This window comes from Pleuronectes platessa, chromosome 5 (genome assembly GCF_947347685.1).
Source record: "Pleuronectes platessa chromosome 5, fPlePla1.1, whole genome shotgun sequence".
In the NCBI taxonomy this organism is placed as follows: Eukaryota; Metazoa; Chordata; class Actinopteri; order Pleuronectiformes; family Pleuronectidae; genus Pleuronectes; species Pleuronectes platessa.
In genome coordinates, this window is record NC_070630.1 from 18,128,100 (window position 1) to 18,200,188 (window position 72,089).

A 72,089-nucleotide genomic window follows, 5' to 3' on the forward strand; every position below is an offset into this window, starting at 1 on the left:
GCTGCTAGCCAGTCCAGCACTTGACACCATCAGAAATCGATGCAACCCCCCCCCCATTTCACAATTAAAGACTGTGATATGAGAAATGCCCGGCACATTTAATTGTCTTATAAATGTCAGAGCAACAACAGATCCAGCAGAGTTTCATGGAAGTGAAAACTTTTTGAATTTGCAAAACTGCCGTACTCTGCACTCTCTTCTCCTCGCTGCTATCAGCGCGAGGCTCGATGACACTTCATTTTAGCCCATTCACAGAGATCGATTGAATAATATAGCAGCCGCTGATAAAGTATTTCAACTCGGCTGTTTAAGGCACTTGTGTGAAAATGGTCTTTCCATTTATCGCTTCTGATGAAACCCACTATTTCCTGAGTGGATAAGTGTTAAAGAGGAAGTGGGCTGGTGTTGGTTTAGTACATGGAAAATCTACCCAAAAATAAAAATCCACATGCCGTCATAGATCCCTATTATCATAGCAGTATTGGACATTTTGAGTGTCTCTGAGCATGTACAAGTCAATTATAAAATCTGGAGTGAGACAACTGGAGCATTATTACATAAACGTTGATTTTGTCTATCTAATGCCTTAATGGCTGAGTTACATAAGAGCAATTAAAATAATCTTGCATGTTGAGGAGGAAGTGCTGTATACTATATTATTATAACTGCAGCATGGCGCTTTCACCATCATGATCCTTGCACAACTGGAATGTTTTCTTTCTATCTTTCTCTATTTCTTGCCAGTAGTTCACCAGTTTTCAGCTCATCTGTCTTACACACTTGAATACTTTTATTGATATTGGCACAAGAGGTCTATCCATGAACAGACACCAGTGGCAAGAGATAACGAGACACTGACTGGAAGCCCAAGTAGCAGGCAGACTAATGGTTCTACAGATAGAAATGAACAGATATTACTTAATTAAGGTGGATTTGGATAATGCTCCACTTCAGCCATTTACTCACCGGAACATCGTCTAAAATCTGTTTTTAGTAATTGCACAGAATTTGGTGATTTTTTTTTGTGTGTGTCAGAGCGAAGTTCTCATTAGTCCTTCTCTCTGTGTAATGTTGTTTTCCCGGCTTTCTTTTTTATATTTTAAATTTTATAATCATGCTGAATAACTTTGATAGAAGCTCTGTGTAAGATTTACTGCTCCTGGCCGTTGCTGAGTGCGTGTTTAGCTTACTGCCATTAGTGGATGGCATCTCAACCCCACGCACTACTTTCATCAGTCGCACTGATTCGTCTCTCCACCCGCACAAGTGGTATCTTCTTGCAGTGTCTTATACATGAATCTATACTTTAAGAATGGGTGTGATTGCATCAGTTGCCTGGTACATTCCCTGTAAATTGTTTACATCTATGCGATTCAGCCGTGTTACCCCTGAAGGGGTGCCATTACTCTCCTACTGAATCTAAGGGGAATTGGCTCAGATTTACATACAGCACCCTGGGGGCACAAAATCGGAACTGTGAGTGTACACAGCTGTGTAAACATTCATACATATACTGTTGCATATGTTAAATTCAATGAGCAGGGTGCCCGCACAGCTCACAATGTATTTCATTTATTATTGTTGCTTTATAAGCCTCTACAATGTTTGCTTACCATAAAATGTTCAACCTCCCTGAGACACCTTTCATCCCGGTGTTGAATTTCAACCAACCTTAAATATCCTTTATCTTTTTATAGAAGTAACTTTGCTCTTTCACTCAAGCAATCTCATTTTGTGGTACTTAATGGCAAACAAGCTTTTTCTGGATTCTGGCTGTAGCACTCTAATAGAGGACACTCAAGGAATGCTAAAATGTATAATCTTGGCTGTTGTGTGATGGATGATCCCACCTGCATTTTCAAATCCATCTCTCCTCGAAGACCAACCCGTAAAGATTGTGAAACCTTTGACTTGCATTAATCATATTTGATGGTAAAAGCAGAAATCTAAAATCAGGCTACGGGTTCCAATAAACAGTAGGAGGATGTATTTAAATTGTGTCTGTTTCTGGGAAAAAGTTTCCTTATGCAGAGTGAGGAAAGAAATGATCTGATTTGCCATCTTTCACCGAGAAGACTGTTAACTGCCACTTCAGACACTACATCAGCCCTGCAGACAAGAAGCCGAACACTTGTCCCTCTCTGCTTCTCTTCCTATCTAGCCAGTCCACAAGGATGGCATCTCTCTTATTCCTCCTCTTGTTCACACTCTCTCAGTTTCTCATTGTTCCACTCTCAGTTGTTATCTCGCTCAATTTCACACCCTCAATTGCACATTGTCTGTTTCTCATCCTCCATCTCTTTCTGTCAGACTGTATTTTTTTATACTTCCCTGTTCTCCCTCGCTCTATTGCGGTCACCTTCTTTTCGTCTATCTCTCCACCTCTCTGAAGTGTTTCCTCCTTGTTGTGCCCCTTGCCTCCACTCTGTAAATCTCATCCTCCCTATCTATGTCTCCACTACCTGCCGGTTCCTTGGGGGAGGTGGACTCTTTGGCGACAGATGGCGGTCTACTTTTCATCTCAATGGCGACCCTGGCGGAGAAGCGGGCCTTTGTGGGCGAGAGCAGCTCCTCATTGGCCAGGGAGTCAGTCCTTGTCATGATGCTCCGTCCACTGCTCTCCTCCTCTACCAGTGCCACAGTGTCTCTCAGGGTGTTGCTAGGCGACATGGCTCTGGACGGCGAAAGTGCTTGGTCATCCTGACTCTCAGTAATTTTAGAAGCAGAGTGAGGAAAGACTTGGACTTGTCCACTTCCTCCTTGTCCGTTGCTCTGCGGTCTCGTTGCAGTTGCAGCAATGGCTGCTTTTCCGTGGCCTGCTCCTTGGTGGCTGTAAACCTTGTATCGTATCATCAAGATGATGATGAAGACCAGCACAGAAGCAACAATAATTCCCCCAATGATGATGATCATAGTTCCACCCAGGAGGTGGCTGTGCAGTGCTTGACACTGGCTGAACTCTGTGTCTGTAGTGAACGACAGACAGCCCAAAGGTCGTGTTGCAGTCAGTGATGTCACGACATCATCAAACACAGCCAGGACACAGAGGTCATAGCTGCGTCCGGCGGCGAGGTCCCGTACCAGGAAGTCGTTGCTGCTCGATGGGATCATCCTGCCAAAGCAATACAAAATAAAACACCAACTTTAGAGACGATAATAAATTATACTGAATTAAAAACATTTCAAGCTGAACAAATAGCAACAATTTATTTAATCGGCCCATAATTTGTGTGAAATTCAATTCAACATCTCTGTGAAAGGAAAGTTTTCAATCATAAATGAGTGGAAAGGAAATTATTAGCAATTTATGTCCATGTCAAATGACGGAAGAGCAAAGATTAGTTAATCAGTCGTATACAAGGACAATTACAGCACAAGTTACCATAAGTAAGATAAATGAATAACAATACATGTGTTTACACAATAAGCAGTTTGAGATACAACAGGGTCACAGGGTGGTTGATTTGAACAACTCATTTCATGAGGTTGGGAACTTCTAAAACACGGTTCAACCGATTACACAATTGAAATAGATTGTTTCCAGATCGAGCTCATTCTCATTTAGCTTAAAGTTGGATTTTCTCAACCAAAAAGACGTAAGTGTTTACAACTTACAAAACCAGACAACAGAGATGCCTCCATGTGCATTAAACACAGACCCATGTTCCGTATTGTTTGTCTGAAAACGATGGCACAATCTCCTCCAGTATTTCCCTCAAGTGTGGGTCGCCCACTCATCAGGTTAATGTTGCCACGGAGCCAAATCAAAAGGCCCAACTACCAACACAACTTGCACTCAGTTCAACATCTTCACTGTACCAATAACAAAAAATCTGTATCCCAAAATTACTTATCAGTATGCCTGTTTCTATTGGTTCCTTGTATTCTATTGTGTGAAAGCTGCATTGATCACACATGCACTATGGTTATATATTTCCATGCGGTGCAGCCACCTCATCGTTCTTATTTCCCCACAGAGCAGGAATTCATGAGCCTGCGATCTGACAAACATGCACACAGATCCGTCCCCCACAGCTGCCGGAATCTTCATTCCCTGATTAAACACATATCCTCCTGATTCTTCCCATTGTCGACTTCTGTCTCTGTATTTCCCCAAGGTGATACACGGTAGCTCTACCTTTTTCCTGCCAGTGTTTCTTTCCTGAGGGAAATTCAGGGGGGGGAAATCACCCTGGTAAACAGGCACAATGCTTCTCTGTGTTTACCTCAGTCGTGCTTTGTCTCTCCTTGTTGCACTGCTTTCTCGAGGGGTCCTCAGTGAAACTGGCGGCCTTGTCAATATGTCATTGCAACATTTGATCTAAATCATATTGTCCTACTGCTTCATTCACATTTTCCCCATTGTACTGGGAGTTTCTGCTCATTTCCCCTCATAAATGTATATTCCCACCTGGGTGTGGAGACAGGCCGGCCTTGCATCATAGTGATTAAATATAACTGATTGGAGCCGGTGTGTGTGTAGGTGTAGGTGTGTATGTGGGCAGCAGTGTATTGGCAGGCCCAGTGTCAATGCCAACCTCATTGATGCCACTAAATCTCCACCAGGAAGCATTTCTTGGCAGATAGACTCGTTGTCTGTGGGTGTGGTCTAGGTTTTACTCATATTGTGGGGACATAAATATGTTTGCACAGCAACATTATGAGGATGTGTCTTCCTTATGGGGACAACACAAGCAAGTCTCCACAACGTCAATCACTACATTTTTAGGTGAAGACTAGCCTTAGGTAAAAGACAAGTTTTAAGGCAGGTAGTAGTTATGGTATGAGTTTGAGTAAGTCTCCAATTCTATGTAATGTCCTCTGAAGTCATGTTGACACGACTGCGTGTGTGTGTGTGTGTCTGTGTGAGTGACCTTAACAGCAGAATTTGTGAGCAGGGCTCCCGTTCCTGTGTGCGATTTTAATAAAAAATGGAAGTGGAAGCTCCAAATGTGGCTGGACAAAAAGGATGGCGTGCCGGTTTGTCTCCCATCTCATCTTCTCAGTGTAACAAATTAAATCTTTATTAGTTAGAAACTTGGGGGAAATCATTGGAGTCCAAGACTTCCAGTCTCATGTGAGCTTCTAATCCGGGATGTGCAGTCTAATACTGATTTCCACAAGTAAATGCTTAGCCTTGATTTTTTCCTGTTTGTGAAAACATGAGCTGTAATTGAAAGTGAAGTGTTTTAAAGTGTCCTTAAGAACTAAATAATCTGACTCAGAACACATTATGTAAAAAAAAACAACTCCAGACTAATTATTACTAAATCGTCATGGAGACGGAGGAGGGAGGTTTCAATATTTGAATATGATGCCTCCACTGCTAAACGTGCATCACTTTTCACAATATGAAAAGAGTTTCAGTAATAAAAGACAAAGATAGAAGTTTAAAGTGACAAAAATAAATGTATATAAATGTTAATACATCCTTAGGAAAATGAATAGTAAATGTACATCTGTAAGCAGCTCAATTTAAGACTGTCTACCTGCGAGCCACCAAACGCTGCGTAAACTTGACTGGTCAAACTACAATTTGGAAACCAGAGGCTTCTGGACCCGAAAATCTCATCTCTTGCCTGCATATGCAGAATCTATTCATAGCGATTAGGGAGAACTAAGCACAGAATGAGGGTTAAAGGTCCAGTATCTAATATTCAGGGAATTTTATTAACAGACCAAATTCATATCTCATTCATAGTTATGTTCTCATTCGTACATTAACACCTGCATCAAAGAATTTGGTGTGCTTCCACTGAGTCCAGCCTGTTGCACGGCCATGTTTCTACTGTAGTTCACTATAGAGTCACACTGGCTCTAGAGAGAATCTCATGTTTTTACATTAGCTGAAGGTCATTGTAGGTAAATGCCTTGAAGAGAAGTGTGAGGGGAGGGGTATTCAGTTTTTTGCAATAAACTGGATGCTACTAAAACCTACACACTGAGAAATATTGAATTTCCATGAAATGTAACCAAGGCTTTTTTATTTTTTCACTTATCATTGTATGAGTATCATTATCGTGTAGAGACATGCACCTCTCCCCCTCACCTTTAGTTTGAGTGTCTGTCTGGCATAAATCTGAAACGCCCACACTCCGCTGGACTTGATCAGGACCAGCGCAGATGTCAGGCCATAAATATCAATTATGTTCTCACTGAAGCAGCTCAGATCAGTCTGATGCTAGGAGACACTTGGACGCACACTCGCGAGGCCTGTCCCCCTGCCTGGAAGTGCTCTACTGCTAATAGGAATTAAACTGGGAAACGTCCTCTGCCCTGAGGCTTTGCTGAAAGGCAGCTGCACATGAACTGAAGAGTGAGTGTGAGGGATGAGATGGAGAGTGGTTGAGTGGAAGATTTCTTAATTACTCTGAAGCAGGGTTTTCACCAACTAATTTGTATACCTTTTCAATTTTATGTGTCCTTCCCTCCAGAGCGACCTTGAAAAGGGTCGTACACAGAACAACCTTGAAGAAGTGAAAGATTCTATGTCTCAATGAAATCGGCATATGTCATGTGATTAGCTCGTTGGCCAGACTCTGTCCGGTGTTTTGTACACCCACAGTTTTACAGATGTGTGGAGACTGATTCAACATTTTCGAACGATCAATAATTAACTGTGGCGGGGAGTTTTAACTCTTGTGTAAGTGTGTCGTGAATTTAAAAAGGACAAGGACTGCTGCTCTCTCTCTCTCTCTCTCTCTCTCTCTCTCTCTCTCTCTGAGTTAAGCAGCTTAATGGATTCCTTTCCTTCACTATCCACATACTAATATACACACAAAGTTACGGTGCAAAACTAATGGTTTGCAAGACTCTGCTGCTCTCACACATGGCGCACAAACAGATCAAGAACAGACAGTCATGTTTTGTCACATTTAGGTTTATCCTCACAACCACAGGCCCACATGTGCATGTGCAAACACACACACACACACACACACACACACGGTTGTGTGCCCACACAGCCGAAAGACCGAAATACCCAATTAAAAACACAAACAAGATAAACTATCTCAGTGTGTGAATTGAACAGATTAGCACTCGTACTGTGGCCGCGCTCTGTGTACACATGTATAAAAATACTGTGAGCTTGACCATCACCATCATCATCATGACAACGGTCAAACTGTGTTTAAATGAAAGCAGGATGTGACAATGCCTCAAAGTAATCCATTTGATTTTCAATCTTTCTCTTTTGCTCTAACACGACTGAGGCTGTGAACGCTGTGAACTGGAGGCTTTGTTTTGGTATGAGCTTAACACTGAATCTAGAGGGGTGTTGCTTAGTCCACAGATTTAGAACTTTGTGTTGCAGTGCAAAGTGCTAATGATTTGTCCACAAGCTTAACTGGAGTGCACAGACTTTAAGATGTGCATTATTGTTGTAGATACATGAGGTAGATAGAAACCAAAGTTCTCATGAGTATCCAGCACATTTTGTGACTACCTGTTTAGGTGTCATGAGGACATGTCCCCTAAAGTTATATAATAGCATGGCACTACTTTATGAAATATGCATTACAAGAGGGTAAACTATGTTAAAATGCATAGGATAAAGCAAAACATGCAAAATAACACAAATATGCACTGCTATTATGTGACTGGAGGCTGTAGATGGAACTAGAATGGCATAACTTCCCCAACAACTATGAAAACACAGGTATCTTCTCATAAACGTTACTTCACACAATAAGTCTTTAAATGTCATGACAACTGAACACTATATGTTACTCATACAGTATATATTCATTTAGTAGGAATGTGTGTCCTTGTAAATGTTCAAGTACAGAGCCTCATACAAGTAAGAGAGGAACTCACTCACAAAGTTTCTTTTCATTCATGGCGATAATCAAGAAGGAACTAATTTTACTTGACACATAATACGATCAAATGTATTCAAATATGAATTTTTCGTCCTCCCACCTTTGAGTGAATGTTAGAATTTCGAAATCCGGACAGCTTTAACTAGGTTTAAGGGTAAAAAGCACATAAATCATTTAACGTAATATCAGGTTGTTTTTCATTGGCACTACCAAAATGATCACATCACAATTATAAATGACTTTTAGGAATTGCTTCAAAGCGGCGTTTCCCTCAGAATTAATTCAATCTACAGACGTAACAAGGTGCACATGGACGTCGGAGGTCACTCTAACATGCAAAAGATTCCGAGTGACAGGTACACAGACTAAGGAGAGAAGGATCATTTCTTGTGTGAGGGAAAGAACTCCATTACCTGCCACAGCTGCAACTGAAACTAAGAGGTCTGACCATCTGCGTGGATGGTAACAACGATATTGACCATAGTGCAAGCATGTCGTAGCATGCATGCAGCAAACAAGATCTCTTATGTTATAGTGAGATGTGTTAAAATATATTTGGTTCTTTATGTCACTGTCGCAGGTAAGATTAGAATATGGTGTCCCTGCTGGAATACTAACCTAATGCAATACAAAGTTAAAAGCTAATCTAAATCATAACCCTTCCATCCTGTTTACGGAACTGGTAACATATATCCTGTAACAAACATATATTCAAGAGCAATTTTTTGTTAGCAGAGCCTGAGAGTCCAGGACAACCAATGTACAAAAGTGAGTGTGAAATCCCAATAAAACAAATTATTTAGTATGGGCCTCGAAGGCTGTAATATAAATTAAAATGGCTCTTGATATAAAAAAAGGTCCCCCAGCCCTGGTCCAGTTGATTAATGGGAAACAGCTTAAAGACATGATATTAAGCTGTATTCATCATGTGTTACAGCTGCTCTTTCTAAATCTAAGAGCTGGAAATTCTGCCCTTTTTTTTTTGCATTATTCTTTGACATTTACTTAAAAAATATTTTTCAAAGCTTTGATTTAAATACACTTCTAATATAGCTTCCTCTCCTTGTATTCCCCCGCCCATCATCATCTCGACAGACTATTTTGAACCTCCACTGAGAGACCAATGAGATTTCACAGTGACCGGTGGGAACCGGGGAGCAGGACGTCCTCCGCCTGTTCTGCGATAAAGCACAATCTGCCACAGCACATGTATCATCTTGAAAGCTGAATAGCGACGGTAAAGCTGCCATCTCTGCACGCTTCTTTATGGGTGTGAGCCGGTTCAGAGAAAGAAGAAACATCCGGGGCCGCCCTCCTCCGGTTGGTGTGTTTTACATCTGTCAGGCCTGTTTTCTCACGTACCGGGACTGTTTTATCAGATCACTCATATTGACACGTCCCCCTCCCTTCGTCATCAGCGTTCCTTTCTTGCTTCTTCATCTCTAACTGCTTTCAGCACCGCGGCGATCGAAGACCAGTAATTACTGTGGATCGCTGTCATGTCCCCAGGTTATTTCTCACATGTGCGGCACACAGCAGCACCAACCATATCAACATCGGACTGCTTGATAGCTGCAATGGAAAATCCCAGAGAGAATTTGCATAGCTATTTTTAGTCAACAAATTTAGAACAGTTCGAAATGCATTTATTTCCCAAAGTTAGGTACAGATAGATATAAAGGTGGACAGATCTTAGCATCACAACCCAGCATCACTTGTTCTATTGTATCTAGATCAGGGGTTTTCAACCAGGGGTCCGTGACGGCATTGCAGGGGGTCCGCGAAATTGGCTTTTGTATTTCAACACATTTCCAGATTACTCTTGAATATTGTGACAAAATATCTAAAATAAGAAAAATATGTCTAAAATAATATAAAAGTGATGAGGGGAACCTTGAAACCGGCTTGGGGCTAGAAACTGAAAAACGTAAGCACTGAAAATCAACCGTTTTTGTTGTTTTTTTACACAGATTTTTCTAGATTTGTTTGAGGTTTTTAAATAAAACTAACACGGAAAACCAAATGTTAAAACTTCCCTCTATCCACATGCACTTTACTCTAAGCAATCATCCTGGGTTAGAGTAGCCTAAAATAAGACAATGCAGATGAAGTCTTTTTAAATACACCCAAACCATAACAATGAACCATTGGCAAGTTTGTGTTTCCAACCAACAGTGGTCATTCAGAAACATAGGAGAGCAGTAAATCTAATAACGCTATTGATACTCAGCTTTAAAAGCTTTTAGTAACTTGTGGCGGATGTTCTGTTTGTCTGTTTCTCTTTATTCTTCAGTCTGTGCTACATCCACAAAAACAAACAAAAGCAAGGAAGATAAAACGCCATCCAAAAAGGTTGTCTCCTCCTGTCTCAAACCTCTTAGATGTTATTCATCAGATTTTGACAACTTATGAATAAACAACTAAATATGAGACAGTTTAGCCCAGTCTTGCTGTTGTATTACACACACACACACACACACACACACACACACACACACACACACACACACACACACACACACACACACACACACACACACACACACACACACACACACACACACACACACACACACACACACAGCAAGGCCAGAAGGTGTGGATCAGTAATAAGCAGCAGTCGGAGGCTGACGGAGGCCTCGGTGTCTGTGGTCACAACTGGCCTTAATAGATGCTAATAGAGCTTTCATTAGCAGCTCTGCTTCGTTAGCATGTCATTATTGTCTCTTCTCTGACGGGAACAGTGACAGGTCGGTAAGAGGCACTTGTTACAACAGCAGAGTGACGAGGGGCTGCAGCGCTGCTGAGGCCTGCGTCTGCATGTTCGAGGATGAGTGTGTGCGAGTGCAAGTGTGGCTGACATTTCCATATGTATGCTCACGTGCACATCTGCTTCCGTGCATGAGCCTGACATTTTCAGCTGTCTGCGCTCAGTTATGTTGACTGACTGGAGGACGCTTTGTTTGCAAATACTGTCCATCAATCAGCCCCTTGGCACTCAAAATGCAAACATGCGCTTCCATTTTTGTGTGCGCGCTCTCACACACACACACACGAGATGTCATGAAGTCACATCCAGAGCCCTGGGTTCTGACTGTTGATCTAAGCAAAACGTCAAGTGAATATTTATGATAATGTGCCCCGGCTGTTTTTAAATAATTTAATGTGCCAATTATTCCTCCAGTGCAGGCTGCGCTGAACAGAGGAGGGCAAAGTTTGACAGCAGAGTCCCTGCAGCACACACATCCTGTCCGTCCCGTCACACACACAGCGAAAGATGACAAAGAATATGTCACTGAACAGAACACGGATGGAAGGACGTGCAGACAGACTTTAAACTTCAAACCAAACATGCATACAAAAAAAAGCGAAATTATACCTTGAAATATTTCATGTTTGAAAAACAGACTGTAACTCTGGTTGTTTTTCTGTTTACAGACGCTCCTTGAATGAATCACCTGCAAGCTATTGTGGGGCTCTGAAGCTTTTTTCCTCCGAACCACCCATTGGCTTCTGAGGGGAGCGCAGCGCAGACAGGTGCGTGACAAAAGCTCAGAATAGAGACAAAACTCGATTTCAAAGATTTGAAGTGAAAGTGACTGGAGCAGACAATGTTGCCAGAGGGAAGGAACTACTGAGCCGCTAAGTAGATGTCATAGAGAAGTTATCAATGGGAGAATCTCACTTGACAAGACTGAGCTTCTTTCGTCTGCTGTCCAGATCGTCTCCACTGTTAGTGGACGCCCCGGTGTTGTCGAGAAGGAAGGAAATGATAGAACTTAAGTTAGGAGAAATAAAGTCTATTTAATTTATACTTTATACTTATCAGTTATTTGAACCGCAACATTGAGGGGACGCGTCAGTGGACAAAAGAAGAATAACATATCACCCAACTCTCAGGGAACAATTCTCCTGTCTTCAAATATTGAAAAAAGACATTCAGGGCTTCCCTAAATCCCTTTCACATTTTTTACAGAAAACAGCAGCCATCAGGTATTCTCAGGACCCGGCGAAAAACTTTGATGTTACAAGCTTTAATTATGAAAATAAGTGCCACATAATTAATCATTCTGTGCGACTTTGCCTTCGGGACTGTGCCCTGTTGCCCCCTCTTAGCATGTGAGCTGTCTTCCTTCATCCTCCCCCGGGGAACTGAGTCAGTATTTTTCAAGATTCCACTGAGCGGCTGGATCTATTAGCTTCTCAGTCCAGCAGTGTTTTGACACACAGCCCATCTCTTTCTTTTTTCTCTCCCCTTTTTTTTTTATCATCATAGCCTTTCTGTCTCTATCCCAGCACCCTGCTTATAATTCTCCTCCCTCCATAGTTCCACTTCACTCCCCGTTTCCCCTTTTAAATCCTCCCTGTCTCGATGTCTTTCCATCTCTCTCAGCCTGCTCTCCTCCTAATTTCTCCCATCATCTCCAATTTCTCTGCCTCTCTGTCTGTGTGTTTTTTTTTTTCATTTACTCTCTCACACCAATATTCAGACAGATCCGATTTCAGCGGTGTGAGACGAGCACGTGAGAAGATTCAAATCATTTTTCCATTACTGGTTTTAAAAGAAATCTAGGAGCCAGATGCAGAAATCTGGGTTTGAGGTATAACACCACCACTGACAGGCATAAAAGCAAATAATAACACCAGCCACAGTGTTACATACTGCTGTACCATCGGCTTTCTTGAACACGATCACAAAATTACTTTATAGTAACTAACTATATAACTATATTTGTGTGCTGTAATTCACAAAACTTGTCTTTTTTCATTATTTTTCCTGAAACCAAGAAGTCTTTCATTTGATCTAATTACCGCAGGAGGAGTTAGTTCAGTGCTGTACATATGATACAATACAATCTGCCTTACATTTGATTTTCTCCACAAAATGTTAAGGTTTTAATTCTAGAATCATTTATTATATTTTGACAAATATCCAAACTCCTCTAACCTGTGCTCATTAGTTCAACTTTTATTTTTTATGTCAATGGGTTGACAATTAGTTTGAGATGCAAATACATCCATAACATAATTTGACAGTGACTTACACAGCATACACTTCAGTAAGATAACTAGGAATGATTTATGTAGTTAATGTATTTATCTAGAGCAGCAGTGACGTCCCTAGATGAAGTGATTTACGCTGACAGGAATAAAATATAGATTAGTCTTGATTAGTAACATTCTAAATAAATAAAACACAGAAGAATTCAAAAAATATATATCATGAGAAATATTTGGTGGCAGATGTGTGCAAACACTGGATGAAACCAGGTCAACATTATTTAACATCATAGTAGAGTCATGTTTTTTTTAAGAAGGGATTTGGGATATCTGTTTTTATCACCCCAAATCAAATAATAACAGTAAATCAGGCTGTAGGTGAAATGCAAACAAAAGTCTCTGCAATAACTGGAAATGTTTGTTGTGTTACTGGATTGAAGTATGTTGCCTCAGATTATGAGAAAAAAACATTTTCATTTTCAGAAAACGATCTTTAAAGATTGGTTTTGCACAATTCCACACATTATTTTGATCGATGAGCAGACTGATACAAACAAAATGACCACGTTTGGATCCGATAACATTGTCCAGGAGAGAGACAGCTGCCTGTGATTATATGGGGCAGACAACCATCTCTGTGCTGCATGTTGTGTTAGGAAGATCACTTTCTGTGAACTAAGGAGAGATCTACACAAAAATAGACAAAGTGTAGAGAAATAATCACCTAAACATTCTTTATCCACATGTTCTATTAACATTGACCGAAAAGGACATTTTTTGTCTGTTGTGTCTCATGTTCATCATAGAAATTGCTCTACAGTGTGTTTTATAATGGTTTTACACAACCAGTCTCCATACTGTTGGCTGGTATTTACTAAACACACCTTGTTCTGAAAGTAGGTGATCAGCCCGGGGTCATTAAGCATCCTGTTAGCTTGGCAGTGTGACCACTTTAGAGATGCGATTTACTTCTGTCTATACAGGAAATCATTTACACTTTGTGCCTCCACTTGATTTATATTTAGCCAGAAAATGTCCCCATGTCTATTTAGTCCAACATTAGTCCTATTATAAAGTATTATTGGTTAGCAATTGCAAAGCTGAGATACTAAGAGTTACTACTTCATTCAGCAAAGAAATACTAATCAACATTCTTTAAACTGAGAGGGAAACAATTTTGTTTTACACCATATGTTTAATTGCATTTAAGCTGTTAGTTATTTTGGAATGTGGGACATGGGTTTCCATCTTGTGGCAGGAATTAAAAAAGAGACTGTAAAGCATTATGAATCTTAATGATTATAATGCAGATTTTTTTCAGAAAAGCAAACATTGTAAAACATAAAAACTGCCACTCAGCCTTGATGTGTAAGAGCTTTGTCTTTTTACAGTGGTGTGTAATGTGTTTTAAATATTTTGTCAAAGTCGCATTTTTTTGGTATTAAAAAAACAGCGAGTATTCCATAAAATCAGTATAGGCAAGTCAAGGTGCAATTGTCAAATACATTTTTAGGGAGATTCCCTCTGTCATTTTAGGTCGTTCTTATAACACCCAGGGAGGTTCAAGTGTTTTCTGGGTAAGTTGGTTTTAAAAACAGGGTGGCACGTCATGATTGACAGCTTGAAGTCGAGACATGGCGTCCATCTTTATGTTCAGTTCATGGACAAGTCCTGAATATTTTCAGTACCTGACAAATACAGATGCAAGAGATTTGTATGGCAATATTGGTGCTATATAGCGTGTATGAATCTAATATATTTGCAGCAGAGCCTTCTCCTAAAGCAGATTTCTCTACATGTGACCTGATCATTATGAGTGAGGAACAGTGTCACACGTCTCAAGTGCCTTCAGACAATGTGAGTGTGTAGCTCATACATTATTCTGAATAGTGATTAATGGAGGGTGAGGATTTAATAGCGTAATCCAGCAGGATTATTGTTCTTGCTCTTCAGCTTCGTAGCTTTTTATCTATCGCCTTCCTCCTCCATACTCACACAACCCTTTCCTTCATCGTTTTTTATTTTCTCATTAACGCCTTCTAGCCATTCTCCTTTGCCGCCCACTACTTCTACTCCGCCTCGGTCGGCGGTCCTATACGGACAAAACAGCAAGTTAATATTTCAGCACGATTTCACAGGGTTATCTGTCAATGACTTATATAAATGTTCCCTCCTGGATTTCTATTGAGGAAACTTTCACAAGGACATATACAAACAGAGAGCGAGTTGGCCTCAAGGATGGAGTATTTTTCGCCTCTGTTTCTTTCTTTCATTTTTGTCAGGGAGTTGGAATATCCAGTGTCAAATCAGAAACTTGACCCAAAGATATTCTGTTATTTTGCAAAAAATCCCAGTAGTTTCAAGAGTTTCTAATGCATCCACCATCATCACCTTACTGTTGGGATTATGTATGTCGGCAAGAAAACAAAACCAGTCACACTATGTACCCAGAACCATGAACAGAATATCATCTTATTGTGAATAGAGGCATTGCATCTCTACATAAGTGTGATGTAAGGGGGAATATGGAGTGCAGATGGATGATGTTGGAAAAAACATGTTTTGTTCTCTTCTTGAAAAGAAAATATTTCACATTGAAAGAAACAGAGATCAGATGATGCTTGGTGAAGAGCATCAAGAGAGGAAAGGAGCAAACAAAAGAAGCAGATGAGAACATTGCAGCCATAAGTGAAGTGGCTGCATCAATGAGTGGGAGCTCCAGCTGTCCCCTGGTCTGACCCTATACAGCAATAAGAGCTGGATCAATTATGAAGAGTAGAGAATGATGAAAACAAAATCTATGTTATAGATCCTTAGCACGGAAGCGGCTCGCCTATTTGCTTTGCTCCCTGCATGCCCTTTTCAAATCAATTTAGTGTTTTCTTAATGTTTTTAGAAGAGAGTATTATCGATTAAGTCACAGCTGATGGAAAGTAACGCAACATTATAAACACTAATCGTTTTTTTACAAATGACTTTGTGTCCAGTGCTGATTTCCCATCACATAATGTGTTACAGCTGATATGATCTCATTATGGGAGCTGCACTTCGATGGACTGTTATAATGAATCATTATGAGGAACAAATAATGTCCAACTCATTGTATCATGTTCAGCATCATGCACGCTTCCACTTCAGCCAACACATACATTCATAACCTTTTTTGCCATTATAGTCTATGTGACTGCAAGTGACTATATTGTTGGAATGAAGGCATTAAGTGTGATCTGTGTGACGGCTAAGACACAAACATATCTCTTTTATGAGATACAACTGCAAATGTAGTTGTGATTCTTAAAATGTAGAACTAATCCCTATTACTGCTTGCGATTAAAATGTCACTGATTCTGTCTAACAGCCTTAGATGTTTTGTCCAGTACTCACAAGCCACTATTAGAAAGGAGCTACAAAATACACACTGATCCTCATCTTAATACGCTTTAAACCCACTAGAAAGGGGATTTACAAGTAGACTGTGGTCACTTTACTTTACTGTGACTTAACAATACAAATTCACAGCAGCTATATGTTATCTGTCCGGATGCCGAAAGAGTTGAGGCAATTTTATATTTATATTATCTAAGATGCATTGAAGTATGTGGAAGTGCATACTTTTTTGGGGGGTCAGATATTTGGTCTTTATAATGTCTTTCCCCTGGTGCACTTGATGCTCAAAGCTGGAATGTGAGATTATCCAGATCTGTGACATTATGATGGCATTTCCATTCACAAATGAAGTTCTCCTTTTGCTTGACAGATTTGCTCTGTGCAGTCGAGCGTTGTGCTGCCAAGTTTCTGACTATATCAAGCGGTTGCATAAATTCGGGGTCCAATTACGACGCTTAGATACAAGAAAAAAATATCCATCTTTTATTTTTTTGACCTTCACCTACAGCCAAGAGTGTTTTAGTGTCCAGAGGAACACGATTATGGATTCAAGCAGCCAGAATGAGATTCATTCACATGCTGACCGAGCACGGTGTCTGTGACACAGCGACGAGCCAGGCAATCCACAGGGCTTCAGAGTTAAGCTCCCACTCCTCTGCATTCAGGGCAGCCAGCTGAGGTTGTCAGGCACCTGGTTGGGATGCCGTCCCCTCATGTGCATCGCTTTGAATGTATACCTGTCACGGCTGACTGAGAGGGCAGCCTGGGGGGTAGGCACAGGCTAGAGAGGCATGCTGGAGGGGGTTCCAGCTGGCAGGCCAGCTACTCGGGATCCCCCAAAAGGAGCAGCTGCAGCAGAAAAACAATTTAAACACTGCCTTGTCCTGTTGTCACCTCAACCAGGAAGGCAGAGGAGAAATATTATAATCTACAGCCTCCTGCAATTAAAATGTGACCACATAGTTTCCATGGTGATTCAACAACACACGGACTGACCACTGAGGAATTCATTATTATTTGAACATTGAATCTTACTAGAATGGCACTCGTGGAGCTCATGGGAGGCCAAGGCCCAACAGTCCCCTTAAGAAACTGCTTTATTTTTTATTTTTTTTATCAACATCCAGTAATTATTCTCTTAAATATTAATGAAAATGTTGAAGGACAAAAGAAAACCATTCCTGGATCAGCCCTCTGATCCGGATCCACAACAACATTGTAATGGCTTCGTCCCTGACCCATTCCACATCTTTCCAGAGAGTTTCTGTGTAGCCCATTTAGTAGTTTTTTTGTAATCCTGCTGACAGACAACGAATAGAGGACAAGATAAACCCCTTGGCTGAGGTAATAATATTGAGTTTCCCTGCCATAGACAATACTCTCCAGCCATGAAATAGTAAGTGTCCATTATCATTATGTCAGGCTTTAAACATAATCAGTAGTAAACTATCTCAGGCACGACACCAACGTTCAACACGAGTGGTGATGTTTCTTGGTCATTAAGGCAGAGCCAAGAAATTCTGATCATTTATTGCTTCCAAGTAACTCCCTCACAACAACTAGATGACTGGCAGGAAAAAATTAACACTGTGTAGATTTTTTTATGTGTTAAGTTCTGCTAAAATCAGCATTTTCTTTGGTTCATAATAATGAGTCACCCTACAGTACCTGGATTCTGCTCAAACTGTGGTGGTGAATGTGAATACATCCTTTCCTCTGCACAGTTTTCACCTGAAAGGTCACAGTGGACTTATTTTACCGCTGAGCACACTACACAGAGCCCACCAGACCAGAGTGATACACAAACAGTGATTGCTTGGGGAGGGGGGGGTAAGCATATTAGCACCATTTTGATAATGACAGTAAACCTCATCATCTTGCACTTTTAATGGCAGACTTGGGGCTTCGTTATTCCCTCCTCACCCGGTGGATATTACTACAGGTACAGTATTCCTGGAATATGCGAAGAACGCTGCAAGGAAACAACATCGCTCCGTGGTAGACAGAAGTTGAACATGACATCTTGCTGCTCAATATGGAACAGGCCTTAGGGGGGCAGGTTTTTAGTGGGATGCACGACGCAAAGTGAATGAGGGATGGAAGGTAAGTGGTTGCGTCAGAGTGAACTGGAACTATCTCTCTTGTGGCTGATGTACACTGCACATGCCCAGTGGAAGCACGGGCGTAAGGACGGCCTCGATGACTTGCACTCGCTTTTATAAGTGGGTCAGCTGATTTAACGGTGCTCTGCACCTGAAGTTATTGTACATTAAATCTCCAAAAGCTGCCCGCGACACACTGTAATATACGAGCGCCCCTGTGTCCCCGTCACTGTGTTTTCTGCCTGAATGAAGCTGATCTCCACCGTTAACTCTGTGCCCTCAAAGATAAAATAAATCAATAATAGTCTCTGGTAGACGTATGATTCAGTGTTAAGAGATGCACAACCTTCAATCTCATTGAGTCAGAGGGCGCAGGATAACTAATATCAGAATGACAGCACTAATCCCTGGAGCTGCTATTGTCTAAAAAACAACAGGCCGAGACTTAACATTCAGCTTAAATACTTTATATATTGCTGTCGGCTAACCGTGGCCATTTGTTATAGCAGACATCCTATGCAAGATACATATAGAGGCAGTCCGATGTAATAATGTGGATACATAAGATTTACTAGCTTAAAGCTTAGAGAGGAGAGACAATGTCCTTTATGTGAAAATACAGAAGTGAATTTCTGAGTTGATACTTAGGAATGACCTTTGGATTGATTGAATTTCTATAGAATCCTCTTTTAAGATATTTCTCAGATTTTTCACTATAGGGATTCTATAATCCGACATTCTTACACATTATATATAACAGTTTGACATCTAAATTCTGCTCATGCAACTCTTTAAAACCGTAATTGTATTGATCTCTGTAGGGAAACAGCTTCTCCACATGTCTTCCCACCAAACAGAGATTAGAGGTTATGGTCAGCTACAGGCCCGGTTGGATTTGTCTTACTAAAGGAAACCTCAGCAGGGATGACTGTAAATACCGAGCTCATGCTGTGGCCTCTTTATCCATGCTGCTGCTCTGGAATTATAAAGGGCAATTTCCGTCTGGGCAGTATTTGTTTAAGGGCTGTGAAAAGAGTGGAACATTACCCAACCCTTTTGTTTAAATATAGAAGATGACGTCCCATGTGACGACCACCAGAGTAATCTCTTCTGCTGCTGCGGCTGCTCTGCAGTAATGATCTTTGACTTAATACTCTGACCTTATCCCCGTCTGAGGACAGTGGCTGACCTTTATGGGATAAATACATGACATCATGTCATCTTTCATATTAATATTGTATTTCAGTAATGGCCTGTGTTGTAACATCACACTATAACTTTGAAATTATGTGCTATTTTGGTCTCCCTCGAAAACTAGAATTTCATCTCAATGGACTTCCTGGTTAAGTAAAGGTTGAATACATAGATAAAAGAAAAGAAAAAAAACTAAGACCCCTAGCCTGTTTTAATCGTTATCCCTAAGAATGCTGTAGTAAAACTACAGTGGTAGTATGTGTTTTGAAATGATGGTATTTCTGACGGATGTGGACTTTTCCTAATGACCGAACACCAATGCAACATGTTCCTCTATGAAAGCAAAACATTAGGATGAATGAAATGTTAAAAAAATTAATAAATACATCAAAATAACAAACATGGTCATAACTTTCATGTTAATCAATGAAAATGAACTGGAGAGGATTTATTTTTCCCTTCAGGAGGATTTATACATGAATGCTAAAGCAGCACTTTCATCAGGTGGGACCTAAATTATTTTACACTCAATATGCAAATTGAGATTAATTGGACATTGGTTGGAGAATTATCTCACTGATCACAAAAAAGAACCATAGGTGTTTTAATTGCAATCCCTTGGTTTGCATATTAAAGGTAAAATAAATGAGGCCATTGCCCAAAGGAAAATCCTGACACCGGGAAAGTACATACAGTGCCTTGCATAAGTATTCACCCCCTTTGGACTTTTCTACATTTTGTCATGGTATAACCACAGATAAAAATTTATTTCATCGTGAGTTTATGTAATGGACCAACACAAAATAGTGCATCATTTGGAAGTGGGGGGAATTATTACATGGATTTCACAATTATTTACAAATAAAAATCTGAAAAGTGTTGAGTGCATATGTATTCACCCCCTTTACTGTGAAACCCCTAACAAAGATCTGGTGCGACCAATTGCATTCACAAGTCACATTTGCAAGTCACATAATTAGTAAATAGGGTCCACCTGTCTGCAATTTAATCTCAGTATAAATACACCTGTTCTGTGACGGACTCAGAGTTTGTTGGAGATCATTACTGAACAAACAGCATCATGAAGACCAAGGAGCTCACCAAACAGGTCAGGGATAAAGTTGTGGAGAAATATGAAGCAGGGTTAGGTTATAAAAAAATATCCAGAGCTTTGAACATCTCTCTGAGCACCATAAAACCCATCATAAGAAAATGGAAAGAATATGGCACAACCGCAAACCTACCAAGAGGAGGCCGTCCACCCAAACTGAAGAGTCGGACAAGGAGAAAATTAATCAGAGAAGCAACCAGGAGACCCATGGTTACTCTGGAGGAGTTGCAGAGATCCACAGCTGAGGTGGGAGAATCTGTCCACAGGACAACTATTAGTCGTCTACTCCACAAATCTGGCCTTTATGGAAGAGTGGCAAGAAGAAAGCCATTGTTGAAAGGGATCCATAAAAAATCCCGTTTGGAGTTTGCCAGAAGCCATGTGGGAGACACAGCAAACATGTGGAAGAAGGTGCTCTGGTCAGATGAGACCAAAATTGAACTTTTTGGCCTCAATGCAAAACGCTATGTGTGGCGAAAACCCAACACTGCCCATCACCCTGAGCACACCATCCCAACAGTGAAACATGGTGGTGGTAGCATCATGCTGTGGGGATGCTTCTCTTCAGCAGGTACAGGGAAAGTGGTCAGAATAGAGGGAAAGATGGATGGAGCCAAATACAGGGAAATCCTTGAAGAAAATCTGATGCAGTCTGCAAAAGACTTGAGACTGGGGCGGAGGTTCATCTTCCAGCAGGACAATGACCCTAAACATACAGCCAGAGCTACAAAGGAATGGTTTGGATTAAAGAATGTTAATGTCTTAAAATGGCCCAGTCAAAGCCCAGACCTCAATCCAATAGAGAATCTATGGCAAGACTTGAAGATTGCGGTTCACAGACGGTCTCCATCCAATCTGACTGAGCTTCATCTTTTTTGCCAAGAAGAATGGACAAACCTTTCCATCTCTAGATGTGCAAAGCTGGTAGAGACATACCCCAAAAGACTTGCAGCTGTAATTGCAGCGAAAGGGGGTTCTACCAAGTATTGACACAGGGGGGTGAATACTTATGCACCCAACAGATGTCAACTTTTTTGTTCTCATTATTGTTTGTGTCACAATAAAATTTATTTTGCACCTCCAAAGTACTATGCATGTTTTGTTGATCAAACGGGAAAAAGTTTATTTAAGTCTATTTGAATTCCAGTTAGTAACAGTACATAATGGGAAAAACACCAAGGGGGGTGAATACTTATGCAAGGCACTGTATATGTAATCCCCTTACTCTTAATAAATGCATTTCTGAGCTTCATGAATTATGATCATGTGATTAACGATGAGTTTGTGACCATTTAATTAATTTATACTTTAATAATGCCCAGTTAATATTCGTTCTGTAAATTAATACAAATAATGACAAATTTAAAACCTTAGTGTACTAGGGGAGAGCGGGGTAATGTGGGACACTTTTTACATTTGCTCCCCTCTAGGCGAGCTAAACTGATATATCAGTAAAATTTACACATTTCCCATTAATTCAGGATGTTTTCTAGGAATGGAAATGATCAGAATGTCTTCAGGACAAAGGGCAGTGAAAATATGATTGTTTTTAAAAAAGTGGTTTTGTGTCCCACTTTACCCCGGCTACGGGGTAAAGTGATCCACTCACTTTTTCCACTTTAAAACTACCATAACAACACATGTTGTAATAGTTAAAATCCCGACAGCTAGATTGACAACCACTAATATCGGACTAGTAACAGAATAATGGGGATTGGTCAATTAAGCACATTTATGATTATTATGATTCATGTGATCTCTTGCACACCCTAGCTTACCTGCACATTGGGTCTCTGTCCAATTGGCAGGGACAGGGATATTGTTTTTCTCTGCGTATTCAAATGCCAGTTCACAGCACTTAATTGGAGCAAGGCCATGGAACTGGGCAGCTAGTTGTTTCAAGTGTTTGGCAAGCTCCTCCTCCATCTCATCTGTGAATATTCTCTTTGCCTCAGCTACTGCACCCCAGGCTACTGATTTTACTTTCCCTTTCTGTTTTTTCTTTATAAATCTTTTGAGGGTTGTCTTATCAATATTTCTATCCCTTCCAGCTTTTCTTAAGGACTTCTTTCCTTGCATGACCTCAGCGGCTGCACTCTCCATCTCTGCGAGGGGTGTTTGGCCCCAGGTTTTCTTCCTGGTGTATAGTTTCTTGGCATGATGGCTTTTCTACAATGTTTATGACATTAAAAATAAAACATATATAATGTAATATAACACTAGAATATGTTTAAGACTAAACTTAACTTGTGCTTCATGGTGGGGTAAAGTGAGACACTGTCCCACTTTACCCCACAGCATTTGTCCCACTTTACCCCGAACCCACAATTTTAGAAAAACAACATCTCTTATAAATTCAGGCTAATCTTCAGCTAGCTTCAATCACATGGTTTTATATGTTGGAAGTTCACCAACATGTATAATATAATTGTTTCTACCTGAATCAATTTGTTTTGACACAACAGTTGATTAAGTTCAGGGCTAAAAAATTTACTTTTACATGCAAAAAACACATTTTTGTGAAAAAATATACTTTCCACAGCACCAGCACCAACTTCTCCTTCATGGCAAGGGGGGAATGGGAGGGGCTTTTAAACATAATAGTCACATGACCACAAATGTGTTCCGTTGCCTATATACAGGGGGTGTTTCACATCACCCGATGTCCCACATTACCCCGCTCTCCCCTACATGTTTATTAGAAGATATAATGTCCAAATGCTCATTGAAAACACTGAGGTACAAGTTTAACAACACAAACTACCTCTGTGTGACTGCGCTTACATTTTCTCTAAGCAAGTGGCTGATGTCATATTTATAACATTACATTTTAACAGTGTTTATTATAAGAAATACTAGTAGAAGCAACAGCTTCACACTCTCCAATGCACTCACACTGCTGTTAAATATAATGACTCAGTAAATGCAGAGTAGAAGTGATAACACTTCCTCCGATAACGGCGCTTTACAAAAATGTCAGTCTGACGCAGATAATTAAACCATTCTGAGGACGGCTTCATCACAGTTAAATATCTGTAAACGTCTTAAAGCTGCTGCTGTTGTTTTGATGAGATGCGTCTGAACAAACTGGGGAAGTTACTGACCCCGAAACACTAATCTCTCTCTTCTCCTCTGTATTTCCTCCCATCCCATCACCCCGGCAAATAGAAAGAGATAATCTGGGCAGAGATTATTCTGAGATTAGTTGTGTCTACTCCATGTTGTGTGTATGGACTTTGGTGGAAGAGCCAGACTCACAGTCGACACATAGTCAGATGATGAATGGAGTGATAGAGGGAAAGGCTGAAGGGAGATAAAGAGACAGGTGAATAGACTTTCAGTCGAACATAGAAAGACAGATAGCCTGTCAGAAAGAGAGAGATAATAAACTTGACATGTGGCGTTGCTTGGGTGAGCTGAAGAGGTTTTCAAGTTGGCTGCAGCACCATAGCTGGTTATTTATAATGTGCGCTCTGTCCTACGCACTAACCTTGTCATGCTTTAACAGTCTGTCACTAACCTTCAAGTGGTGAAGCATGAAATGCCCCGACTTTTCAACTAGCTAGTTCCGGTATATTTATCTTCGCACATACCGTACAGTAAATACAGTATGTTGCATAATTCATAAAGCTTATGTTTTGTTGTTGCATACATCAGTGAACAGTGGTACTCCAGTTTCCTGAAATAGAACCAGCTGCACAACGTTGCCTGTAGAAAGTATAGTAAAGATCACACAGCTACAATAGGAGATGTGCTGAGAAATTCTATCAATGCCAAATTTTGACCTAATGGAGCTTAATGGGTGTCGGCCATGATAGGATGATCCACATTACATACCTCGTTGTTTATCATGTTTATCAGTTAGGTCCATGCAGACTTGCAGCCATAGCAATTAAATTCTACAACATGAGGTTTGCAATAGAGATGCCACAGTGGTATAATTTTTCCCACTTGGCTATAAACTCATGATATCAAAAATGTAATCGATTACTCCGGACATCTTAAAAGGAAAGAGTGTGATGGATTGTACTGCTGGCAGCTTCAGTTTCCAGCAGCACTTGCTGTTGTGTGCAGCCTTTTCCCTTTGCTTACCTAAACTGTGAGAGTTCACTTCTCATAAAAACATATAAGATCATTGAGAGGTTTTGCGAATGAACAGCCCTTGGCATCACTGTCTCTTGCTCACTCACCTGCTGTCTCTCTTTCTCTCTAATATGGTTGACCCGTCTGTTAGTGATCCGTTGGTCCCTCAAAACATCCATAAAGTTTTTACCGTCTTTTAACACCACACGGTCAAGTCTCCTCTCATCCGCTGATAAGAGTCTGCTACCATGACAATGTGACTCCACTGCTGCATGGAGAAGTCACTACAACTAGTATTTAAAAAAAAAAAAATAATAATAATTAAACCAAAACACCAAATATAAATAAATAAAGTGACGATGTGGCGGTTGGGCAAGGTAAGTAATGTCCATTGACCTGAACACCCACTAACACCTCTAGTGTAACAGCTATCACCTCAGACACTTATATGTCAACCCTTGGTTCATTCTGGCTTCACTGCACCTTTAATGCGCCGGGGCAGATTGGCTTGACCCAACGAGAAATAATTCTGCTCTTTGGCTCAAGAGAGCTTGTTTGTTTTAAACTTAATGCTTCGACTTGTTGTTGAGAACACATTAGTACAGATGAAATCCATAGTTTTTGTCCCATGTGAGCAAGAAACACTTTTGTTTTGCGAGAACACTTTCAGCAATTCTTAAACTACCTAACTGTCAAACTGACATTTCTAGGTTGCATGTTGGTCAAAACCTTGTGTTTATTGTTTGTGGGTATGTGTGTTTTGTCCACTGCCAATCTCATACCGTTTGAAAAGGGCAGCAGAGGGCCTGGAGTGTCCTGAGTGAAGTGAATGCAATACATCAACAGTTGACGTGTAATGAAATAAAAATGATGTGGGAGCCGACACTTCGGTAAAATGTTCCCCCTCGCATTAATGATCGACAGCCAGACAAAGTTAGACACGCATAATAATAGTCTTATTTGTTAAGAACAAGTGAAGAATCTGAAGTGACTGTCAGAAAACTGTTTCACTGATAGCTTTGACCATTTCCAAGCTTTTAGACATGCAACAAAATGTTTATATTGTTGTTTAGATTGTTATAACACCAATGTCCCAGTTTGTTGCACCAGACATTTTCCGGTTCTTTTCCTTCCAAAAAATCATACAAAAACTTGAGAAGAGCTTAGTTGCTACGTTACTGCTAACTATTTCCCTTAATGCACCATCATGCCTGGTCATTGTGTTTGTTTGTAGTTTGCTAAATCATATAGCACTGTGCTGTTGACTTAAAGTTGTCCAACAATAATATTTATTAACATTCCATCATACTCTTTTTATACATTCTGAAAAATGAAAATAGAGATTTCACAAAATTACAGATTACTGAAAACAACTTGCAGCCTGCAGAGTCATTCTGGTGCAGGGAGTGGTCATTGTTACTACACTGTGTATTGCTATAACTCATCTGAGCATGAATACCTATGGGTACAAACATACGCACACATATTAAGCCAGCAGGAATGCCATGTCCTCCTACATTAATAATGTGATTAATACACCAGTCGGCACACACATAGACTCCTGTAGCTCTCAGTAAATAATGTGCAGGGGCAGACACACACACACACACACGCACACGCACACACACACACACACACACAGTCACTCACACTGTGACAGTCATAACCACGCAGGGGAAAATGTCAGTCTCTTTGTCAAGCAGAAGAGCCTGACAGAATCAATTAGCAGGCAGGGAGAATGGAGAATACTGGATTCAATTAAACTGACAGCTTTCCCCATAGGCACACCACTCACTGGGCCATTATTCAACCAAACCTCTCTGTGTGTACTTGTGTGTGCTTGTACTTGCATCTGTGCATGTTGCACAGAGTGTCTGTGTGTGTTTATCTTGAGGATGAACTCATTTTTCTCCATCCGCCCAGAGGTCAGCTAGCTCTGTTAGGGATTTGGACCCACACAAAGTCAAAACCTAATCCGTCCTCCAGCCGTCACCACAAAGCCATACGCACAAGCACACACACTAACACATCTGTACATCTATCTTAGTGAGGACATTCATTGGCATAATGCAATACCCAGCCCCTTACCCTAGCCTTAACCAACAAAACTAAATACCCAACCCTAAAAAAGTATTTAGCCGGAAACAGCCCTGGCCAGCAAAATGTCCCCATTTTCCCAAAATGTTCTTACTCCGTAGGTGATAGACTCCTTATGGTCCTCACAAAGACATCTGTACAAGTACAAACACACACACTTAGGCCGTGGTTCAATGGGCAGATTTGGTATTAATGCGCTTGATTTGATGGTGTGACACTGACTGTGAAGAACGCTCCAGCAAGAGCAGGTTATCGCTGTTTTGGGGGTTTAACAGTGTTCATGGTTTAACCCAGAGGCTGTTACAGAGTCCAGGGACATTCACCGATAGAAGAAAAATAAATCCTTTCAAAATCAATAACATTAATGTATAGTGTCCCCAGGGGTGCTGGGGTTGGGTTAAGGTGGGAGGCATTGTTGTTTTTACAAATGTGAAACCCACATGTTATTTTTAGCGTGGACTTTTTGCTGCCTATTCTAGTGTCACTCAGTCAGCTACCTGAGTTCCCGTAGCGAGTCCATTCCTCTGTTCGCCGTCATTCCTCTTGCATCATCAATTTGACCGACAGCTAACATTTTTTACACTTCAGTCTTCTCTGAGCTCATTATCTGTGACAGACGTCATTCTCTGTTGTTTGACGGATTTTCTCTCCGGTTAATTTCTGCATTAAAGACGTCGGAATATACTGAGATCACAGATTTCCGCTCTTCAAACACTTGCCTCACTCTGAAAGACTAATTTTGTATCCATACTATAACACTTCTGACCCTAGCAACATAACTAGACGGCAAATACTCCACGATACAACACTGGAAAGGAAAATAGTTGGTAGGTATTCTCTCCTTTCAAACAGCATCTATTGTAATGCATTCACGTGTGACTTTCGTTTTAGTGCTGAAACATAAGACATGCCCCATTTCTCGAAATCCCAGGGGCAAAGACTTAGATCCAGGCCAATAAGGTTTCTTTTCTCCGCAGAATGCTTATAATGGTAGAAGAGTTCTAATGATAGGGGAAAGCCTGGTTTATAAATGAAGTAGCAAAGTAGCTGAGTGGGGTGGGTGTGTGGAGGTAGCAATTGATTGTTAGTGTAATTATTATTGTAGACTGAGCATTGAGCCGTCTGCAATTTGGAGCCTCTTAGTGTCGTTGGCTATTTACCGTCACTTATCTTTCAAGTAAATTTTGTCTTGATTGCTTTTTTCTGTTTGTGTGTGAGTCTGTTTGTGTATGGAGATTCCCAATCCACACATACTACACTTCTGAAAAGTCGCTTAAGTCAACAACCAACCTTCTGAGCAGATCTACGCTGAATTATATTGTGCACTGGGGTCCAGTCCCAGCCTGTACTGAATTATGAACAGAACCCCCACTCTCGTCTCATGGGTTATTCAGCTCAGCTAGAACCCCAGACAAACAGCGAGAGACGATTAGGACTGAGTTCATAAAACATAATGTTCAGCAGGACAAACAATTAGAACTAAATGGGACAATGATCCTGACAAGAGGTATTTAGTTTTGCAATACATCACTGTAGTGTTGACTGCGGCAAACAAGGAAAAGTCTTGTATCACCACAAAAAACAATGTTTTGCTTTAATACACACACATTATTTCAGTGTTTGGAAATTATGCACTTTGCTGTATCCAGACAGAACCCCACGTTTTCAGATGACTGCAGTTATGAGCCTCCTGATGAGAAGCATTCTGTAATCAGATTGTGTCATGTGGTCACATCTACTTTATAGAGGCTGTGGCTTCATGTGTCAGTGGTACTTCTTGACAAACCTACATACATATGTTTTATTTCCATGTCAGGCCAATGCATTTGGCCCATCTCTTTCTTGGATTGCAACACCCTTAATACACAAAAGAGACATCTTAATGTACGTATTACACAACATTTCTGGAAATGCCTCTTTTTGTTCCAATAAATCTCTGTTTCAGAGGGAGACTTTTTTTGCAAGTTGTCCAGGAACATGTTTCCCCTCAACTTCTAAATTGCATTATTTTGTGCTGACAAATGCTGAAAGAGACAGGTTGAATTGGTCTCACGGCCCTTTTTTTACTATGCAAAGTACAGGCTGCAAGCTTTAAGAAAATATACTGGAAAAGAGACAGTATATGAAATATGGCTTGGCAGTCATAAAGTTCACATTTGGTATAATGCTCTACTTTTACCACAAAATAAAGATAAGAGTTTATGTTTTTCGTAGTTGCATAACCAAGAACCCTTGTGTTGTATACAGTAGTCATATACAGTCTCACCAGGAACACTCTGCCACAGATTGATTGAGAGTGACGTATAGAAGCTGACTTTGAAAGTTGCCCTGCTTTGCTCCCCTTTGGCTTATTGAGTCATTACTTACATGTATGTTGCATTGACTCCAGTGGTGAACTTAGGTATACGTATATATTCAATGAATACAGCCTACACATTTATGCATGGGCATTACATGCTCAGCTTGCAGCTTTTACTCAATCAAAACATCTCAAATCAAATCTTAAAAATTTAATATTTATTGAAAAATAAAAATATGAATTAAATATGTAATAAGTGTCGTCCAGACAGGTACTGTATAAACATACTTGTGTAACAGTCGAGCAGTGGATATTCTGAACCAATTTCCATGCAGCTTAAGCCAGACAGAGTTAACATGCTTGTCTCTTTGGCCGGAAGCCTGCTTCTATAACTCAGGCTATTTTATCTATGTAATTTTTGATCCAAGTAATGAAACCAGTTGGCCAGAAGCTCATTATATTTGTTTTGAATGGTCCTCTCTAATTCCATCGCAGATCTTAAAGAGAGAAAAGTCTCTGTCTGTATTACCATTCGATGTTTGCTGCATTTACTTTTCCATGCAAGCTTGTGGCTGTTTAGATACACTGAAATGCAATGAAGTGAGATGATTTCACTGTGATCTTATTGTATTTAAAACTATGCGACTGACTCCCTCCAAAATTACATAAATTTGGAATCAATATCCAGATGAAACATGAACCCACTACGATGTCACAGATATATTGCAACCCAATTGAATGCCATGATTGGAACTGGCACTGAGGCTGTGGTGCTGCACGTTGCTGGTGTTGGGATCTTGAAATGCACACGATAGAACAACAAAATGGGAGTTGCATGCAGATAAGGTAGAATGTGGCAAGGCGGTGGTATTTTTCTTCTGAGGTAATTACTCGGACCACTTCTCTCATCTCTTGTAATTTGGTGATTTCACCTCCTAGCGTGAAAGGAATGGATAGTAGAAATGTGCAACTGTGACACAATATGCCAATAAACCACAGTAATAACAGTAATTTGAATAAAGAGTACTCTGTACTGCTGGAGTGTTGGTAGCCAATGGGAATAACTACTGAATCTCTGTAAACTGACATCAAAAGAACCAAATTAAACTGCCTGTCTATCTTCTTCCTGTCCTGTCCGTCTGCCTCTGTCAATTTGACACATGCACACAACGACAGACGGCTAACCAGTCAGCTCCTTAACCAGCTGTTATAGTTAAGATTTTCAGAGGCCACAGCCCGATTTCCTCCCACTTATCAAAACCATCGATCTGCAAACCGCTCACAGCCGATCAACCGCTGAGGATGAGAGAGGGAGAGAGAGGGGGAGAGAGGGGGCAACAGATACAAAGGCCACAAGAACGAGAGCGAGCAGATTAAATTCATTGTGAGTGCAGTGTTGACAGTGGGGGACATGGGCTGGATTTAGCTAAATCTATCATAGATGAAATACAGAGAAGGAAAGACTGAATGAGCGAAAGAAGAGAGGCGAGCATTTGAACTTTAGAGGGGGGGAAAAAGAGGGAACAAATGGAGAGGAGAGTGAGAGAGAGGAAGATGAAATATTGTGGAATGAGCAGTGTTGACACTGGGGAGCATGTATTTAGTTCAGCTGGCAGATTAAAGCCTAATTTTACATCCATCTAAGTGGGCCATAGGGGGAGAGAGTGGGGCTGAGGCTGATGCTTGTAAATGGCTTAAGAGTGTTGTAAGGGCTGGGATAGACTTTGAGTTCAATGACAAGTTGTACTTGAGACACGCTGAAGGTTTTAGGGGCTCAGGAAAAACATGTTTCCAGTTCAATACTGTCAAGCAGAAGTTCCCGCCCAGCTAAATCCCTCCATTTTAATGTAGTTCTGCCGCTAAATGAAAAGCGCATAACTCCATAATTTTAGCTTTTTTTCCAAATACTTTAATTGAATGCACTCACCCTCATGTGCTGAGTAAGGTCCCCGACCTGATGCCCTGGAAAAACCCGCTCAAAATACAACACACTATCTATTTATATATGCACACACACTGCGAGTTGTGATAAACTGAGAAACTAAATGTCCTCACTCTCAAGATTAGTCTGCAAAACCTAAAGCCACAATTATTCTGCACTCTGTGTAGCCGTGGCCTGCAAACGCATGCACGCACGCAGGCACGCACAGACCCACACCATGACTTCAGACGACATTCTATTAACTTACATTGATTTCATTAAGACATACTCTAACCTTGATTATAGTTACCACTAACCCGTTAACCTAAGTCTACGTCAACCTTAACCTTAACCTTAGCCTAATCCTAACCTTAATTTAAACATAACTCAACCTTAACATAACCTGAACATGTCTTCACCTTAACATTTCATGATTTACGTTATGGGGAATTGCTTATTGACCCCATAGGGTAGACAAGTCCCAATAATGTGCTGTGTAAATATATATTTAGGTCCCCAAAACATAAGTGGTACCTGGACGACCCCCCCCCCCCCCCCCCTGGCTTTTGAATATGCTGGGACACAGCGACTGACATTGACGCGAATCATCTGCTTTGCCGCTAACCGACACAAAAATATGTTTCAGTCGAACACCATCCTCAAAGTCAAGTGAAGTTCTCACTTGAGTTTTTAAGGATAATCCACTGCTGCCCTGATTTGTTATGTATGTATTAAAACATAATGAATTCAAAGGCATTAACTTCCTCTAAGTATGCACAAGGCAGATAGAGACACACAGAGAGAGGGAAAGAGAGAGAGAGAGATGCTGAAGTAGAACAGCAAAGACAAAAAAAACATAGAGGAGGTGAGCTGCACGGAGAGATTAAGCTCACAGACATACAGTTGGAGTGCACGGAGAGTGTGATGTAAAAACGAAGGAGACGGGAAGGCTCCGGCTGACTGAACATCCCAAGCGTAAAAAACAACAACATAATGTCATGCACTGACAGGATCTGCTCGGTTACATGTTTAAAACCTCACACGTACAATCTCTGCAAACTTGGTTTATGCAAATGCAGTTTCAGCAAATGTGATAACACATATCTCACACATAAACAGGCACCTGAGCTTGCGCTATTTGGCATGCTGCTCTATAGGTAAAGCACACACTGACAGAAATGCACCTAAACACAAACACAAAGAAATTATCAGCACAGTCAGAGGCAAAGTCTGCAGACTTCAAGGTATTTTTTCCGTCTAGCGCACCGTCTTGCCTTCTCTGTTATTGCTCTCTCCATCTCCTCGTTTATGAAGCCTATAATAAGCGCTCGCACCTTTCCAAGTGTGTGTCTATGACAGTTTGTGTGATGTGAGACCTCACAAGAGCTGTGTGTGTGGTGATTATTGAAGCTAGTCATTATTGCAGCTTCCTGATGAGTGAAGGCGACGAGGAGAGAAAACGAAGGAAAGAAGAACAAATAGACGCAGTCGGAGAGACGAGGCTGGAGCGTGATAGAGAGGAAGAAGCATTACTGGCCCCCAAAATAAATGGTAGATCCCACTAAGGAACATGCAATAGTTAATATGTAGACACGCACAGGCACATACAGCACACAAGAGTATACCAAAGTCAAATTGGCCACTTAGACGAGACTGCTGGTGAGTTATCGGCCTATTAGCAGCGACAGGACGCTGTTCTCCACAGTTAGCAGTGATTGCTCAGTACCTGTGTGAGGCCGTTAGCTCAGGACAAGAGAGACACATAAAACTGTTACTTTGAAACAACACAATCAAAATAAACTCGCCGTTACAAAATAATGAGCTCACTAATGTACTAAACACAGGATATGGAGACTGCCTTTAAACAAACACGTTCAAACTTCCACTTGCAAAAGCTGTTGGTTGCAAATTATATGTTTTTCCCTGTTCTAATGTGTTAATTGCTTATAAACAGGTTCAACCGTTTGTGTAAAAAAGTGGCAGAATGTCACAACCGGTAAAATATCTAGTAATTTTAGAGGTGCTGGGGATGTTTCTAACGAGTCTGACGACATCTCGGAACATTGTATGTTACAAGCCCTAGGTATACCTCATAAATAATTATTTTTTTAAATAGAAGGCAGGAAGGAATGACCTGTATTCTCCCACCTCAGCATTAAAATGCAGTTTCATACTTTTATTGGAAAAATACAAGATAATGGGGAAAGAGTTTCACCTCTATCTTTTTTCAGTTTGGTCACTATGTATATTCCAGCTGGATTAAATACTTCTAAGAGATTAGACAAGTTCATCCTTTACAGTCCCATTATGGGGAAATGAGCTGAGTCACAGCAGGGGATAGTGAAAACAGACATTCAGTATAATTTATAAATAAGTGAAGATTTCATATAAACACAGGGAAATGTGCAATCTAAACAGAACATACATTTCATATCAGTTCGACATTCATGAAGTAGTAATAGAGGATAGAAAAACAATTATCTGACAATTAGATTAGTTGAAAAACCTGAGCGAGCTCTATAAGGTGCATGTGGTCAACTGGGAGCAGTGCTGGTGGTGAAGTCTTCCAGCTCCAGGAAGCAACAACCTATAAGACCTCTCCTGGTTGTTTTCATCAAGAACCATCACATATTATCTTGAAGAAATAAAAAATAAAACATCCCTCTTGGTCACATTTCCGTCTTTGGATCTATCTCAGACCCTGATGTAATATCAACCCCTCAAGTTCCTTATTCTGCCCCCCCCCCCCCCCAAAAAAAAAAAATACTTTTCATGCTGTTAGCTCCAAAGAAAATTAAACCAACACAACACATTTCAGGCACAATGAAGTTGTTACAGCCCCAGACAGCCCGTTGTCTGGGCATCTGTCCAAACCCAACAAGCCAGTTCTCTGATCCAGTCACTGAGCATCACAGCCCCTCTGTTTACTTATATTCAGACACGTCCTCTTTCTTTTCTTTCATTTTACTGACACTTAACTGAGAATAAGTCATAGAATCACCACACATCCTGCAGAAAGACCAGACAGCCAGATACCACTGAGATGCATTTAAACCAGTGTGCTGGGGGGCAAAAGTGAAAACTCAGCAACCTGTCATGGTTTCACTTTTGATTGTTTCTCAATGGCAGCGCTCTGTCCAGATATATGTCTCCTAAATTTCCATATAACTCTTGGTGTGTATGATAGTGAGTCTATGGGCAGCGCTTTCTTCTCCCAGTCTGAATGAATAAGAGATGTTGGTTGTGTGTTCAGGAGCTCAGTGACTGTGTGGTGCGTTCAGTGAGACCCCTGACGGCAGGTCGTCTGTTCGGAGCTGAGCCAGGATTCTTTCTTTCCTATAATGAGGCACCGCTCCCTCCTTCCACCCTCCCACTCCCTTTTATCTTTCATTCTCCTACCATCTTTTCTATTCTATCGCCTTTTCCTCTCTCCCCCATCCTCTCTCTCTCCTCTTTTCATCTTGCTCTTTGCCCCTTCCTCACTCCCCCTTGTTCCTCCCCCGTCAGTCTTGCCTCCCTCTCCTCTTTCTACCCACCTCCTCTCTTTCCCATGTCGTCAGGTCTAACCTGTAACTCCTGTTTCTTGCATCTTCTCTTCCCTCTACCCTATTCTAAACCCTCTATTGCCTTAGCATCTTCACTAGTATGAACAAAAATGAATACAAGTGAAATGAAAATTAATGTATTCACCGCTTTGAAGTGACTGTAAGTTACTCTGGCTAAGAGCATTGTCTGCAGGAAGTTGCTTCGATTGAATATCAGGTAATTCAGTTGTTAATGATCAGAGCAGGTATGAGGCTCAATATTAGTGCAATACCTTCATTTTGGCTGGTCCTCACAAATTCAATGGTCTGATTGAGGGTTAAGACCAGGTTTTAGGGTTAGGGTTAGAATTAGATTAAGTATAGGGATAGGCATTTAGTTGTGATGGTTAAGGTTATGGTAAGGTTCTATAGAGAGACATGAATGTGTGTGTGGGTATGAGGAGGTCAGAATAAATGTTTTGTTGGGCAGCGTTGATAATTAAACAATGTACCACAACAGAGTTGCGGCGTGTAGTTGTTTTGATTAGACTCTAAAGGTTGTATATACAATACTCATTAATGCAGCAGCCAACAGCTATTTCGTGTAGTAATGGCGTCCTTAGCCATGACTGAGTGTTGTCTGAGTGTATTGTTTTGTTCTGGTTCACACTCTGGGAGCATGTTAATGTTGGTGCAGGTGATTCCCTTCCTTTGAAAACTTCGATGGAGAATTTGTTTCGGTCTGAGATGCGCACATTGGTAGAAACTATTTATTAACTATGACAGCGTTGATCACAATGTACTGCAGTTGTTATAAATGTCTGATTAGTGCTCAGTAATATTGTGCTGTAATTATGTAGAAGTACTGATAAAATAATCATATCCAGATTGCTCACTCTTCTTTTGTTAGGAAGCTGCTAAAAACAGTTCACCTGCTGCTACCCACGCAAATCAATCATTGCTACTGAGATTAGATTGTAATATTTAAAAGGACCATTCCACTCAAACAGCCCTCGAGGCTTTTACTTGTGGGTATTTCGGGAGTCCCCTGGAAATGATCTATCACATACCATGGATAGCAGTTTATCTCACTTTAGTTTGTTATTAACTGTGATAGAAAGACGTGGACAAAGAGTGAATCAGAGTGAAAGAGAGAAAATGAAAGAAGGAAAGGCTTAATGTAAACCATAGCTGCAAACTGTCATTTCTGCACATCCATGGACCAGTGTTCCAAGCTTTAAAACAAGCGTATCCTGTAGCAACAGATAATTACAGGATCGATGTATATGCATGCTGTGTGAACACATGTGTCTTTATTTATAGATCAAATCTTGGATTATAAGATTCAAAGGGAAACAAAAGAAGAGACCGGAAAAAAAGGGTGTAATAAGATGAGGCCTTGAATAATGTAGTGATCAGTGAATGACAAGGAGAGAGATAAAAAGAAAAGCTAAGATACAGGGGACGGTAGTTTTACATTTCAAGTCTATATTAACAGGAAAAGAATAGATCATCCTGTGGTATCTGACACTTCCACATCAATACACCTCATGTTCCACATGACCTGCAGACAGACATGTTAATCATGGGCTCATACAGTCTGTATAATCATGCAAACACACACACACACACTCACCAAAGGAGAGTTGTTTCTAGTAGAAAGAAGTTGATGGATCTTAAAAACTAGAGCTTGCTTAGGTTTTTCAAAACAGTAGTGAGTCAGTTGTATTATGCAGAAGAGGTAAAGGCTCGAGGTTGGAATCATTTCTAACTTTCCTTTCTTTTAAGAAAGAGGCTATACACCTCTGTAGCAGTCCAGGTTTGATTTCCCGCAGGCCTTTGCTGGAAGCCATCCCCCATTCTCTCTGACCCATCAAATAAAGGCCATAGAAGCCCATCAAATATACTCAAAAAAAGGAACTAGAATAAAATAAAGACCTCCAAAATGTTCAATGTCAATCTGTGGGGCGAAGCTGGTCGTTTAGTGTGGAAGCACATTAAGGAAGATTAAATGTGCAGTACTGCTTGGAGTTTCCCTTTATATTCTTTACTTCTTTTCTTTTTTTCCTTTTTTCTTTTTTGATAGAATTCTATGTTAAGTCATTTTTTATTTATTTAGTTGCTTGAAAGTTTATTGCCATTTTTACTCAGTTTTTATGTGTTAATGCCACTAATTCCCTGGATCCTGCCCCTAATCCTAAACATAACCCTTATCCTTAACCCCTTACCCAGGCCCCAGTGGATGAAGGATAACAGGATAAGATTCCCATCAAACTGGAGAGTGTAAAGTAATGTCAATAACATAACGCTCAAAAGCAAGTCAAATAAAACAATAGATAACTCCCTTTCTCCCCTTCCTATATACGTTTCATATGCACAAGCTTTTCCCCAAGTTGGTTGCAAAGCACTTACAAATAGGACAAGGACAAACAGCTTAATACTTAGTTTAATCTCATCCTAGCTTACTGCTGAGCTAAATTGTACTACAATACATTCAATACATTGGATTCCATCTCACTGATTGGAATTACTTAGACTTGTCTTGTTTACTATTGATCCTTGCTTTGATGCTCTCGGCCAGTGTTTTTCTCATCTCAGCAGCATAACACAGCTCAGACAATAGTGAGCTCGTTGAATATTGTAAAATGCTTTTACTATCTATACATGTATTCCCTACCTATACATGTTTTGTGATTCATTAAGCTGCATCCATTATTTTCCAAATTAAAGGTCTCCTGATGTCTACAGCCAGCAATGTTCAGGACATAAAGAACGGATGCACCCTTTTCCCATCAAAGTGCTGGATTAACAAATCCCCACATATACAATATTGTAAATTAACAATTTAGCATTTCTGTCTTAGCTGACCTGCATGTTTGGACTAAACGCAAGTGAAAAGTGGCCAACTCCACATAGGCGTAATGTACAGAATAAATATTTCATGGAGCTGTTTTCTTACTCTCGACAACCTTGTGCACTTTGATGTCGAACAGTTGCTTTTACACGTCAACATTATGCACATCTCCGTCTTTGCACCTTCAAAACACCAGTGACTGTTAATGCAAGAGTTTTCAAACCAGTTCATTCCTACCAGGCCGCTTAAAACAACGATAAACCAGGCTTGAATATTGAGTTTATGGGAGCTCGGTCATTAATAAAGAGTTTGTTCAGTCGTATTTCATTGAGCGTTGCAGGATGCAATCCATCTAGCAGCGCTCTTATCCCTACTTACCATCCAAATCCCCTCTTCTCCCTTTCCCTCATCCTCTCCAGTTTCTCTTCTGCTCTCCCCCTCCTGCCTCTTCTTCTATCCCACTCCCTCTTTCTTACCGTCCTCTCCCCTATTCCTTTTGTGCTGTCTTCTTATTTACCACTTTTCTCCCCCTTCCGTCCCTTCACTCTATCTATCTCTCACTGCGTGTCATGTGTCTTTTTAATTACTGTACCCTCCAGCCATGAAGATCTAAAGGCTGGGTGGTGGTGGCGGGGGGGGGGGGAAGCGAACGCATGACGAGGGGAAGAGCGGGGAATGGAGGGGGGGGTGGTTGGGGTAGTAGGGTTGGGGGCGTGTCACGGGATAATTAAACATCGATTTGGAACGATGATGAAAACGGCAACAAGGCGCCAGACAAGGGGATTACGGGTCGGACAGCCGACAGCATTCTGCTGAGCTCTGCAAATAACAGGGAGAGGGAGGGAAGGACGGAGGGAGGGAGAAACGGGAAGGGTAAACCTCCATGCAACGAATACAACACGGAGACAAGGAAAGTTAGGGAAAAAAAGGGCAGAAGAGCAAAATGATGTAAAAAGACAACAAAATAAGAGTAAATCAAGATGATGAATAAGCCAAAGAGGCTCAATGAACACTGGGATAGAACGAGGGAAGAGATTGGGTAAAGGAGAGTGATACAGAGTGAGAGAGTGAGGCTGCGACGTGATAGACAAAGAACAACGACGACTAAATGGATGTCTTCAATGTCTTTGAACTTTACCTCTCTGATCTAACTCATTAGTTCTCCATCTAATTGGCACTCATGCAGCTGGTACCAGTGATGAAAGGGTGAGGGTTTGTGTGTGTGTGTGTGTGTGTGTGTGTGTGTGTGTGTGTGTGTGTGTGTGTGTGTGTGTGTGTGTGTGTGTGTGTGTGTGTGTGTGTGTGTGTGTGTGTGTGTGTGTGTGTGTGCGTGTGTGTGTGTGTGTGTGTGTGTGCGTTTACGTGCCTGTGTGTGTATGCGGGGGGGGGGGCAGACAGTCATTTGTCATTAGGCTCTCTAAGCTCATTAGTACATATACACTGAATCACTTAATTAAATGACAATGACCGATGGCAAACTGATTGCTCATTGCCACTAGTGGATATGGAGACATATCTGTGATCATGAATGTGAGTAGATTGTGATTGGACAGAAATGTTGGTTTGGTGATATTGTAAATTAGACTGAAAGGTGGATTAGGAAAATCACATTTAATGCGAATTTCATGATTGTTCATGGAATTGACCACCGGTATAATATCCCGCTGTAAGTCCACTGTTTATAGTTGTAGTAGCAGTAATACTATTTGAAATAACGTGTAGGAAATACAAATAAAGTTGCGACTGTAGGATCACCCCGTGACATTTTATTTACTTTTTACTTTTTTCATTTTGATATCATTGGAGGAGTCCACAAGCCTGACCTGAACAATGGTATAAACAGTTTCAGTTTAAAATGCATATTATGAAACTCAACTTCATTTATGGCTAACAAATATTGGCAGATATGAGCCATATTTGCCATATTCGTATATGTGTCTGTTTTTACAGCCCTTAAATGTATCATTTTCCATTCCAAGGTCAGATTTTCTTTGGCTCACTCATTAAATTTTAATTTAGGGGGCATCAGGCCTGCTTAAGAGTATTATCAAAAACACTCAATTTACAACAGACACTTCCCTTGATTTTCTCTCCTCTTTTTCTGCTGTGAATGCTCTGATTTACCAGTTGGAGTAATTTTAAATTGACGAATGGTGCTTCTGAACTTGATAGTAAGTTAATTTGGCTATAATGCCTAATTAACCAAGAAAAATAATTAAAACGCTAGATTAGAAAAAAGGGATTGCATTTGATATTAGTAAAGTTGTTAATTGCGGACGTGTGCACCAGCAATAAGCAGTTTCATAGGATGAAGCCTCTTTTGATCATGAGGGAACATTTTCAGGTGAAGTCGAAGCTTATTTCTTGTTATTTACTCAACTCCAAACACTTGACTTCTCAACTGAAGAAAGGAGGGCAATTTGAGTCATGAAAAAAACGGATGCAGATCACCAATATATGTGAATTTTATACACACACCTACATACACACACACACATTCTCTCTCTCTCTCTCTCTCTCTCTCTCTCTCTCTCTCTCTCCCTCTCTCTCTCTCTCTCTCTCTCTCTCTCTCTCTCCATCTCCATCCCACTGTACACATAGTCATCCACATGCAGGCACACCTCAGCCCACCCAGCTTTGTTCCAGATGCTTCCACCACCTGCTACAAAGCTATTAACCCCTTACTCCCATTTAACACACACACACACACACACAAACACACACACACACACACACACGCCTTGTGCACTGACTTGAGTCTGTTCATATTTCAGTTTAATGATGCTTGACAATCCACTATTAATGTCACACCAAGTACTCTAATGGCTTTTAGAATTCCATAAAGAATGTACCACGCTTGCTAAAATCCTTCAAAAGAAAATGGATGACATTGCACAGGATTTCAAAAATAACAAAAGGCTTATCGTTTTACTAATCTTTGTGGAAAAATAAGTGACTATCAGAAAACCAGCAGGTGTGATTAGGAAATTATAAGACAAAAGTGTGAAAGCTTGTCATCATCCATGTAATGATGAGGTACAGAGAGTGCATTTACCCTTGCTAATGTCACATAATGTGCACAGCATCATCTAAGTAAGGGCTTGCTTAACAGGAATGAGGGTGGAGTTTACAGTTATTAATGCACGTTTCCAGTCACTGTTTCCTGAGTCTGCTATTTTGTGCAGTTTTTATGAGTCTGTAGGTCCATTATCAAAAGAACTCCTGACATGGACAGTACAGAAAAGGTTGCTCCACCTCTTCAGAGAGACAGAGATAATGTCCGCTCCACATTAAAGGACATTCAAGCCAATTTTTCTAGTGTCTCACCCTTCCAAACAAGTAGGGGCGCTGCCAACTGAATCGAAACCTTTTGCCATTTTGAACAGGGAGGTCTTGTGTAGTATGAAAGGAACAGGCATCGGACAATTGAGCTAAAACCTGCAACAGCCAATTAGAGGGAGCTGACCAGGATGTGTCATCAACTGGACTTGAGAAATGAAACTGCCTACAGCGTTGAATCATGTCACGTTTGATCATGCTAGTATTTGTGATTCCTGAAGCTCCCAGAAAGCCACTCAGAAATCGTTTGTTTCTGCGTCACGACCGGATTGTCTAGCATGTATGTTCTCACAATTCAAAGCTTGATTAAAAGCCTAAATTCAAAGGTTGAAAATTGGTTAAATGAGTTAAGAGTGTGTGGCAGGCATTTGGACACAGGCGGTTTGGCTCATGTCTGGGTTGTTGTCTGTATTTTGTGTGTGTGTGTGAACGTGTGTTTTCGGAAACTCTGCCCTTGCGTGGTGTGCAAATTGTGAGGAATATAAAAATCTTGAAATTACTCAAACACATATTTAGCACGCATACACACAACTCAAAAATCTGATCCCACTCACACATAGAGGCAGAAAACCAGACGAAATGGTTTGAATTTGGAAAAAAAGCCAGAAGCTTCTTTGCAGAAGCCTTTCATATGTGTTCCTAATGCATGTATCATGATGCTTTGCATCGATGAGAGAAGTTTAATGGACTCTAACTGCATCTTCAAAGACAGTCACGCTCCCACACCAGGATCAAAGTACATGCTTTATAGAGAGAGCACCTCGGTCTGGAAGCTGACACTGTGTAAATATATCTTAATGGAAGAAGTAAGTAAGCATGTTGCTACTCATTTATTTTGTTTATGTGTAACTATATGAAGCAGCAGTCACACAAGTGGAAAGTTGCTGGAGTCGACATGCTTGGCTTCAGGCCCAGTTCAGACCTGGGAGGTTCGATCACCAGTGGTCAGCGGTAAGTTTGCCTGTTCACCCCTGGTATCAAAATGTGTCCCTAATGTGTCTCCTGGGACCATATTTGATCAGATGTCACTTCCCTGCTATTCGCACAAATACACATGTAGATCTTTTGTGTTTACAATAACCGAATGATGTTCTCTAAGAAGCTAAAAATATGTTTGATAACCCATAATTAATCTGCAGTGGGTCAGAGGACGTCAGCTGATAAGGATGCTGCAGCGAAAACAATGTAGTCACATGCGACCCAGACCAGCTTCGAATGTGGTCTGAGTGATCAGATCACAGGACGCATCGATGACTCATTTAAATGCATTCCAACCTGAATTTGGCGCACACCACTTGTGATTGGATCACTCAGGATGGATATTAATACCAGGGTGCAAATTCTGAGAGCCATTAAAGACTTCTTTATTAACCCAATGACTCCTCTCTCCCATAAACCATCACACTGATATTGAACATGAGACAAACATGTCACAGCCCCTCGAAAGCTTTTAGCGCTAAAGAGAGATTTATGATAGACATTTTGTGGATTAAAAAGCTTAAAATTAAAACAAGTGGTGACAAGGCAAACCAAGTAATTTCCACGGAAGGAATATAAAACACACACATGCACACAAACACTGGCTTTTAAAGTAGAGGATGGAAATCAGTTAACTCAGGAAGTCATGGCTTCGGAAATTAGCCTGATTGGATTTACTTTACAAATAATTCCTCTCTGGAGGTGGCAGCCTGTGAGTGTTTATCTGAATAAATTTAAATACCATTCAAAATGAGACAGAATATTTTGCTCATCAATGCGCTCTGCATGTGACCTATGTTGATTACTAACAATAACCTACATAATGTAAATTAAAGGAACTAAATAAAACAGCACTAGTGACCACAGAGGGAAGCCGAGACACAGTTAAGTGTCTCAGTAAGAATCTGCTGACAGTGCAGAAATGTTGAGCTGGCCACATCCTTTGGGTTGTTGGGTTTAGGTTGTGATGGTAAGTCTGACTCAGAGCTAAGAAGTCAGATATATAAACACACTTTTTAATAGTTAAACAACCTACTCAACAAAAAAATCAAAAGTCAAATACCACTTAAAGAAATTAAATATTAGGGCCACCTTGTTTGTCAGTCCCTCTTGGCTCCAAGTTTGACAGCTTCTCTTTACACATGTGATGTAGCTAAAGGAATTATTAAATTTCTTCAATAAATCTGTCAGAACGTTCACACAAAAAATCACAGGTTGTCTCTCTCCTGAAACACGTGCATTAAAAAGCGATGACACATCTTTTATAACCCACATAAGGTGTGGGTACAAAAAAAAGAAAGTGGAGGAAATTAAATAATCAAGGATGGACATGCGAGGTGGGAAGAGACAAAGAGGAATCCACATGAGAAGAAATGTGTCTGTCTAGATGTATCTTATTCAACATTGTACCACAGGATATCTTATCTTAAATTATGCCTTTCTTTATGTTTGTCAGGGACTGCAGTGAAATAAGCATTAATTCTATTATAATGTAACTAATTAATTACAGCTTTTATTGTCTTTTAGGTCTTAAAACCTAGAGACGGTATAACTAGGATTTCAGTCCTAGACACAAACCTACACCCCTACACTTAGCAAGTGTTTGGACCTGCATTGCCACTGTGACCACTATAACTGCATCCAATCTTGAACAGGCAGGGGCAGATGGGAGGTTGCCATGCTCAGAATGGCAAGAAGCCACTTGTCCCCCATCGTTACCTGAACTGTCTTAATACAAAGTGTTCGGTCTTCATCTTAGAAATAACATCACCTCTCACTAGATTTGCACAAATTAAGATCAAATGTCTGATTCTCCTGTCAGCTGAATTTATTTGAAATATTCTATCAATGGATTTTTCTCTTCTGCGATTTTATTTTTCCCCAAAGAGAGAGTGTCAACTGTTAATCAGTGCTTTACAAAAAGGTGAAACCAAGACATAGTCAGCAGTTCTCATCTGTGATAATATAAAAGTTACCTGTCACTCATAACTAGATTCTGGGAGACTTTCCCCAACATGTTGCCATGACAACTCCACAACATGAAACTCCTCACACACCTGAGAATAAACAGAGTTTTACCAGGCTTGCCGAGGGATTTCGGCAATGCTGCTGCCAGTGCTTTGGTTTTTGCAAAGATATTGTGAAAGTGGATGATTCCCCAGGAGCACACACAGATTTAGAAGAGAACTTAAAGTGCGCCGTGGTAGTTTAACCGTGTTTCTCTCTCTCACGACGCCAGCACAGCTCCTGTTACATTAGCTGTAACAGTCATAAGATGAGGCAATAGGGTGGGTGAGAAAGAATACAGAGGGTAATCTCCCACACTGACTTAAAGAGAAAACTAGTCATCAAACAAAATCACTTCAAATAATATTCAATAAAAGTTTGCTTTACACACCCAATCACAGCTTAAAATAGTGAAGGCATGACAGATATGTCATATTCCTATCCAACAAGTAAATAATAGAAATAGGCATTCATTGTATTTAAAATCTAATTTCAATACAATGGAACAGGTCGGAAGAAGGTAGCAATAACACTCAAGCTAAAACTTTAGAGCTTTAAATCACATTTTATTTGTGCAGATTCCCATCCCGAGCCCTTTGGCATCCAATGGGTCATTTTCAAAAGATATCTGGGTTCTTGTCAGCTCGCTCATGTTGGCTGGACTGATTTGTTTTTACACTGCATTTGTCTGTAATTGTGTAAAACAAGCAGCCACGAATGTCCGCGACAGGTTGACACAAACTCAGTGTAAGTTACATTAACTGCATCGGGCTGTGGTTTGGTTCAAACACAAACAACAGAATCCCTGTCGGGTTTGGTTCGGGCTCAGAAGAAAAATGTGACCCGAGTCGCCCTCTCACGTTCATATATTGTATGAACTGTACTCCATGATTGTTTCAAAGATAAACCTGCAAAAGTCTGCCATTACATACTTTGCTGCTTTTGCTTATGGAAATGAACATTGTGCTGACACATGAAGGAAATGTATTCGTTAATATTTGTTAAAAGCACTTATTTGGCAACCGATCTTAGTTCCTATGCACAGTTCCACAAACCTTAACTGCAAATGACAAAATGAACAAAGTTTTATGATTAACATAATTCAACTTACAGTGACCTTTCCTCCTATTCAACTTCTGCATATCAGATGAGGCTCGTTCCAATGCTAACATTAAAATTCAGTGGCTGCAATCACAGAAGTATCAAAAAGAATTACCATAATACCTTGAACTGCTCTTTGTATCCATTGAAATTCTTTGGGCGTCCATTCCCACTTTATTTGGTTTTAAGGTAACAGTATGAGTGTGCAGTCGGATGCTGTGCATACAAATCAGAAACTTACCTCTTTGTTTCAGGAAGATGGCAAAATCGGATTTTCCCATTCAACATTCAAACATTTGTAGCAATGTGATATTCAAATGTCTGTCAATCAGAGTAAAATCTGGCAAAATAATGACTTTGCCAAGATAGTTCAATCCATACCACAAATAAAATACCACACTGAAACAAAAGTGTAATGACCAGCAACAAACTCACACAACAAACCGGCTCTACAATGCAGCAATGAAGCCAACTGACAAACAAGCATTAAAACCTGCTACAGAGCTACAGTAACATTTGGCCCAGGCCTCCCCTGCATTCAGGCAACACAACAATGGCTCTGCTCCAGTACAGATGTCTTTATCATTTCAGTTGATTCGACTTTTTACGATGACTGGCTGATCTCCTCTTGAATCATCTATCATCTGCTCTCATCCTAATAGTCACCGTGGATGTCTGCTGATTACACCCACAAATGCATCCTCTGCTTTTTAAGAATATGGCTTAAAAAGCGTGTTGAATTCAAGATAATTAAAGCACAGAATTATGAAAAGGCGGTGGAGATGGTCGTACCTATAAACCAGTGCGTCATCTCCAGAGCTGTTGTACTGGACCTGGAACATCCTGACTCCAGATGTAGGCGTCTGACTGCTCCATCTAATGAGGGCAGAGTTTCCTGTCAGTTCCACCAATGAGACCCTCCGGTCCGCCGCCCTTGTCTCGTTGTTAGGCAATGCCACCTTAGAGGAGGTGAGAATATCAGAGGGGGCAGGTTCAGAGGATGGGTCCCGGCTGCGGCTTGTGCTGTTGGCGAGATGAGGCATGGCTGTGACAACTAGCTCCACCCGTCCTGTGGACTCGCCTGCTGCGTTCGAGGCGATGCAAGTAAAGTTTCCTGAATCCTTCAGGGTTGTCACATTGATCTCCAGGCTTCCATTTGGGAAAACTAACGTCCTGAAACAAATGGAAAAGGAGATATATCTAAGTCAATTAATTCAATAACTTTAACAAAATTAACTGAGAGGTGACTGCAGCTTGGATAAACAGGCCAAACTTTCCACTACTGTAGTGCAATCCCCATTCGTTTAAGCAAGTAAAATAGCAGAACACATTTACATTTGTAATTTAAGAGGCAACCACCCTCTAGTCCTAACCATCCAGTCATAGAAGATGTCCTCGTTTGTCTTCCATACAGTTACAAATCAGTGTTCTACCATTCAACTTATTTACATCTACCACCATCATTCATTCTGACTCTTTTCTAGAATCAATACAATGGCTGCCAGTCTGAGGATGTGTGTTGCTGACTGTGTGGCAGCTTTACCCCCCACAACTTTAGGCTTTACCACAAATGGTACTTGCCAAAGAATCCAACAATACTTTGAATCCATAAATTAAGGTTTCTTGCGTGAATATGCAGCTTATGTCACATCCTTCTCTCATTTACTCGGGTCCAAAAACAACAAAAGGATAGAAATAAATGCTAGACTTCTGTGAAGCTGTGTTATTGTGTGTACTTTATTTTAAGTTGTTCTCGTCCTCGCTCCATCCACAAGTGTCTTATATTTCAGTCCATAGTTGAGGACCGAGGATAGGGCAGATTTGAGTGTTTACTAGCCAATGTACCAATTTGTAGAGCACGGTTATGTTTTTCCTGTGATAGTCATATGTGAACAGACAACGTCAATGCCTTTATTCTTGTGACGGATGTGGTTACAGTTCATCCTCAAAACACAATGTCCCCAATGTGTCCTTGGTTCCTTTATGCATGCACTTTCATGTAGCCAAGCACTATCTGATTGCAGTGCACTGAGCGGAGGGCAATTTTATCAATGAAAGGAAACCAATGTTATTTAAACCATAACCCTAAACCCACGTCTGACAAGTTTGCCAACTAGGTTACCTGATAAAAATGTGAAGGTCTAATGGTGGAGATTTAAATTCCGATCTCAACAGCTACTTTCTAATCCTGTTTCAGATTTGGCACACGCAAGTCATCTGCCTACGTCCTGTTCCTACAGCCAAGACAGAAATGATGTGAGGTTTCTGACTTGGTTTGACATTGGCTGATGGCAATGAGCTCCAGAAATACAGGGGAATATTTAAACAACCCCCTTTTTCACCTGCTAACTGGTTTCTGCAGGTTTCTGACATCATTGGATGTGGACTTGTGTTCTCATATTTGCTAAACTAACACTGTACCTTAAATACAAAAAAAAAACTGGAATACGGGTGATACCTTGAGCCATTAGATATAAGTCTCCCTTCAGGGCTGATCCAGTGGACCTCAGGCTCTGGGTCGCCGTTCGCTTTGCACTTCAGACTGGCAGGCTGGCCCTCCATTGCCACAGTGTGAGGTGACTTGCGTGTTAGAACTGGTGGGTCACAAATAAACTCCTAAAGGACAAAACAGATCAGGTCAGTTTTTTTTCAAATTTGCATGCTTTTCTGAGTTGTATTATAAATTAAAGATTACTCTCATATCCAAGGTTATAGGACATATTAGTGTCAAACCTCACCTCTTCAGGTATTGTCCAGAAATATTTGGCACTGAGGTCAGAGGGAGAGGCGCATGTCTCGAGGTCATCTTCTCTGGTAAGTCTCCTCAGCCACAGGAGTTCACAGTTACAGTGAAGGGGGTTACCACCAAAACTCAACACCAGCGAGGTGAGAGGGGAGCCTCTGGACTTGGCATAAACTGGGATTCTCAGGAATAATGGATCGGGGGGAATTTTCTTCAATTTATTGGATGTCATGTCAAGCCTGTGGATGGAAAGAGTTTCGGGAGAACATGAGGAGAGAGCGGGGAAAGAGATAATTATTAGATCATATTATTAGATTATCACATGAGCCAATTAAGGATATTTGAATTAACAATTAAATATAATATACTTCATTTCTAAGATCCCCTTAGATCGTGTTACTCTACAGACAAGTGCGTATATATCCATTTACCTGGCCAGTTTGTGTAGGTTGGTGAATACGCCTTGGGGAACGTTTTCTATGAGGTTATGATCCATATTCAGGGTATTGACATTGGTGAGGCGCCCAATCGTGTCCCATGGCACCTGGGCAAGGTTGTTGTAACTGAGGTCTAGGTCCTCCAATGTGGACAGGAAGTCATCAAAGGCATGGGGAGATATGGAGTTGAGCTGGTTGTTGGCCAGGATTAAGTGACGAAGGTTGGTCAGGCCTTTGAAATGCTCATCCTGGTTGATAAAAAAAAAGTGAAAATACAGTGAGCTGTGAAAGTATTGCAGATATGAACATGTACTATATTTGTATTTATCTATTCACTCTATCTCTCTGCATTGTAACTATCATTCAGTTGTGTGTATCCATCCATTTGACTGTAAACTTGTTTATTTTGCTCAGTTTCTGTTTAACAGCCCATTGATCCACACAATTCATCATTCCCATTCAGCATCATCAATCCAGTTGGCCATTCAGCCATTAACCTTACCCGGATCACAGTTATTCTATTAGAGTCGAGGTGGAGAGATCTGAGTCGACGCAGGTCACTGAACGCTGAAGGGAGGATCTGACTGATGGTGTTCCTGGACAGGGTTAGGTGGAGCAGGCTGGTCATGTTGGCAAAATCCTTTCTTCGGACAGCTGGGAGTGTGCAGGATAAACACAAAGAAAGATTCCATCAGCAATGTCGCTAGTGAGTAGATATTAGAAAGTATTGAGGTGGAAAGACCAGTCAGATAGATATGCTTTCACAGTAATGACGGCACATATTTGGATGGTTCTGGTGTTTTTACATATATTTTTGTTGTGAAAAGGAAAATATAGGTACTATCAGATGATGAAGAGATCTTCCTTTACTTGATATTGCTGAACACATTTGTCAAGTTAACCATTTGTGGAAACCATTGTGTTTTCTTTTAAATGTATTTTTTGCCAACAAACTCTAGGAAACGTCAGTTGACAGCTTAGAGATTCCGGTATCACCCTAACAGTTGCAGAATCTTAGAAATTGTACATTAACAATGTGACTTCAATAACTATGGCTGTGTGATGGTGTTAAAGGTGCATCACAATATCTTTCTTGGCCATATGAAAGCGTTCTTTTCTTTTTTAACTTGTGTCTTTTGTTTTGTTGAAGCACAGAATATAATTTCTTTTAAGTCAAGCCTGGGAAGATTAGGTGGCTGCCGTGGTGGGAGCAAATGGAACTTTAGATTAAAATAAAAGGACAAAGCAGCACTTCAGTTCTTAAAAATAAGTATGTCTCGAAGTAAAACAAAAAAAGAAGAAGTCTTTGATATAGGGAGAAGATGAATCATTAATGAGACTTGCTTGTGCGAAGTGTGAAAGTTGAAATACCCAGACTCTGGAGAAATATCAGTCACGTGGAAACCAACAAACAAGAGTTGTGACTTCAACCAACATTTGTATTCACTGTGAACAAAGTGTTTTCCGTTGCACACAATTATTCTGAGATAAAGTAAATATGCTCCCATTGTTGCAACCGGCCCGGTAGCAACAACCAGAGTTTATCCCCCACAAAAGCAACAAATCTAAGCATTCTCATCAAATGATTGATTAGGACAAAAGAGGGCGAAATAAATGGAGCAGTTCATGAATGCATGTATCAGCACTCTACACACACGGAACTCTGAGGCACTGTTTGAATTCCAGAGTTATGTTAAAGTGAAGGTTATACTGGACAGGCCGGTTGGCACATGTTACCTGTGATGAAGTTCTCCTGAAGCCGTAGCTCCACGGTGCGTCGGTCGATGGCGGCAGGGACGAACAGCAGGCCTGTCTTGGAGCAGAGGATAGCGAGCGACGGGGAGAGGCTCTGGCACATACAGCGTTTCGGACACGGCTGTCCCCTGCATGCTGCTGCCAGCAACAGCAAAGACAACCACAGCCGTTCCATTCTCCTCCAATGGAAACAGGTCAACTGGAAGACAGAGGGAAGACAGCAATGAATTCAAGTGAATGCAATGACGGTGTCACTGAAGAAAAGGAAACCAGGAGGACTTTATCACTCCCAGAGACACTTAATCTATGAGTTTAATACCTGTGTTTCGGTTTTCCAGACAAAAAAACTAAGTAGACCCAAACAACTCCTTCAATAAAACAAAACAAAAACAACTTCACAAGACATCGAGTGGCCTCTGAGCAGTTGATCACAGCAGCGCTCAGCATTCGGACTCAATTGCTCAATGCTGTCAGCCCGTAATAGACTCTGTCATTGTGTGGGTGTGTGGTGAGATGACATTGGGGATTCTTTCCTCACCGCTACCTTTTGAATGTTGTGATTGTGACAGGTAATATTGTGTATATTGTATTATAGCTCTTGAGTGACACTGTTATACAATGGTAAAATGCAATTTTGAGGTCAAGGTTGCATAATGTCTACATCATCCACCTAATAGCAACAGTGTGCTATACTCATACAGTGGAAACCGTTCATAGTGATCACGCTTGTCCGAGTCAAATTGATCACTATAAGCTTGTTGATCACTATAACCAAATTGTGTAGCTTCTGTACGATAGTCCCAGAACTTTTGATTGAAGTAACAGCTTTTTTTTTTAAATAAGGGCGATATCACATTGTGGACTCGCGCACACACACACTCGGTTCTCTCTCTCTCTCTTTCACACACACAGATTCAGCTGACGTCCCTGACCCGCTACAACTTTAAATTTGATTTGATTAAAATGACACCACAATATCCACACTGATCACCACATAATGATCAATACTTTAATTAAATGAGTAAAATATAATCTTTATAACTGTGCGCGTTAATTAACTAATTCAGCTCGTCCTGACTGCGCTGCTCTCCTCCTCTATCTCTCGCATGCTGACACACACACACCGACACAAGCACTCACACACACAAACACACAGCTTCATCGGACATATTTGCAAAATATTGGTTATATCAACAGAATTCATAAACTTAGTCAGAACGTTGAAGAAGGTTTTCTGTAGCGTAGATTGCAGTTACCATGATCACTGCATGTTTTTTAGATGAAGCTGTTTTCATACTTTTTTTTTGTATTAAAAAATAAAACTCAAAATACCACCAGTCATTTGGGATCCAATTCTGTCACAGGCGGCTAAACGTGGATCAGTATTGACTTTTAAACACTGCGGACACTGTTCTAAACTCATGGTGGGATTTTCATGTTTGCCAATGGGCAGCAGTGTATTAGCCTGCCCAGTTTGACTGCCTGACCAATCAATAGCACTGAGCTTCTTTATAGCTGAAGACAAGTGTGCAACCCCTTCATCTTGCTTCTTACTGGATACTCCCAATACCCTCAACCAAACTTTTTTATCAAGGGAGGATATATCTCCGGATTAAAAATACTCAGTGCTGCTACATGAATTTCTTAAATGTCCCTGTGAATTGTGCCGCAAAGCGAGTCTGCCAAACATATACAAACAAATGAAATTGCATAAAAATAGAAAGGCCGTGATTTGATATTTGATGTTCCCCATCCTCCCACAATAAGACGCAAAGCAGGAATGATGATTACCGGTAGCTATAATTCAGAAATAAAGAGACACTGAATTTCTTTTATCAGCCTTTCCATTTTACTCCCTGTCAGTGTTTTTCTATTTCATTCAATATATCTCTCCCCATTATTCTTGATTATTCCATCAGCTATACCTCCCCTTGTCATTTCCCCCGCATATGGCAATCTGTCCACCTGTTGTTTTTACAGATATCCTCCTCCCTGTGTTCTCGTCTCACACTTCACTCACTCCATAATCCCTCTTTCCAAACTTGTGAGTACATTGCCTTCTTCATAAACACGTGCATTGTCAGTCTTCTCGTTATTTCTGTTTTTGACTCCTGGTTACTTGTCCTCCTTTATTTTATATTTTCTCTTGCACTCTTGTTCTCTTCAACTGATGCATTGCTTACACTGCACCAAATTTCGATTCCCCATGTCTATCATACACCCCTCTTTTTGTCATTGCTCCTGCTGCCTTTCAGCTCTTCTGCCACTCTTCCAGCTCCTAAATCCTTATTTATAACTTTCCCACAGTAGATGGGATTCTCGTTTCTAATCACGCCCTCTTGCTTTCTTTTCATTTTCTACTTTTTCTCATGATCATCTATCTCACAAGCCCCCTTCGCAATCTTTATCTTTTCTACGGCTCTCCACGCTTGCTCCATATTTTTGCCTCATCATCCGTTTCTCACTGCGTCTCGCTGTCTTACAATGCTTTCATTGTAATGCATATTTAATGTGTTTACATTGCAGAATTTGTTACCAACTGTGATTTTAAATCCATAGTCCTTCTCACTCTGTTTGCATGTGCATGAGTCCACAGTGTTATACCCGTGCTCTTTTGAATATTTAGTCATACTTCGATTGGTTCTACCACACATCAAGTGTATTTGTTTTTTTAATATGTTATTCAATTATGAATGCACGAGTTTTGCTGTATAACTCAGTTTGGGCCTTAATAGTACTTGGCATTGACTGTAAACAATGAATGTTGAGACGTCTTTGATGCAGTGTAGAGCCTGACCGCATCGAGCAAACTCAATTAAAACTTCCCTCGGCAAACCTGCATACTTATACTGCATGAGTCTGAATACTGCTGAAAAATATAACTAAAATGATTAATCATGTTGCAAATCCTCCTGCATCTAACGTTCTCTCAGGCCTACTAAATAAAGCCACAAGTAACTTTTGGGACAGGCCCGAAAATGACAAAAAAAAGAAATTAAATATCTACCGGTGAAAAATCATTGTCATACATGTAGAGGACGAAGATGTCAGGACGGTTTGTGTTGATAAAAGCTGACGCCAGTGTCGAGGTGCTGTAAACAAAATCCTAAGATCTATGCAGCAGAGTTAATATGTCACTTCCTGCCTCTGTCTGCTGCTTCACCTCTTGCCTGAACAATGTGGATTTGATTGTGTTGTGAATGAGCTCTGCAGAGAACCTTCCGCTGTGTTGTGCATGTGTGAAAGGCAAATTCATGGTTAACTCCGAGGTCATGTCTGAAAAACGGCTTGACAACCTTAATAGATTTGCAGCCAATCTAAAAAAAACGTGACTAGGCCGAGCAGAATAGAGTGACACTAATGTGAACGAGGGTAAACAGGCAGTGTTGCATCCTTGCTTTTAGCTTTAATAATGTAAAGTTGCATTTCACAAAATTAAATTCAACCTGATGGTTGACAGACCACATTTATCCAATTGTTAACTTAAGTACCTCGAGGGGTTGTTATCTGAAAACAAGTCCAAATTGCTGACAGCGTTTGAGATTCTCAATTTGTATCAATCAACGAATCAAGAATAATTGTCAGTCGGGAAGAGGTTCTCAACATTTGGACAAAAACTGTAGATCTATCAAATTGAGTTGGTAAATCAGACCACATATTCCTCTCACCCACTCGAGCCTGACACCATCCACTAACTGCAAAGTGCTGTAGTTATTTTTAAAAACACTTTCAGATGTCTCTTTTTCCCGGTCCATATACCGTCAATTATTCAAAGTTGAAATAATGCTTCTTTATGTCTAAAAGTCAGAGTTAATGGACAAAATGCATCCGGCATTATTTTGCAGTAATTACACTGAGGAACACTGCATTGATATTCATTTTCTCGAGAGGACCATAAAAGATGTCAGAACAGAGCTCAGGTTGTCTCAGCAGTGACAAATGTTTATGTTTTCAAGTTTTTTTTATTTTAATGGAAAGTATGACGCAGTTTGATCCTGGCGGTTTCTTTGTTTTGCTTGCCAGTGTGATCTCTGCTTTGCATTTGTGAATCAATCAGCTGCTCCCCTGCAGAATGTTTCAATGTGTTCAGGGCAGATATTGACTGGAATTTCACATTGCCGTGTTCACTGCAAATGCAGGGTTGGGGGTGTACTGGTTGCAGCAGAATGGGCATTAGCATAGAGGAAAGAAACGCAAGAGATACCTAAAGCACATCAAACGAAGGTAAAGGTATCGTTTGCTTTTAGAGGAACTGAAAAAAGCAAAGTTTAAAGCTTTTTCAATTCAGTAATGGTGGAGAACTCTGAAGAAAGTGGTAATTAGCAACACGTACTGCAACAACAGCCCATGTCCATTTTCTAAAAAACAAATCTCCTTCACAGCTCATATCGACCTCACCTGTGAACATCAGAGACAACCCTCTGTGCTCCTGTCTTAGTTTTTCTTCACCATTTCCCACACAATCAATGAGAGCAGCAAGGGTGTCTTAACTTATGTGTTTATTGTAAACATAGCAGGCCCCAATGCTGTGTTTACCTTGTTTGAAGAAGCTGTGAAGGAGCTTAGTCTCAATTAGAGTCGACCTTCATTTGATTAAACGTGTGCTCTTCAGTCATAAAAAGTGATCAAAGTACCCTGAAGTCATCTCAAGCCCTATTATTTAATTGCATTCATAATGCTGTTACATTATAGTGGAAAACAAGACAACAGCATTGTTTGATGCGGTCACAGTAGAGAATGGGAGATCAAAACTGAATTAAGCAGTGGTCACAGTCAAATAGATTAGCAGTTGTAGGGACTGAAGCTAAAAGAACTTGAAAAGCAATATTATTGCAGCCTCCATCTGAAGCAATTAGCAACGCAAATCCCAAAACACACAAATAAGCTTATGAAAGGGATGGAGACTGAGGCAGAACGACTGCAGAGGAGAAATGATCAAAGGAAACAGAACCAGTCAGAAGACAGTCAGTAAGTCAGTAGAAAGGGATGAAAGTAAAGGGAATGATTAGGAGAGGTAAAAAAAACAATGAGGTGACAAGGTGTACAATTTACTTAAATGTGTAATTGCTTCGAGACACACAAGTAAAAACTCATGATTGTAGGGTCAAATGTATCTTATTGATGTTCCTCCAGAGAGATGAGCCCAGTAAATAATCTCTAGAAATAAATTAATCATGTGGAGGACACTCCCAGTCGCCCGGTGACTTGACCCACATCCTCGGCTAATACCCCAGATCAATGCTAATACGGGATTCATTTTTCAAACGATAACTTAACTTCCAGAAAGGAGTGCAGATCCGAGCCCCCTGAGTTTCTTCTGTTTGGTTTAATGAGTCAAGACATCCTTATGACCTCTGAGAAAGCAAATGTCATTTCATTCCCTCCCTTAATTGCCCGTTAAAAGATACTTTTACAAAGACCGCCCATAAGGCCACCACCCAAGTCCTGGTTATGTGCTGTTATGTGTTAATGAAATTCTAAAGCATGTATTTACTGAACATTGTCTGTAGCCTGTGATCTCACAATCAGGAAGGCTCACACAGTTGCATACAGGGCTTCAGGTGGGCTGGAAATGGGCTCCTCCTCCTTCAAGAGTAATGCACTAGTGCATGTGCCAAGACGGTTTGAGTCCCAGCTTCCATGGCTATTAAGCAGTGGTTGCCTGTTATTCAAAGTTAATTAATATTGAACATTTCGACCAAATCACACATTCACCGCTGCACTTCCTTGGGCCCTGAGCAATTCAAATGCCGCAGCTGAGGCTGAAAAAATTTGCAATGTTAAGCTATGCCAGACACTGCCTGAGCATGTAGAACTGACATTTGACGTTTGTGTGTGTGTGTACAGCGCATTTCAAAAACCCTAAACAAGAGGTTGCATCAATAACTAGATGAAGTTCAGCGTTGACTCAGGGGCAATTAATATAGTGTTGCTCCATTACCATTTACTGGGTTCGAGATTATAATTGTAAATAATCCTACCAGCCTATTATCCGTGTGTATATACATCCGCGCATCTGTATGCATGTCCTAATAGGGTGTGTGTGTGTTCGTGTGTGTGTGCGTGTGCGTGTGCGTGCGTGTGTGTGTCTGGCCCCTCTCTTTACACGGTTTACTGCACCCGGCAATGGAGATGGATTACCCTGTCAGTGCTCTAGCAGGGCCACTGCAGAGTGTCTTGTATGTGTAACTTACTGTATGTGTGCGAAAGCACGAGTGTGTCCGTGTGTATACGTGCACATGAGCTCACTCAGTCCTCATCAGGTTTGTCTCTTTGAATTAGAGGTCGGCAACTTCAAGATTTTTTTCCTTTGATCAATCGCAAAGACGTCTACAATCTACTCTTCAAGCAAATCATAGAAATCGTGGCATTTGGTGACATTTTTATTCGCTCTACCCTACGTCCACAAACCAACACAATGATTGCCTTCTAGATGGTTGTGCCGCCTGGACAATTGGTATTGCATCTCAATTAAATTGTCTCATACTTGTTTTACGTATTTGAAAAAAAAAACTATTCAATGGTATGTATGGCAGATGAAAAGCTGGTCCCAGAAAAGCACTCTGAAATCGCTCCCATGTCACTTTACCCACAGTCGAAGGCAGTGTGGAAGCCGACTGTACTCTCTTGCCACGAGAACCCACAGCTGTCATCTCTTCATCCACTTTCTCCCCAAACACGTTAATAGTTGGGGACTCCGTAATCATAAAGATCTGTTTCCTCAATTCAGTCGCTCATTGTTTCCCCCGCAGCCACAGTCCCTGACATTCTGGAGAAGCTCCCTTGGTAGTTGCTCTCAGTCACCATGCAGCTCGTCAGTCTGAGCTGACCAAAGAGGATTTTTTACAACCTTTTAAAATCTTTAAGTACTTGTGGAAAGTCTGTTTTTATTACCGCTCCTATCCACACACTGGATCACAGGGCTCGACTTTTTAAACAGAATACTCAGTCTCAACAGCTTGCTCCAGTCTGCCTGCACATTCCACTATATAGGCTTTATTTACAAGTTGAATCTATTTTGGGGATGTTGTCCTTCTTCAGGCCAGATGGACTCCACCCCAATATGCGATGTAGCCAAATTCTGAGGCTAACTTGCAGTTTTGTGTACAATTTACTACACATGATTGATTGTTCACTCCCCACACCACTCCCTGGGCACGTCTTCTACTCCTGTGGAACCAGAACACTATTCCCTACACTAGCGCTGCCCACCGGCCTCACTAACCCTCTAATTCCCCCCATACAGTCCCATTATCAAGCACAGAATGTCCCACCCACACGGTATATCTAAAGGTATAAACAGTTACAATCTATGTCCCATTTTGTGTCGGCCTGTTTTTACATTACATGTCATTTGGCAGATGCTTTTATCCAAAGCGATTTACAATTAGTGCATTCAACATCTATGAGTATATATCATTGTGTCTTTCCTTGGTGATTTGAATACTCATGTATGTTCCCCTTCTCAGATCAACCCTTTCAATCTGATTCAATCATTTAGCATGGCCAGACACTCTAAAGATTAAGATACAATTAAGATACATTTATTTGTCCCAAACACATGCACAGACATGCACAGAAACACTCATGCAGATGTAGGGAAATTTAACCTCTGCTTTTAACCCATCTGGTGCAGGACACACAGAGCAGTGAGCGACCATGTACGGCGACCGGGGAGCAGATGTTGGGGGAGTAAGGTGCCTTGCTCAGGGGCACTAGACAGGGTAGGGAGAATCCTCTTGGATTTTTGGACAGATCAATCCAGGTTCATCTTTTTGTTTTTTCTCCGTGGAGTCGAACCAGAGACGAACCAGAGACCTTTTCTGCTCATAGTCCAAGTTTCTGCCACTAGTCCACCCCCTCTCCAAATAGGTCATAGCTACGACTTAGTACTCTCATCAGGTTTCCTCCCGGAGCATATTAATCTGCTGGCCGCGCCTGTGAATGGTCATGAAGCTGTTTTGTAAAACTTCTCTACACCTTCCTATTCCTGATCTCTTCCCTACAACAAGCTCCTGCAAACACCGGCTCTGCTGCTAGATTCTGTTGAGTATTTCCGTAGAAAAAACCCCAACCCCAAGTTGCTTTAAGGCACTGTCTTTGCCTATTAGTTTTTCATCCACCTCCTCTTCACAACCTGGTGTTGAGTTGCCCTGGTTCATTTTCTAAATAAGGAGTTGGCGGGTAAAGACAGACTGCAAGGAATGGTGAAACAAAAATGGTAGGAGAGTGTGACTACTTTTCTTTCCTCCATTTCAAATTAAAAACCTTGCCATTTGAAAAGAGTACTCTCAGGTCTTAACATTTATTGTTATTATAATTTCCTGTCAGCTTTTGGAAAATTAAGTTGAAAAAAGGCTAAAGTAGTTGCACAAATGCAGTTGTTTTTATAGCCTGGCATTTACTCTGTATTCGTGTGTCAAATTCATTTTTGTGTGATAACCCATAACTTTTTGTCTGGATGTAGTGCATGATCATGTGCTCCTTGCTTTACTGTATGAGAGTCTATGAGCACTTGCTTGCTGCGGCCCGTATGCTCTTGCTTATGTTCTTGTGCAAACACAAGTGTAACCACATGTATTGTACGCAAGTGTGTGTGTGTGCGTGTGCACGTATGCGCTGTCTGTTTCTGCAGAGTGCATCATAGTAAGAACACAGATATTAACGACATGGAAAGCACCACCATCCATCTGCTGCATACACACAGAGCCATACTGTGCACACACTCACACGCAAACACACACGCTCATAGTTCACTTGAATTAGATGGATTGTGTTTAAGTCTAAGCGGTTTCACTCTTGTGTGTTTGAGTCCATATGTACCCATGCACAGGGCAACAGTTGTGCAGCTCTCTGCTGCAGCTTAACCTCCCTATAACACTTTAGTTATTAACAGTAAAACAAATCCGTACAATTGTCTTCTCTTGCATCAACACTATGTCAACTGTAAATGAAACAAATGAGCCTCTCATCTACTGTCGGTCTTTCATTTGCCTTCTCAATTATTTTACATCATTATGTTCTATTCCATTGAATAGATCAAGATCAGGACCAAAACATTGATTTCAAAGCACAGCGGCCATGAAATGAATGAAAGGCAGGTGGAGACCCCGGGAAGACAATGAACAGAGATAAAGCTGAAGCAAAAACAAAGGCTTCCTATAGAATGGGGTATCTGGGAAAACTAGTGGTGAAAGCAATGCTTTTATTGGCTGAAAAAAAAAAAGAAACTTGGTAGGGGCCTGTAACTTAGCAACGAGGAATGACACATGGATGGTAACAGTGAGGAGGTGGGCAGAGTGTGTGTGTCTGTGTGTTATGGTTGTGGGGGTGTTGTGAGAGTGTGTGTATGGGGGCTGTGAGAAAGTACAAGATTGGTCTGGAGATCTCACAAGTAATGAATCTGGTGTGTGGCTGCAAGAGAGAGCGAATGGGGAGAGAGACACACATTCAGAGAGAGAGAGAGAGAGTTTGCACATGTGTTGTATAAAGAGTGTTGCATCAAAATTAATCATCATGAAACAAACATACTAAAGCTTTTATTCACAATATCACAGAGGGTCCATCAAACTGCAGTTTAATGAAATATTTGTCTAATTATGTTGTATTCTTCTTCAGGGGGAACCCTGCAAAGACTTCACGGGTCCCTCATCATCCCCTTCAATTCATATCTGTGGGAATTAGCCCATTTAAAGCCCCTAATGAAAACCAGTGTAGTGAGGAACTCATTAAGCATCTATTGTGATTACAGTGAAATGTGTGTTTTAACAACACATGGTGAGTAAAGACTTCAGGAACCTCCAGACCACAGAGACTGTTGCAGTGCAGTAGTGAGGATTGCAGCAGCCAAGTCTCACTGTAACTCTGCGCAAAGTCTAATAAAACTATTCTGTTAGCACAGTTTAAAACACGGTCTTGGATTTCTAAATGCAAAAAGGTTAATCGACCGTACATCACAACATAATAACTGAGCATTGTAGTTTATTTAAAAAATGGGTGTTTTGACAAAACTATCCCATGTGGACGTCCTCTCACTGACGACAATATAAAAAAAAATGTGCTTAACTAGAGCTGCAGGTCTGAGCGTCTGATTCTGATTCAGGTTTAAAATGTCTGACAAATCCTTTTTTGCTGGATTCCACTTTGCTCAGTTATTTGTTGCTTGCACACAAACCAAGTAGCAGAATCAAGTTGTTAACTGAGCACCCATGCCCCAGTACATGCCCCATACACACAATATACAACACATGCAGTTTGTTGGGCTTTTTTTTGGATTGCCCAATCCAAATTGCCTTCGGGATAAATAAGGTATATAGTATCGATCACTACAAGTATGTGTAAAATGAGATAGCCTTCATCTTTACAGTGTTTTAAGTTATGTGTGGTCTAGTGTGAACATGTGGCATGTTGTCCAAATCCAGACATAAGGCTTTGATAACCGTCTTTTGGCCTGATCCATGTTCTTATGTCCGTTGCTTAGAATATTCGTGGGAGTCCGACCCAGACCCCGACCTCCCAGAGGAGGACGCGAGAGGAGACGCTGTCTCTGTGGGGATCAGTGTGATTATGTCCAGTGAGCTGTGCTGCTCACTTTCTCTATCAATGAGGCAAAGAGTGCTAGATCGCCCACTTGCATATGCTGCTGCCTCGACAGTAACCCCATTAAAATGTTGTATCCTTAAGAAAACGCAAAGACCTTCAAATTTAGTTATTTCGATTTTCTACAAAGTTACATTCATGTGAAATGTGTTGTGCAAGATAAGAAAAATTGGGGGAAATTAAACCTTTTTCTCAACTCACTTAACATTTTGAGAATTAAAGAGGTAACAATCTGGAAGAATACACTGTAACATGGCTTTTCATTTCAAAGGGAGGTTAGAAAAGTAATCCCCCCTCTTCCTGACTACTTCCTTCAACCTTTTCTTGTCCTCTGCCTTTACCCTTCAGACTCTGCCTTCATTATATTCCCGGCGATTAGACCATTATTACCCATAGAAGCCAACACAATGACCCATGAATAAACCCATGTTTGAGGCTGGTATGAATGGGTCATCGAGCAACTTTCAACCTGGAACTGCAATCTTGATTTTAATTATGGATTGTGTACAGTTCTCACACAGCTTGGCCTCTGTCTCAAATGATGAATATGGATTTCTGTAGCGAAATGTGATGACCCTACACTTACTATATCATTTGTTTGGCAGAATTTTAATAGGCATTAACCTCCAGCCTACAGAACCTTCAGCTTTACTCTCTATGAGAAACTCTGCAATGGCTGTTATGCTTAAACTCGTGCGTTGGTCGGTTGGTAAAAAAAAGATGTGTACATGTATTTTCGTGCTGATATTTTCTCCAATTTTGCAATGTATAGTGTTTGTTCAGGAAATAATGTTTTGAGTCGAAGATGAATGCCGGGGTTTACGGACACTTGGATAACACCACAAGAGGCAGTATGGAAACAGTTTATGTATATTTATGTTTTTTTCCGTTTGAAGAAGTCGTAGCTATTTACTGCAATTGTATAGGATTTGGCTGCAATGCTGTTTTCCCCTGATATTCCAAAATTATTTTGTGGACTCAAAGACTTCACCCTCCCCTCAATCGGAATATCGGTGGGTAGATAATGAATTAATTTAAGTTTTCAGCGAACTATCCGTTCAACATGTTGCAAATAATAATGGAAATATTAAAAAAACGTAGATCATTTCATAGCTAAATGGACGTTTATTGGTTTTATGTTTCATTCAAATGAAGATGTGTGGGAGATGGGAAGATGAGCAGAGGTGTGTTATATATTGTGACTATTGCGATCGTTGGCAATTTTGCTTATTTATACTGAAACGTCGAGATCAATGTCAATATTATTCCAGTCTTGATTAGGGGGTCAAATTTTCAGTCTGTCTCTGTGTATCTCTCATGTCCAAAACACTCGGCAGCTCGAAAACCACAGTTGGCTACCCAGCAAATACACATATCCACATAGATACACCAGTACTGACACACACAGTTGCCCAGACAAACTTTCAGCTCCAATGTGGAACTGATACACCGCTGGGATCAGAGACACACACACACACACACACACACACACACACACACACACACACACACACACACACACACACAGTAATGCTGTCTTTCAGAGATCTGAGCCGGGGAGGGAAACGGACATTTGTTAATGGCTCTCTTGTTACATGACTCTTTTCGCTTTCCTCTCTTCTCTCTCTATTTATGTCTCTTTCTTGCCATTTCCGACTCTGTCTCCATTTCTGTTTCTTCCCTTCTATTAATCTCGTTCTCCTTTTCAGTCATTGTCATCCTCTGTTTTTTCCCTGTATGTGTTCTTCCTCCCTGTCCCCCTCGCTGTGACTTCATCCTCACACTCTGTCCCCTCGCTGTCAGTAGATAATGAGGTGATTGTGGCTACTTGCTTGGCGCTCAATGCTTGGCGCTCTGCACTCTATCGTAACTCTAACCGCAGCCTCTGGTTCACTGTAATAGTAACCACACAGGGACACACACACATCCCCCGCTCCTCTTTGTGTGTCGTCCCTTCCTCTTCAAAAAATAATTAATAAACATCATATCACTCAGGCCGCATTACATTCTATACACCTCTCTCGTCATTGCCTTTTGTTTACTCCAGGAGAACGAGATAAGCAGACGAAAAAAAAACAGAAACAGAAAAGAGGATGGCAAGAGAGAGACATAAAAGAAGAGAGAGGAAAAGGAAGGAGTCATGTAACAAGAGAGCCATTAGCAAAATATCCGTTTCATTCCCCTTGTCAGATCACTGAATGACAGCATCAGCGTATGTGTGTGTATTTGTGTGAAGGTGTGTCACATCCCTTCCCTTCTAAACAACTGACAGCACCTATATGACATTATTATCAGCTCCCAACATCAAAGATTCTATTTATATACCTGTGTAACATGAAGCTCAGCCTGTTGCTCCGTCTCCTTCCAACCTTTCGTTTTTTCGATACGAAAGTTGCTATTATTCCCTTTAAATGTTTGTCAATTTCTGTTTTTGAGTTTGAAATTACAAACTTCACTGAGGAGCAAAAATAAGTATTTACACTAAAATGAAATTTACACCCTTGATATACTTTTTGGCCGTATCGCTCCCTCCAGAATTTGTTTCCCTATATTTTCTGCCTCAATTCTTTGCTGGTTGATTCGATGGTAAGTATCGGTGAGCAGCAGTCACACACGGTTGCTTTGCTTGCAGTAGAAACAGCAGAAACTGGGAGTATAACCTTGAAGGCTAATCAGATTTTTTTTTACCAGTATTCTCTTTTTTAAACACACCCAAGCATAGAAACGTTTTCCCCCTAAAACCTCTGTCGTTAAAGCCCAAGCTAAAAAACATGAAACCTCCTCGTTTAGCATTTTCCTCTCCCATGTGCCTCCCTGCTCTGTTTCACTCTCAAACAAAGGTTGCACTCTTTGCTATTCATATTCCAGTGATGTTAATGTTAAAGACGAGGAGTAAAGAGGTAGTAATGGCACAGAGGAAGGTTGACAAAGACTGCAACATGAATGCACTGTTAGCGCAACAAAGGGAATCTGAGGGTGAATATGAAGATCTGGGAGGCGTTTGATCACGAGCTGTTCGATATGCTGGGAGCGAGGCCGAGTCGACCTTGAGAAATGATCAACTTCAAAGAGGACGTTAGCATGTAGGTTTTCATCAAGCCAGCGGAGTGGAGAGGAAAACAAATACTGGCCAGTGGTGGTGATTTGCTACCAACAGATTGTTCATTGTTTCCATTCTTATCTTCCCATACACATACTCTTCCAGTTTGTCAACGCAGCAAGATCCCCCCCCCCCCCCCCCCCCCCCAAATACTCACTATAATGGTGTTCTGACATCAAACACTTTCCAATCCGAAAACACAGCTAAATATAGACCCTTGGTTTTCAGCAGGTTTCCCCATGTTCCTCCTCACTTTGCCCTTCATTAATCCAACTCTCTAATTTTTCCTAGCTTCCCTTCCTTTATTCCTTTGATGCTTCCTCCCATCCCCTCCTGCACCCCTTCCCCACTCTCTTCCGCTCTTATTTAGGGTCTTATACTGGTTTATCTGTGACAAATGGGTGTCATTTGGCAGAGCGCTGCAGCAAGCAGTCGGGATTCGTGATCATGGTGATTGTGGAGTAATGACATTACAGAAGAGAGGAGGTAGACGACGGAAGAAGTAGTATATAACTAAGGGAGTGGAAATGCGTAGAGAGAGGGGATGGAAGAGCAGAGGACAGTGGCAACACGGCATGAGCGTAAAATCGCTAAAGAGAGGGATGAAAAGGAGGAGAAAGAAGGAGAGAAAATATGCTAGAGAGACGTGTGCCACTTGGTAGTCATCACAGAGAAGCTTCCTCCATTCAGGAAGTTAGCGTGCAGCTGTCGCCTCAGGGAACTGATCACACACACTCAGTTACAGATACACACTCACATATGTATACACACACTATCTGTCTCTCACACACACACACACACATGCACCCATGCTTTGGGCCGTGCTTTGAACTGATCCCTGCCACCGGAGAGGCACACACAGTGAGCTAATATTACCCTATGGCCTTCATATGGTAATATGGTTATATTGCTAGGAAGAAATATGAATAGTATGGCTTTCAGAGGCAGCTTAGGGAATTACATGGCTGCCATGGTCCTCAACTTCAATGGAATATTCAGATTTCCTTTGTATCCAGGGTCTCTGGGTGGGATATCTGTTAAAGTATTTACCTTTACCCTGATATGCGCTGGCACGTTATATAATCATACCTGTGATTGGGCACAAAGATGAAAATAGGAGACACGCCTTGAGATGCCTTTGAATGAAGGTCACAGCGCAGCAGACTGACCTACATCTGGATAGAGAGGATCGTGTGAGACAGGCTGTGGCATGATGCAGCAGGATAAACACTCTGCAGGGGAGTGTGGTGCAAGGTACATGTCACACCTGGTTTCTGAAAACAAAGCCAACATAAATTCTTGAATGGAACTCAGAAAAGCACGTTCCTTCTCCAAGGCCCAACAGCCCCCATCAATTCAAACATGTTGCATCAACAAGCACACACGTATGGATATTTGATCCATACCTGATTTAAAACCAAACAAAACACTGTATTCACAATGTGCAATAAAGGGGGGGGGGAAATGGATCCACGTCACAATTCAATGGGATCTTTCTTGGCCAATGTGACATGACTCCTCCAAGCTTTGTGGAAATTAGTCTGGTAGCTTGTGTGTCATGCTGGTGAGAACCAAAACTCATTCCAACAGAAAGGGGTGAAACCTTCACGTCCTGGGCCGAGGTAATAACCAAACATCCGTCTCATTCACACAGCCTGTGTCCAAACTAGGTTATTTATTTCAGTTCGCTCAGTGAGTGCCTTTGTCTGTGGTCAGTTCATTTGACCTGAACAAAGAGGAGAAATATAACACTGGCTGCACTTGGTTCCAGTAAAGCAACATGACACCACAGCAATGTCCCCTTTGCTTCTTCCTCTCATAAGAGGACTTCATCAGCATCTCAGGAATGATATCCCTTCTTGAAGATGATCCCATGTCATGATTGCATTCGACTAAAGGGGAAATTACCCGCTGGTCATTCTTAGAAAAATACTGACAACACTGCAATTGAAAATGTCGATCGTAAAGGACATTAGCATATCAGAAAATGTGTAAAGGCTCTTCTTGTTGTCTTTCTGTTTGTCTGCTCTTAGCTACTTTAGAAACATAGCACTGTAACGTGAAGTTTTCTGTGGAGAAGGACTTGCTCCTGATCTGAAAGGGTTATTTAAAAGTCCTGAAAAAAAAACAATCTAAACCTAAATCAATTCCCACTGTTCGTTTCCTCCAATTTCTTCACACTGCACCTTTAATAACATTCAGGATGATTCTGTATTTTAGGTTTTTGATCCTTTTCTCCATCACCTCCAAATTTATTATAATTTTGTATTGGCACATTGACTTTCAAATATTTTCCGCACCTCCATTCAGCCTCTGACTCACCCCATTGTCCACTAAACCTTTGACCCTCCTCTCCGCTATTAACACTTCATTCATCCATTCAAACATAAACATTGAATACCTGGTTCGGTGGCCTGGTCCCAGTTAGCAGACAATGAATTCTCCACAACAAACAAGCATTGTTTTGACAGATTTCGATGCAAAACACTGGCAGTGTTTCTGTGAATATAACAACAAAGCATTTGTCTGTTTGTTTATGCATAGATTGCACAGAAACACACAACCACAGCTGCAAATGTATTTTGCGTGTACACCCACATGTATAAATAAATGATGCAAGTTTCCTGACAGATCAATTAGATTCAACCATCTGAAAGAGGGCGAGACAGAGATGATGCATTTAGGACTGACCGTATGTTGGTAAGTTCAATGCTCCGTCGGAGTTGCAGAGTGACAGCAAAAAATAACTGCAGGTGAAAGAATGTTTTTTCTTTGTCAAATCCTAGAGCAGGAGTTTAAATAATGGACTCAGATTGGGTCTGAGCTGGAATAATGGTGGATACGAGATAAGATGGAAGTGAATAAAAAGGTTACGCCGGGTTCACACCGGACGCTCATTTCTCCGAGCCGTTCAGCCCACGATTCTGCTAACTCCACTGGTTCAATGAAGGGGTTCAGGGGTAAATGATGATGGTCTTCATCACTTACCCCTCTCTTTCTCTCTCTGTGTGTTTGTGTGTCTGTAGTGGAGGGGCAGATGGCAGAAAAAGTTTCTTTCTGTACAAATCAATATTTCAACTCCAATCATTGCATTTAGTTAACGTGGAAAACATCACAATCAGATGTCAACATTACAGTATGACAAATTTTGAAATGGAAAATTTAAACAAATTATATAAAATATGTTTATATGTTATTGGTCTTTCGGTTTTCAGTCTTTCATTGTGAAAAGGTCAAATATCTATTCTTAAAAATCTGACTTGAGGTAAACAGCAGAATGTTTTGCATTGTCAATTACACTTGTCACTTGATTGAGATGTTTAAAGAAAGAAGTCATCAGTACGAGATCACAGCTCACAGCAGACACATCATGAGCGTAGGGCTGATTCATTTTTCACATGACAAATCAATATAATGCTTTTTGGGCGTCATGGTTTTGTCTATAGCACTGGACGAGCAGTGAATCGGACAGAAAGTTAATTTAAAATAGCTTGTATGATGCGTATAACAAATATGATTACTGATGTGTGTCTGTGAAAAACAAAGGATCATAACTCCTCACATATTAAAGGAAATGTTGTAATTCTTTGCAATTAGCGAATGCAGTCAGCATTAAATTAGAATGCATGACAGAGTCAGCAGTCGGAATGGCCACAAACGCATGTTGTTAAGTGAGAGCTGTTCAGGTGTGGAACCTGAGGCATGATTCAGCTGACAGGCAAACTGTTCTTCCAGACTGTGCAGCTGGTCGGTAAATAGCGTTTCTGTCTGTAGGCAAAGAGAAGCATCTGAAACAAGGATCATAAATAAGTTAGTGTGTGTGTGTGTGTTCTTCTATCTTTGTGAGAACCAGCTCGACAAACAGACCTACAGAGGAGATCTCTAGTCTTTAAGATGCACACAAGCGGTTTCATCACTTTTATATGGACTGGTGCAGTTTGATTTCGATTTGGCCCATGTGGGTCAACAATAAAGGACCAGCTCCATATTTTATAGCTCTGGGATGTTTTGAAAAGCATAGATAATGGTTTATGGAACGAAAGAAGCTCCACAATTTTGCATGTTACCATGATGTCCACAGGCAGACCTGCAGAAAAGTTCAACTGGCTTGTTAGCTGCACTTCAACACATCCATTATAATCGTTATTACTATTATTTATACCGCTGAGCTGGAGCCAGTCCCAGCTGACATTAGGCAAGAGGCAGGTGCACCCTGGATAGGTCACCAGCGACAAATAACCACTCACACACGCAAGTAAAGCCAATTTAAAGTTGTGAATTTACCGAAGCTGCATGTTCCTGGCTGTGTGAGGAACCAGAGGAATCCAGAGAAATCCCACAGGACACGGGGAGAACATGCAGACCCCACAAAGAAAGGCCCAAGCCGTTTGTCAGCTTCTATCCCAGAAGCAACAGTGCTAGCACCATGCTCTTCAATTACAAAGCTGCTTATAGCCAAATGAAAAGCTTGCATGATTGTAAACTTAATATTTCCAGTTTAGATCCAAAGAGGTTGGACATGTCAGGTTGTACTTCCTTTGGTTTAGAGACTGGAGTGGTCTCATCCGATCACGACCACCACAGTGCTCATCTGCTCTCTTGTTGTAAAGGACTAAGTACAGTGGGCTGCTCCAACCGTGTTCCGGTGTTGGAGAGGAGCAGGTTAGTGGCTGCTGTTTGTTAAAAAAAAACCTCAGCTCTTGAAAAAGAACATCAGACCAATTACCTGGATGGCTCCAAAGACACGGCAGACTGCTATACCCATATTTAGCCCATCTTGTCACATGCACGTAGGTGTGAATCACCTAAATTAGATGAAATGATTCAGAACAGGCGAAGGCGTATTCAGCAAACTGTCAACTCATTATGTAGAATATGCCGGACTTGATGTAATATGTGCGCTTCTGATGCTGAGTTAAGAAAAGGTGCAATAAATTATTATGATGGAAGAACATGACATTCTCCTGTCTCCTACTTATCAGTGGCAGAGCCAACTTTAGTGGTCAGCATGACATGTATTCCAAATAAAGGCTCCAGCTGATTTTCATGTGAAAGCAGGGATGCTCCTGTGCAGGCAGTAGAATACGAAACCACTGCAGCCTGACAACACACACACAAATTGAATAACCGCAAACCCACAGTGGAAACATATTCATCAATATGACAACCCAGAAAACAACTTGCAAATGCAGAAATGCTGCAATGTGCACAAACGTCGACAGAGCTGAACAACTTCCGCACAACAGAAAGGTTTCTGGGGACCTGGTTGACATTTGCCTCCTTCTCAAACGCTGTGTAAAAGGACTCCCCAACGGAAACACACGACACAAGCATCCGCCACATATACATACGCACACTCAGGAATCATCGTGACCGGTTCAGATCTTTCCAGGCTTTGTGAACTAGAGCATCTTAAACTCTAGGAATGTAGACGTCAGATATCCAACTCCCTCACTTCAATCCCCCTCAATTTCCGAGATAACTAATCTTAGATAAGCTGAATGTTCTCAGATACCACACTGCGCACTTTATTCAAGCCAAATGTGTTCTCTATGAAGATTTCACAGGGGGATAAAAACATAAAAATAGACTGCGTTGATACAGATATCCCTTAGTTCAAAAGAACAATCTCGCGAAATCTCTGAAATTATTAGGCTGATAAGAAGTTAGTTTTCTGACTTGACGTCTCATTCTGAACTCTTATTTTAACAAAGTTATTTTAATGTCAGAAACCTCTCATTTAAGTTCCATCCGTCAGCGCTGGAGCGTTACTGCACCTCTACGTCTTGTTTTTTAGCCTTTGTAGTGGCTATTTTGCTGCTCTGTAAAAAGCTAAAGTTACTAAAACACAAAATATCTGTATCGCTTTTAGCCGCTTAGTTCTCTCGAATGAACTGCTCATGGCAGACGTTTCTCCTGAGTGCTGGTGGGGAATATAACAGCTTAAGGAAAGAAGGGCTGCGAGCAAGAATACAAAAAGAAAGAATAGTGGTACCACTTGTTCTGTAACCTCTGAAAATCCAAGTGTTATTCCAAACCACTGCTGAAATGGTGTGTAAGCCAGAGTTAATATGCTGTAATATTCTGGTTGTAAAGAGCTTCTGTAGCGGAATTACACGAGACTCTTCTGACTCTTGCTGTAGCTCACGCACATCTCCTCCTCACTGCAGCTACACACAGAGGGTTTCTTTTTTTTTTCTGTAGTAGTGAGCAATATGCAAAAGAATCCCGACTTTATTTATACAACTTTGTGTCCTCACTGGCTTTCATTTGGATCAGTGTTGCAGTAATGACCCAGAAGACCAGGATGAGAGTGCAGCATTCACACAAAAATCTATTAGCATGGAATCTGCTGACTCCTCTGGTGATTAAACAGTTCTTATCCAAGTTACAACCTTCCAGCTCGCTGACCATGTAAAACTGAGAATAACGTGAAGTAGCACTTTGTTTAAATAAGACGTCCAACGACTGATGGTCTACAGGATAAATGTATTCCTTTTCTTTCACCCTCTGAAAAATGAATGTCCTCCAGGCGGCCACTAACAGCTAGAAGGTTTATCGTCATTGCAGCAGGAACCAAAGTGTCCGTCTAAGGCCCCATCAAGTTTTTACGCTTGTGATGACATCAGTACGTTTTCATGTGCAGTGTAAATTCTGGTGATTTTTTTGTGGTGGTTTTATTATTGATTTATTTCACCTCTGTCTTCTACCTCATCATGTTGTGTGGTCATGATGATGTCATTTATTTTTGTCATGTGTTGATCATGTTTAGTCGCACCAGAGAGTGGCTAGAGAGGAGCTTTATGTTTTTAAAGTACATATTTCTAATAAATCATGTATTGATTCCACGTATACATATTTTTGGATGAGTATTTTTAGGTATCAAACTAAATTAGGTAATTTTGAACTTTTGTACATTTATTTATGCTTTGTTTTCCTCCGAGAAAATCTCAGACATACAAAAATAATATAAATATAAAATAATATACATGGTGTATTTCTGAATATTTGTAGGTTGTGTTAACTGAACAGGTTTTAACTTAAATCTGAAACAACTTAATCATAATGAAGAGAATTCCTGTGTTTTGGTTTCCAGCAAAAAAAACAAAACTACTTTCTGCACTTACATACGCTCTAAAGGGAAGGACCTCACACGGTGGTGTAATAATACATAAAACTATTAAAACCTGGGATAAAAAGCAATAACAGAAAATACTGCTTTCCAAAAGTGCTGGGGAAAACTGTTCACCTACACTGTCATAAAATGTCTGGAGAGGTGTTGTGGCATTAACTGATTTTGTGACCTGGCTTTATGAGCGCTCTCTGGGCAGCAGCCAGTGGCCACGTTTTGATGACACATCCACCAGAGATAAAGCCCAATAAAAAAGCTCCTCACTTTTTGTGCTCCTGAAGTAATGTGGGCAGAGCACTTGGGGTTGAGATTTTCCATATTAAGGTGAGGGAATTTACGCGCACACCCCAAAGTGATTAGGTGAGCGAGAAGGCAGTGCGCCGGACACTTTGCACAAAGCCTGACAGAGGACAGAAGACACGTCCAGTCGATGCTCATTTTGATTAATAAATGCAAAGCGGATTGTTTCAGGTCTTCAGTTTTTGTTCTTCTTCTGTTTGCCCTGCACTAGCAGTGGCTGTTGTAAACCTGTCTGTGTGGAATGATCTGTTTATTTGGCCTGTGGTGATGCTGGTTTGGTCTTTCTTTCTGAAAGTGACCTGCGGCAGTTGAGCCACGGTGAGTAAAGACCGGCTGCAGGACTCAGTCCACAGAACCCTGAAGCTCCGACAAAGAGCTGCTCACCTGTTTATTCACAGTTCACTGAAGCTCAACTCGGGAGCTACAACTCCGAACTGGAGAATGGGTTGTTGAGCACATTGTTATGGATGCGCTGTTGCTGTGATTGACAATGCTTAAGATTAAGATTAAGATGCATTTATTAGTCCCAAACACATGCACAGACATGCACAGGCACACTCATGCAGGTAGGGAAATTTAACCTCTGCTTTTGACCCATCTGGTGCAGGACACACAGAGCAGTGAGCAGCCATGTACGGCGCACAGGGAGCAGATGTTGGGGGAGTAAGGTGCCTTGCTCAGGGGCATTAGACAGGGTAGGGAGAATCCTCTTGGATTTTTGGACAGATCAATCCAGGTTCGTCTTTTTGTTGTTTCTCCGTGGAGTCGAACCAGAGACCTTTTCTGCCCATATTCCAAGTTTCTGCCACTAGTCCACCGCCTCTCCTTATGTTGATCCCATTGAGTCCCATTAGAATTTAGTTAATATTGAACACACCCCATGTCCAAATAGCTGCACAATTATACACTGCAACTTTTGGGCTCTTGATAAAACACATCACCAACTGTGAAGCTGTTCTGATGAAAGGTTCTCGCGATTTGACTGACAGATTAGTTGATTGTTTTTGTTTATTTTATTTGAAAAATCATGTTGGTCTCAGTTTTGAAGTGTTTTGTTTCTCTTGACCTTTGTTCCCACGGCCCTCAGAGTTAAACCACGCTCGGCTCTGACAGGCTTATGGCCAAAATCTCCGATGTCCACAGTCTCTGCACTGCTGCCCTGGCTACAAACCCAGCTGCTTTATTAAAGTTTAAATGTGGCC

At 41.0% G+C, this 72,089-nt stretch overlaps 1 protein-coding gene across 1 annotated transcript; it reads right to left on the bottom strand.

Annotated features, from left to right (window-relative positions):
- Positions 1 to 2,370: 2,370 nt before the first annotated feature.
- Positions 2,371 to 49,934, bottom strand: zgc:172282 (leucine-rich repeat and fibronectin type III domain-containing protein 1-like protein). Its single transcript, XM_053422119.1, has 7 exons — positions 49,739 to 49,934; positions 48,504 to 48,655; positions 47,996 to 48,249; positions 47,560 to 47,803; positions 47,280 to 47,437; positions 45,614 to 45,994; positions 2,371 to 3,112 (listed from the first exon to the last, which is right to left on the bottom strand). The coding sequence occupies exons 1-7, from the start codon at positions 49,929 to 49,931 to the stop codon at positions 2,371 to 2,373; spliced, it is 2,124 nt and encodes a 707-aa protein (XP_053278094.1). The 5' UTR covers positions 49,932 to 49,934.
- Positions 49,935 to 72,089: the final 22,155 nt, after the last annotated feature.

Coding starts and splice junctions, on each gene's coding strand:
- zgc:172282 (XM_053422119.1), bottom strand. CDS start 49,931: ATGGAACGGCTGTGGTTGTCTTTGCTGTTGCTGGCAGCAGCATGCAGG. Junction 47,804..47,995: donor AACCTACACAAACTGGCCAG/GTAAATGGATAT, acceptor TTCCATCCACAG/GCTTGACATGACATCCAATA. Junction 3,113..45,613: donor GATGACGCACTGGTTTATAG/GTACGACCATCT, acceptor TTGCTTTGGCAG/GATGATCCCATCGAGCAGCA.